Source organism: Lycorma delicatula, chromosome 7 (genome assembly GCF_047948215.1).
Source record: "Lycorma delicatula isolate Av1 chromosome 7, ASM4794821v1, whole genome shotgun sequence".
Classification (NCBI taxonomy): domain Eukaryota; kingdom Metazoa; phylum Arthropoda; class Insecta; order Hemiptera; family Fulgoridae; genus Lycorma; species Lycorma delicatula.
Genome location: NC_134461.1, coordinates 108279540 through 108351628, shown reverse-complemented (window position 1 = coordinate 108351628; position 72089 = coordinate 108279540). Strand labels below are relative to the sequence as shown.

The window sequence follows — 72089 nt, the reverse complement described above, 5'->3', positions numbered from 1 at the left end:
GAATAAATAAATAAATTACAGAATAAACAAAACAATTTGTACTAAAAAGTAAAAAATAATTTTATTTTCAAGAAAACTACTTTAAAAAATTACTAATAAAAAGATTTCCTTCTATTTATGCACAACTTAAAATAAAAGGGTGGGGCGGGCTCTCATATACAACCACTTTAAAATTAGAGCGCGCGCCCCAAGCTTTTCCTTTTATTTACGCATAAATAGATATTTTGTTTTAAAATAGTTTTCTTTAAAAAGAAATATTTTTTCCTTTTTAATATAAATTATTTTGTTTTGTTTGTATCTGTTTTTTTTTTAAGAAAATCATGTTTTTAAAGAAATTAAACATTTTTCTTTTACTTTTTAGTCAAAATTAAATGGAATTGTTATCAGACTTTACAATAGTTAATTATATATCGCGCTTTTCTGGTGTTTCGCTACCTCTCTATTGCGCTTTATACTGGTCATCAATATCCAATCTTGCCCGCTCCTTGGCTTCTTTATCTTCATTTGCTTTGTTTCTTGATATTTTTGACGCGCTTTTTTTAACCGTCTCTTTCACTGAGTTGCTGTCTCTTTCTTCATCGTTGAAGAATTTTGTTTGTTTCCTTTCCTACACGTTTGCTGAAATTCGATATCTTTCGATAATTCTTTTAAAGTAATTTTTGAAAAATTATATTATTTCATTTTCTATTTATTATTTTTTCAACCTCCGGGGCCACCGTTTAGTATTCCTTTAGAAGATGAGATTAAATTTTAGTTTTTGTAGCGTTTGAAATGCCATGCCTGACCGGGATTCGAACCAGATCTCTGGATGAAAGACCGAAACGCTACCATCGCGCCACTGAGGCCGGCTTCCTTCACAGAACTGAATTGTTTGAAATCAAATTTGAACAAATTAACATTTCTTTTAAGTTATAAAATCTCTTTGTAGAGTGTTAATTTTACCACGATTTTAGTTTGTTTTTAAAGTATTTAAACTGACAAGTAAGATTTTACTTTTAGTTGTTTTAATTCTTTAGCAAACAAAAAAAAATATTTATATTCAGTTTTATTCTATATTATAACCTGGATAGTTAGGTTTCATTATTATAAATGATACCAGTTATTTATAACTGAATCAGATGATTAGCATACATAAATTTTAGAAGGTAAATTTATACAAATTACATTAAAATTCGCTTCAACAGCCACCTGATCTACTCATACTCAATCGACAGTCAAAATCAGTCGGATCGATAGCTATATCTTATCAATTCAGCTCCCTTCCTTAACATGTTCTTCTTGTATTATATGTTATATATGAACATATTCATATATATATATAAATATATATATATATGAATATGTAAAATTTAGAAATATATGAATTTAACAGTGGAATATTGTATCGTCACTCGACTTACATCGCTGTATAAAATTTTACTACTGTATGACATCGGGAAATAAGGTTTTAATTAAGGTTGCAACATTTGAGGACACGGTGACCGTTTAACCGTTAACACATTTAAGAGGACACGGTTAAGTTAAATAGAAACATGTAAAAAGAACTTAATTTTTTAAAAACATCAAAATAGTAATAAAATATAAAATATTTTGTAAGCAAAACCATACAATGACAGTAAAGGGACAACGTTAGTGAAATTTTCAGTTTCATAATTTTGATCACATTATTACCGAATTCAATAATAACCACCTCTACGGGTTTGAATATGCCACTTCACAAAAATCAAGAAGAGTGTCGAACTGTATTTTTCTTAATGGACTAAATATTTATGCATATTATATTAATAATATTTGTTTAATTATATTGATTGCATAAGTAAGCCATTCATTAGACTAAAGTTTTCTATGAGAGGCAATAATGTTGAAGGTAATTGTTCTTATCATCCATGGGGAATCTCTTTGGCATACCGCTATTTATATTACTTATATCTCTAACGATACAACTTTAGGACCTTTCAAACATGAAGATATTCTGTAAGATGACCTTAGTAGAATTTGAAGGAAATTTACTGAATTTGTAAAATATTTTTTTTTTTGGTTTTTTTTTAGAACAGTTAAAATAGTTATGTTATAATAATATGTTAGGAACACTTTTTGGGACAACTATAGACTGAAATTGTATACATTTGCATAGTTGTGAGCTTGAAAATTTTTTTCAAATACTCGAAATAAATTAAAATAAAAATTAATAAATTTGAATTAGGTATAAAAACATTTTTCGCCAATTTGTAAGCTATTCTTGAAGTTTATTAGTTCATTACGATCCTGTTAAAAATTGGACAAATGTGCCCGCCTTCGTGGTGCAAGTGTATCGTCTCGACTTTTTTTCCGGATATCCCGGGTTCGGTTCGAAACCCGATCAGGCATGGCATTTTCATACGCTAGAAAAATTTCCATTTCATCTAATCCTCTGAAGCAATATCTAACGGTAGTGCCGGAGGCTAAAATAATGGAAAAAATGTAATTTTCAATTTATATGTAAAAAAAACTAAACAAAAAAACAATAAAAATAAAATTTAAATATATTGCAATTATCTATTGCTACACAATGTTGTTCTCATATATTATGTTACGATATATACATATATATAAAATATATTTACTTTTTATTTATTAGAAAAATAATAGACAAACAAAAACATTGTTATTAAGTAAATAATAACGTAAACATAAACTTTTAACATTTGGACGTAAATCAGAATACTAACCCTAAATTAATAACCAACAAAAAAAAAACTGAGATTGAAATAACAAATTTTATACTGAATTTGTCCTCAATTTAAAATTTCATTGTTATTTTACTGTTTATAATGTAATACCTAAAGCTAAAAACACAAACAGAATTTTTAATAAGCTCTATTGTTAGTAAATTATTTTTGTTGACAGGTTATGTGGTTATTTTATTTACTAGGATAATACGTGCTTCAGATACTGCTCACATGTATTGTACATAAATAGTGTAATTTTTTTAAACCAAAAATTATACGTATTATATTTGTAACTAGAAAATCAACCCTTTTTTCGATGTATTTCTATCTGTATGATATCACGTTCTCTGTAATGGCTATTTTGTAATATATTACATCTCATTAAATTCTTTTGGTAGCAATGGTAGATCATTTTATCTACATCATGATACTAAACACTATAATTCCACTATGAACTATAATAAGGACTATAATTCCACTAAATTTAAGTACTTAAATTTCATTTGATTCATGGAATGTAGTTGTGCACAACTGTTAATGTCTTATAGAAAGTGTTGGAAATGTTCACCGTAATCCTAAAGGCAGGTCCGAACACTTCGCACCATATTTTTTGGGATGAATTCCATTAGTCCTGATATCCTACAAAGGGTGAAAAAGATTGGTGTAAAGGATTCGGACCTACCTTCAGGATTATGGTGGACATTACTAACACTTGCTGTAAAACATTACCAGTTGTTCATAACTGCATTCCATGAATCAAATCAAATATGAGTATAACTGTATTATAGTTCATAATGGAATTATAGCGTATACTATCTTGATATGCGCGACGAAATGATCTGAATATATAAATATATATTACATCATTCTGACTATCTTCTCTCAGTTTACCCATCAAAGAAAATTTTTAAAGCATTCTACAAAAAAAAGTTAAATGAATAAAATTGGGACAATGACACGGTGCGGGACGATAACACGTTGCGTATGATTCTGTATTTAAAGGATCCTTTGGAAAAAAATGTATACAATGAGTGAGATGGTAATCTCACCTCAAAATCGGATATTTCATAATAACTGAAGCGTCTCAGGGAGAACGGAACGCAAAAGTGGCGGGAGTTTCACAAATTCTTCCTTAGAATCGCAGACCCAGGATAGTGTCCCTTGCTGCTGTATGATTCTGTTAATCAGGCGTATTTCAAGGATTTATTTTAATATCGGGTCTAAGTTTCAAGTTTTGTTATATTTTATGGACGAATTTGTGAATAGCGTTCCATATCCTTTTGAATCAGCGTTTTCAAACCCATTTCTGGGTCTGACCGCGGGAGACTAGGCTTTTAAAACCTGTGCTCCCGACGTAATTCCCCTTCAGACCGTCCACTGAAGTCCTTTCGGTGATAACGCTTCACAGGCCAGCAGGAATACGCCACAACGGGGCCCTAATTGTTTGGAGGGAGCAATGCGCCCCCTTCTCCGGAGGGAGTCGCAATTGCTGACTTAATTTAATTAATCGTAAGTATTGAAATTCTTTAAGGCATGGATAAAGGAGAAGATTTTCATCTACTTCGGCGGCTGCCCTTCACGTTGCTTCTCTGCTGGGCTCTTTTTCCGGACTCCAGTCCGTGACGTCGGGTCGCGTAGTGCGTCTTCTTTCTTCTTTTTCTTCTTCAGATGACCTCTTCGTTCTTATTTGGCCTACACTTTCTGAGGCTGGGCAGTAATCGAAATTACTTGCCATCAACCTTGCTGTTCCCGTGGCCCTGAAGGGCTGAACGGGGGAAAGTGCAGGTTTCTTCTTTCTTCGTTCTTCTATGCTGTTGGTGGCTGCTGGGCTGGTGACTGCTGGGCTCGTTCCCTCTTCTTCACTCTTGAAAGAAAAAAGGAAAAAGGGGAACTTAAAATTTGGATAAAACATGATTCGCGATCGTGTTTTCGGAGCGGTGATCGCCTTTTGTCGAAGAAGTAAGAGCGGATTACTCCAACACTCTCAGGGAGAAGAAAATAAAATGTCAACACCTAAAGCCATATTTATCATACCATTTCCTCAGAATCACTGAAGTAACAAGCTGGACGTTATATGGAGAATCTTCACAATTTGTAGATATTTATTTAATGATGTTCTCACCATCATAGTCGGTATAAAATTAAAATTTAAAGAATAAAAGACAAAAAAAATTGATTTATTACAAATCCCCGTGGGATTGATTTGTTTTACTCAGTGATAGAGTGGTAGCGTCTCGGCCTTTCCTTCGGAGGACCCGGATTCGAATCCCGGTCAAGCATGACATTTTTCATACGCTAAAAAATGTCTATTTTCATCTTTCCATGTAAATAATACGACCATCTGTATAAATTTTACTCATCATGCCAATATATTAATATTAAATCTAGATGATTATTTATTAAATTTATTTAAACACTTTTCTTAACAACTTTAACGTCTGAATTTATAAAGCTGACATTAATTTCCTTTATATGAGAACTTTTCATTTTAAATGAATAATTAATTAGTAAAATATAACTTAAAATTTAAACTATAAAGTTATCAATAAAGTCGTAAATGAATCAACTCGCTGTTTTCATTAAAAATCTATTACAGTATTATAATAAATGTCTGTGAAATAAAATTTTACATTAGTACTACGTAATGTATTAGATTAATAAAAATTCCATATGAAATCGGGTGTATTTAATTGTTATATAAGCATTTATTTTAGAAGGCATAACCCTTTACATTAAGGGAAAATTTTTATCTTTCTTTGTCTTAAGAGAGCAGTTAACAAAAATTACAGTGAGACATTTCATTGCGTGATTTAAAAAGTGAAGATTATCCAAATATTTTAATTCTTTTATTTTAAAATTAGTTTGTGTTCCAGAAAGTTTAAGTTTCATTATAGAATATATTTTTTACTCTAAGCACGCTTTCTTAATCTCAAAAATTATGAAAATTCGGATAAATAAAGTTTTCAAACTCATAATGCATTGGCTGCTGCGGAGAAACTCGCATTTCATGTTGTCCTATAAAGTTTAAACGAATTCGACTTAATCTTTTAAACGTTAATGTTCAAGAAATTAATAGAAAACTTAACAATAAAATTATAATACATACTCCTGCACTTCACAGATTTTAGCTGACACTAGTAAGACTCCTTTCTTCATTTATTTGTTATTACTTTCCTTATTTTTCATAAAGATGCATTTTTCTTCAAAATAGTGTTTTCTCAAACAAATGATGTTTTTTGTAGTACTAAAATAATTAAATATTAAATTTAATCAACATTTAACAAAAAATAATAATAAAATCGATATTAAAACATATTAAAAAGTATAATTTTTTCCTCAATCTTTCTTTTAAATTTTTACTTTTTTAGTCAACACCATATTAAAAACAATTTTTTTTTTGTCTTCAGTCATCTGTCTGGTTTGATGCAGCTCTCCAAGATTCCATATCTAGTGCTAGTCGTTTTATTTCAGTATACATCCTACATCCTACATCTCTAACAATTTTTTTTTACATATTCCAAACGTTGCCTGCCTGCACAATTTTTCCCTTCTACCTGTCCCTCCAATATTAAAGCGACTATTCCAGGATGCCTTAATATTTTTAACATTCTCCTGTAGCACCACATTGCAAAAGCTTCTAATCTTTTCATCTCAGGTATTCCGATCGTCCAATTTTCACTTCCATATAAAGCGACCCTCCAAACATATACTTTCAAAAATCTTTTCCTGGGGTTTAAATTAATTTTTGATGTAAACAATTTATATTTCTGACTGAAGGCTCGTTTCGCCTGTGCAATTAGACATTTATATCGCTCCTGCTTTTTCAATCATTAGTAATTCTACTTACCAAATAACAAAATTTGTCTACCTCCATAATCTTTTATCTTCCTATTTTTACATTCAGTGGTCCATCTTCGTTATTTCTACTACGTTTCATTACTTTCGTTTTGTTCTTGTTTATTTTCATGCGGTAGTTCTTGCGTAGGATTTCATCCATGCCGTTCATTGTTCTTTCTAAATTTTATTTACGCTCAGCTAGAATCACTATATCATCAGCAAATCGTAGCATCTTTATCTTTTCACCTTGTACTGTTACTCCGTAAAAACAAATAATTTTCAATAAATTATTTAATCTTTTAGTTCGGCACATCTTAAAATAATCAGAATTTGAAGATCTGAAAAATTATTATTTTTTAAATTTTAAATGATTTCTAAATATGTTTTCTTTAGTTATATATATAAATTTTATTTCTTACTTCTATTTTTTTCTTTTTTTTTAATTACTTTACTTAATTTTCTGGAAAAATTTACTGCAAAAATACTTTTGTATTTCTTCTTTATATATTTCTTTATATTTTCCGATGATTTTTCAACATGAAAAATTTTTAATTTTAAATATCCATTAAATATATTAAATGTTTAGAATATAGAATTAATGAGGTTGATATTCTTCAGAAGTTAGATGAACTAAGATTCTGTTAATGGATAAACAAGAGAGACTGATTTCCTTTGTCTACAATATGAATTTGATATGGGCTGCTTTGATGAGGGATAGCGCTGTAGAATACTCGTGTATAAAACCCGTAATTAATTCTGGTTCATGAACTTATACGGAGAACCAATAACAACTTTATTTCCATGTAGTTTACTCTGAATTTAAATGAAATCCACATCCTCTATTATTTTATTGACTGAATAACGTCCTAAAGACTAAAACTGAGTTAGTAAAATTAGCACAAAATAGTTTCGTATTAATATGTTGTTTATTGAAGGACGATATTTTTTTAATATCGAATTTCAATAAAACTTTTTCAGAATTTATAATTAAAATGTGCTGGTTTTAAAAAAATAACTTGGCCAAGTGTAATCATATTAAAAAAAGTGTGATTCATTAAATTTTTTTTTTTAAATCCTTCCAAACTAGTTTTTTTTATCAAAAGTAAATATTTACATAAGAATTTAAAGGTAACTAAAACTCATTTCAAAAATTTTCCCTTGAACTCTTTTTTCTAATGATTCATTTATAAGTTGTAGGGATGTATCTGTTTAAAATCTGTAATAAAATATCAAGATTTCTTAACCTACAAACGTTAATATTCATTATATATCAAATCACTGATTGATTAAACCTGAATCTTTCAAAGAATTTATTCAGTGATTTTAAGTAATAAATAAAAGAGTTGGCAACCATGTTGGTGAACTTTTCTGTTATTTACATATAAATTGAACATATATTTTTCTTCCAGTGATAAATTTGAAAATTATTGTTGACCATCGCAGACCTTTTTTTTTATTTTTTTTAAATGGATTTCTTTAACTAATGAAAATAGATTAAAAATAAATATTGATTTGATTAAAAAAAATTAATAACTTTAAACATTCACCGAACTAAACTAGGGTGACACCTGCACCATTCTTTATATGTATTTCTAGTTTCATATGTAGAAAACTTTTAATCCCTAAAATTTATATTATTTGTGTGGAGAGAGATGGGGAAGAGGTAAAACGTTTTTTTCAAATCTTTTTACATTTTTATTAATGGTCTTTAAAAATGTCTTACTAAATCTTTCACCAAATTACAATTGGGGTATATAGTCGTCACGGACTTCATACGAGTCACCCCATCTTTTTTTTCTATTTATTTGGATTGATATTTATGATTTTATTTTTGAGTATGAAGGTGGAGAGACTTAAATTCTTTTTACTTTCCCGTCTAAATAGCGCTATAGCAAATTTACAACTTTAGAAGGTAAAGTATTGTAATCGGTCCAGTTTGAACATATGCAATATTCACCGGATCTTGACGTTTTGACTCCTAAGGAACCCAAAAAACTGAGTGGAAATTTTCCGGATGTTAATGTACGTGTGTGTGTGTGTGTGTGTGTGTGTGTGTGTGTGTGTTCGGTTTTGGCCTCTAAATCACCTTATATCTCCAGAACGATTGGACTAACTTTGACCAAACTTAGACAGATTACTTCTACATATGGGGCGGTGATGCCATTAAATTTTCAACTTAAAAGGTTACTTTCAACTTAAAACGAAAATTTCTACCAATGAACAAAAATAAAAATTGTTGACCAATGATTAAGAAATAGCTTCTAGGCAATCGAAAGGAAAAGGTAGCTTAAGAAGTTTAAAAAATTGAAACATTTATCTCAAATTACCCTCTAGTACTTAATTACAAATTATCCCTACTTAATACGCCCCTTATATTGATATGGATAAGACAAAATTTTACGTAAAGGAAGATATAAATAAAAAGTATAAAACTTTAAGAATATTACTGAGTGAAGCATGTCATTAGAATTATTTTGTTTTAGTTTTAATCTTTTGATATTTTGATAAAGAAAAATTGATGTGGACACCACATGACTTCCTTGTAGGTCTATTAAATTACATTTACACATTTTTGCTGTACTTCATTTAAACTTATTTCATTTGAAAGTGAGATACTATCCTCCAATCTTTAATAAAAGAGAACAGTTACACAATTCCTAAAATATTAGTTTTTATTAACATTAAATATTTATACAATTATTAATTCAGCAATCTTACTTGAAATATTAGGATAGAGTAAAAGTTCCTTTATTACTTGTTTCACTAGATCAGTATTATTCGTATCTTCGTGAGTTGCTGATTAACAAATGTTTTAGATTTCTGGTGTGTCGTATAAATAAAGGTTAATAATAATTAAATTATTCCGTTTATGAACTCCTGTATACTGATTAAAATTGTTATTTTCTACCTTACGGTGTAAAATATTCAGTTTTTATTATTAGATTATTTGGTAAATAATCAAAAATGAAAAAGAAACAATCATACAGGAAAAAGAAAGATAACTTGAAGAAATATATCTCAAAAAAGACAAGAAGATGAATATGAAGAGGAAGAAAATGTTAAGAACAAGGGAATAATAAAAAAATTAAAGAGAAATTGATAAATATAAAGTGGAAGAAAATGTTAAAACCAAAGAAAAAATAAAAAGGAAGAAAATTTTGCAAACAAAAAAAAATTAACAAGAAAATGTTGCAAGCAAAGAAAGAATGAAAATATTAAAAGAAAATTATAAATATAAAGAGGAAGAAAACGTTACTTGAAATATTAGGTAAAAGTCCCTTAATTACTATTTAAATAAATGTTTTACCAACTAATCCAATAATAAAAACTGATTATTCTACACTGTAAGGTCAAAATTAATATTTTTAACCACTATACAGGAGTTCACTAAACGGAATAGTTTAATTATTATTAGATTTTATTTATACGACACGCCAGAAATCTGAAATACACATCAGAAATCTTGTGAATATCACACACAAGTAAAAAACAAAATTTTAACAAGCACTTTAAACTGAATACAACTCAAGAATATATTTTATTTTTCGGTCAAATAATTAAATAAAATGATTTTTTTGTACTTACGTATTAACGCCACCGCAGCTACAGCTTTATTTAAAAACAAAGTAGTCAATCGGATTTCGGTGGAAAATGGGCCAATATAGAGTTTAACATAGATTAAAATAAATAAAAATTATTTTATAAATATAATTTAACCAAACTTAACCTACGCTCGCTAACTTTGACTAATTAACACCGTAATTTTTTGAGTATTTATTTAATAAATTCAGTAATTATTGCAATTATTTATTATTTAAATAATCAAAACACTCCTGTTAATTAGTCAAGGTTAGCGAGCGAAGCGAGCGTAGGTTAAGTTTGGTTAAATTATATTTATAAAATAAATAACCATTTCTTAAAATTAATAAAGAGACTCAATAAAATAAATACTCAATTTTAAATAAAGCTGTAGATGCGGTGGCGTTAATATGTAAGTACCGATTTTTTTTTTTTATATAAATATGCAAATTTTATAACAAGCTGCTAAGAATATCCTAAAATTATACGATTCTAAATTATAATTTTCAGTTAATGTTAAATAATCAGATTTTCACTGGATATATTACATTTACACATATATAATGCTTATTAAATTAAATTACACATTTTTAAAGTACATAAAATTTTATTTTATTAATAATTTTTTTTTTATCATCATGAATTATTATTTATTGTAATTTTTTTTTTTACAGTCACGGGTTAATCATTAAATCAATATATTTAAATTAAAAAAAGAAAAGTTAAAAAAGTAAATACAAAAAAATTGTGAACTCATGTGCCTTCCCTTTAAGATCCTAATATTTCATTAATCAAAAAGGAAAGGTCCACAGCTAGATATTACAACAGTGCTAAATCCAAAATTTCAACATCCTACGGCTAATCGTTTTTGAGTTATGCGAGATACATACGCACATATATACGTTCGTACAGACGTCACGCCGAAACTAATCAAAATGGATTCAGGGATGGTCAAAATTAATATTTCCATTAAAATATGAAAACCGAAATGTTTCACGATTACAATACTTCCTTTACTTCGTACAACGAAGTAAAATGATTTAAAGTAAAAAAAATAATCTTAACTATTGATATATAAAATTTGATTTCGGTATTATTTTTACAATGCGGTGATAAATATTCAAAATCGTTTTATTCTCTCAATCTATTACGTCACATCGAACTATTTATTATCACCAGTTGATTTCTTTTCGTTTGTTTAAGTTTATTTTTTTCTGTACTTACATTACATTTAATTTTATCTTTATTTTACACCATGAAATTCGTCTTCATTTTTCAAGTAATTGTTTTCGACGGTCTAAATAATAGATATGATTCTAAATAATTTAAATTCATGATTTTAAAACCCTTTTCAGTTAAATTTAATGTAGATTTACATCGAATTCTTCCTTAGTTTAATGACTGTGACAACCAAAGTAGCTTCTATTCTAATCGACATAAAAATTGAACCAAGTTTTATGAGCGTGTAATCCTAGTTTTATTTGAATCTTATTGTGTCTTTTTAAAATAATTCAAGTTAAGACAACTTTAATTAAATTTTTATTGATTTTATTCTTTTTTATAGTCTTTAATTATTTAAATTGATTATAATTAATATAAAAAATTAAATTTTCAGCTATTTAAAAATAAATAATTTTTTAGGCATCTTTTTTATTACTCAATTTTAAAGCTTTTACACATTATATTTTTATTGTTTTCCTTTCGATATTAAACAGGGAAAGAAAAAAGATTAAAATTTTCCTGTACTATAATTAAGCTACTAGACAGAAGAGTGCTAGGTTTCTTTACCTAGACAGATTCCTATATTTTTTCCAACATAATACGTCATTTGAATCTGCGAAGTAAAAACATTAGCAAACTTACGTTTTAATTATAAGAAACAGATAATTTATTTATTATCTACCTGAGACTGTACAAGACTACACTTCACTTACACTCATAGATATCATCCTCATACATCCTCTGAAATAATACCTTACGGTGGTTCCGGAGACTAATCAGAAAAAATCTGATGTGGACACCACATAACTTTCTTGTAAGCCTATTAAATTACATATACACTTTTTTTTTTTTTAAATGAAAAGTACAAACAATTTTATTACATTGATAACTTCTGATATTTATTTATTTATTTTTTTTTATTATTATTGAATAATTATTTATTGAAATTTTTTTTACAATCAGAGGTTAATAATTATTAATAAATCAATATACCTAAATTAGCCGGCCTACGTAGCGCGAGTGGTAGCGTCTCTGCCTTTCATCCAGACGTCCCGGGTTCGAATTCCGGTCAGGCATGGCATTTTCACACGCTACTTGCCATTCATCTCATCCTCTGAAGCAATATCTAACGGTGGTCACGGAGGTAAAATAGAAAAAAATCCCTACTTAGCGCCGGTGAAATCTACCTCCGCCTTCCGGCGTGCCAAAAGGGATATTTAAAATACATATTTACATTTTTTTAAAATGGAAAGTACATAAAAATTTTATTTCATTAATAACTTCTTATATTTTTTCATTTTTTTTATGGTTATTACTGAATTATTATTTATTGCACAGTTTTTTTTTTTACAATCAGAGATTAATAATTATTAATAAATCAATATATTTAAATTTAAAAAAAAACAGAGATGAAGTCTGATTAAAACCGATGTGCCTTTTCCTTGTAAGACCTAAATATTTCATTAATTAAAATTTTATTTGATCAACTCTGGAACCAATTAAAATAAGAACTAATTATGCTACACATTGAAAAATTCTCAATGAGGGCTTATTACTGCAGTTAAGAAAAAGTCCAAAATCCAAATTTTTTGGATTTTGAGCTTTATTGAATGCTTTTGATCCAGTCGATTGCAATCAAAATAGGAGGTTCACAAATAGATGTAATAACAGTCCTAAATCCAAAATTTCAATATCCTACGGTTTTTGAGTTACGCGAAATACATACGTACGTACAAACGTCATGCCGAAACTAGTTAATATGGATTCAGGTATGGTCAAAATGGATATTTCCGTTGAAATCTGAAAACCGAAATTTTTCGCGATCACAATACTTCTTTTACTTCGTACAAGTACGTAAAAAAGAGAAAGATAATTTATTTCCAAAAAAAATATATAAACCTCCGTGTTGTGTATTCCGTATCAGCTTTTAGATGTAATATCACATTAGAGAGGTAAATATATTTATGAAATAATGTAATAAACTTAAGAAAAAATTAATTAATCTTTATTATACGCCAGAGAGGGAATCGATAATAAGATACATTTTCAAAATTCTGTTATATACAGATTAGATATTCTTTAATTTCTCTTCTGTTATTTAAATAAATACCGTAATAATTAAATGTTTTTGAATTTTGCTTTTTAAATTATAAGTGGTTATTGTATGGATGTTATAAAAATATGTAATAGGAAACAGAATCTTTTTGGAAATTCCAAATCATCAGTCCGAGATAGTCATGGAAAGGAAGGTTTTATTGATCGTCCGCGTTTTTTTGTTTTTTTTTTGATCTTTGGGACCACCGTTAGGTATTGCTTCAGAGGATGAGATGAATGATTTGTATCGTGCATGAAAATGCCATGCCTGACCGGGATTCGAACCCGGGACCTCCGGATGAATGACCGATACGCTACCACTCGCGCCACGTAGGCCGGCACCACGGTCGTCCGCGTTTGGGATACGCTAGGTTAACGCAAGAATGTCCAGTGTCATATGTTGATGCTCCATTACTTCCTTTTGATAACTGTAATGTAAATGTACATCGCATCTATTAGATGGAATATGCATTGCTGCTATGTGTCAGTTTATACTAGCACGCAAAATTTTCGTTGTTTTGGATTATAATATGATCAAAACTAGAAAAAAAAGATTAAAAGATTAATTGAGTTATCTTGTGTTTATCTTGAGTCTCAATTTAAGGTCCAAAAAATTCTGAAAATTTTGTGGCTCAAAGATTTTCAGAACTAGTAAATAGATTTTATTGAAATTCTGATATACTGTATTAGTGTATCTGAAGTTGTGCATGTGAAAATTTTATGAAGATTGGTTGTGTCGTTTTTGAGTTACGACTTTAATTCAAGGTCGAAAAAATTTGTACGGGACATGTAGAAACGTGGTTCGTTATGATGCTGCAAGTTTGAATGTTGACTTTCCTTTTATGAATGTTTTAAGTATTTACCAGTTAGACATTGGTTAACTAATTGATTAATTAATTAACAATAAAATTGTTAATTAATTAAAACAAATATCTAAATAAATCATTTTAATCATCTTACTTTATACAAGAAAAACATTTTTTTTGTTATTTCATTAAAGTACACTTAATTTAATTCTGTTATAAACAGAAAATGTATTTAAAAATAAAAAAATAAATTATACCTCTTTTAGTAATACTGTAATCTAACAGTTATATTAATAAATATAATAATTTTTAAAAACTTACCAAAAATCAATATGCTGACATCGAGAAATTACATCTACTGAAGCGATAAGCTAAGCTAAACTAAGCGTAAAAGCTTGTCACTCGAAATAAATATTTTTACTTAGATATTAAATTATTTTGTGCAGTATTTCCTTTTGAGTTTAATAACATCTCTACATTTACTGAATAAATGTATCTATCTAATAAAATAATAATGTAATATATCAAATAATAATAAATTGCTTAGTAAAAATTTACTGTTAGTATATTTCGTTTGCTTAAAATAATTAAATAAATATAAGGTTGAAATTTTAAACAACCGTTCCGTTAAAAAGTGTTTGCTGTAAAGGTTTTTTTTTATAATAACAGTTATATACTTATGGCAGTAATATTTTCTCTGTATGCTACAAGAGGAATAACATGAATGAAGTCCAATAAATTTGAATTATATAATAAATTACTAATAATTTTTTAAGGTTGAATTATAAATTAAAATTTATTTTCTTAAAATTTTTGATTTACTAAGAATAATTTATTTAAAAAAACACCATTTATCTTGTTTTTTCATCTCTTTTGAACAGTATATCATCCACTGTATTTGTAAGCATTGCATTTTCGTCTTTCCAAAAATAGTTTAAATGAATTAAATTTCAGAATTAAAAAAAACATTCAATTACTTTCAAAGATTTATACCGTTTGGTCAAACAACGATATTTCATTAGGTTTTTCATAATATTTTGAGATTTTGGTTTTAAGCTGTGTAATATGATTTACAAATACCCGACTTAAAAGTTTAAAGAAGTGAAGATTAAAAGTTTTTACGATTATTTGGTTGCTAAGTAGATTTTTATTTTATTCTAGAAAATTTTATGAGGTAAAACTGAATTAACCACTGATATAATCCGTTATATATTCTTCTTTACATAGAAAACTTATATTTTTCATTTGCTTTCTCGGGTTTTATAGTTTATAACAGAAGAAAATTATTGCTATGGGTAAAAAATTTACTATCCGGATTTTTACATTTCTCAAAGTTTTGAAGTCCTGAGTTCAAAATACTAAAAATCTGTATGTATGCATATATGCGAGCGCACGCGGGTGTGTATGTAGATTATGTAATATATTTTCTCAGGAAAATTTAACCTACATTAATGAAATTTCTTGTAGTAACTTATTTAATGAGATTGATTTTTTTAATTTTTTTAATAAATTTAATTAATTATGAGCAAATTGAATTAATTATGAATTAAATTATGAGCAATGAGAAAATATTATAAAAACTGCCATGAAAATTTAATAGATTTTACCAGACCTATTTAATAAAAGTAGGTCTTTAACAGAAAGAAAAGGTATTTTTTCATGTATTTTTATGCTGTACTTATCCCCAAATGAAACATTCTAGGTGACTTGTTTTTGTTTTTTTTTTTTTTTTTTGGTGTTTACTGCGTAAGTTTTTACAAGTAAGTTACTTGGGAGTTATCTCAAACTCAACATTAAATTGTCTTAGACATTAAAAAAAAAATTAGACATTAAATTGTCTACTTAGACAATTTAAACTTATAATTTTTTTTGCGTTATTAGAGCATTATGGAATGACAAAAATTATTTTTAACATTTTACTATTTAAAAAAATCATTTTTGAACGTTCTGTTACATCTCAAATAAATAAATATGAGTAAAATACAAATAATTAAAACTTATTAAAAAGGCTAATATTAGTAATCCTAATATTAGTATAAAATTCATAATTAATACGTTTCTTTACGGTTGGACTATTCGTAGCCTCATAGTATTATTCAATTGATTTATTTAGTAGTTTTTATATTTAATATCTTTATGTGTTACCTTAACATTATTTAATGTGTTTATATTTTAAAATGTTAATACTGACTTTAATCACATAAACCTTTTTATTTTATAATTAACATATTTTTTTAATCACCATAATTGTTTGTGCTGTTCTTATCAAGTTATACAAATATCAGGAAATTCAGTTAAAAAATCTATCATTATTATAAGTATTGATAAATGGTTACTATTAAAGCGTTTTTAGTATAAAGAATATTTTTATTAAAACTTTTAAATTGATAATGGACACAGTATCGCTTTGTAGACTTCTTTCTCAAATATGGAGATACAAACCGAGAGGAAGAAGAGATATAGGACGCCCAAGAAAGCGATGGATGCCGGAACAAGCCAGTGAGCCTAATCCATGATCGATGATGATGGTAAATTATTTCTTTTGATTATCAAGCCCTCACAAAAAAACAACAAAGGATTATTCGTAGAAATAAGTAATAACAATTATCTAATAAAGTAGCCAGTCGAGGCTCGCTTCGCTCGACTAACCGTCTAACCAAAAGGCTCTTCTTGCTGACTATATGGTATTCCTCTACAAACTATAATATATAGACTATATAGAACTTCTTTATAAAGTGTTAAGGCTTTATAAAAACCTGGAAAAAAAACTAAATTACAAAAGATGGAATAGTAGTAATTTTTTTTTTTGTAACCTTCGGGACCACCGTTAGGTATTGCTTCAGAGGATGACATGAATGACAATTCTTGTAGAATGTGAAAATGCCTTGCCTGACCAGAATTCGAACCCGGGACCTCCGGATGAAAGACCGAAACGCTACCACTCGCGCCACGAAGACCGGCGGAATAGTAGTAACCATGGGGACTAAAGTACACCCACCTTTGTCGAGGAAAAATTCATAACTTATTTCTGTTGCTATGGTGACAGAAATATAATAAAGTAAAAGGATTTAATCTTTTTTTTCTTCAGGGAATATTTTTAATTCACCCCCAAGGGGGCTAGGGTCTCGGTCTATAGCTTAAAATCTTCCCTGAATGATACGAATGTATCCTGTAAATTAGAAAGCAAATCAGTTTTGGTTGTTTCTCACGTGGTGCGAGAACAAATGAACAAACTTTCGGTTTTATATATAATATAAATTAGCAAAAGAAAACATTAACCTATAACCAGAAGCAGATTGACTAAAAGAGGATGGGTATTTCGATTATCAAACAATGATAATCAGTAGCCGAGACATTAGTAAATAGATAAAAATAAATTATCCTAGTATTAGTAAAATAAATACAAATCCAAAATCAAAGCTTACAAAGTAAATTAATGGATATATAAAAATTACAACAATTTAATAAAAAATTGGATTAGAAAACAAAAAGTCTGAAATCTATTGGTTAAGAACCCTGAAAATTACTGTTTTATTTATTGATAAAATATGCTACGACAAGCCCAATCTTCTTACAATTCTAGCAACATTTTGGTCAACCCTTGCCGTAAGGGTTGGTCACATCATAAATTGTTTCGGACAAAAGTTTTAGGTAATGTTTAGAGGACTATTGAATGACCACTTTATATCGATTCGATACCGTGCCTATTAAGAGTTGAATTTTTTGTCTTCGAAACCCCCTTTTTCCACCTCCTGAGCCAACGGTTAATATCAAAAAGCTTTACTTAGATAAATTTTAGGCCCTTATCCAAAGAATAATACAAAAGTTAGACGAATTCGATATTTTACTAAATAAGAAAGTTATAGCGTATTTTGTTTTTTCGAAAAATTCTCTCCATTTCTATTTCCATGGTCCGATTTTCCCCATAAACAAACTCGACCGTGATTTTGGGTCGTTGTAGTTTATGTATCAATTTGAAAGTGATTGGTACAAAATTACAGCAGTTATCGTGTCCACAAGAAAGTGAAATACGCGTATATATATATATATATATAGAAACGTATATATAAGCTTTTGAACTGACGGTGGTTTTGGGGTCTGGGGGATGTGAAACACGAAAATATGTTGAAATTTTCCAGAAATCTAGTCATGGTACCCATTACAATAGGAAGCTTTCTTATGAAATCTACATAATAGGCGTACATTTCATTTGATGTCCGCATCAGATTTGTTTTCTTTATACGAGTGACAGTGGTTGTTTAAAAATAAAAATAAACAATCATTTCTGGATTTTTACTTTAAGTAAATGATTCTGAGCGTACACTTATTTATTTTATATCTACTATTGTTTTTAAACGTCATTCTTCTCAAGCTTCATAAAAAAAATTCATAAACGTAAGAACTTCAGGTTTCCTAATCATTATTATGTTCAGTGAGATAGACCAACCTAATCTAAAAAGCATTTTAAAAAATCAACCTAAAGACTTTAAAAATCATAAAATTGTTTTAAAATCTTTAATTGTCCCAGAAATGGACAGATACAAAACATTTATCAAATCTGAATAAGATTTGTAGTAAAATTTATCTATTTTATTCGTATTTATTTGTACTTAAATGCTTTTTTACAATGCTTGAAATCGAGCTAACTTATTCAGGAAGAAATAAACAATGTTCTTTCTTAATTAAATTATCTTCTACAAGATTGATAATTTTCAATATTAAAACCATCTATAGTAAATCCTGGTAAGAATTTTTAAATAGTTTATTTTGTATGTTAGAATAAAACTGGTTCAAAATGTTGTAAAGTACTTAAAAACCCTTTATGTAATAAATTTTATGTTACTTAATTTTTTAGCATAGGAAAATTACTGTTTTATTACAATAATAAATCATATTAATTTTTTTTTTAATAAATTTGGTAAGAATATTTTCAAAAAAAACATATCACTACTAATTTAATTATTAAAATTGCATCAGCATCACGAAAAATTATTTAAATTTCGTGATATAGATAATGATTTATATACAAAATGTGTAATATAATAATAAACTGAAGATATATATTTATTTTTAAGGAAGATTTAACATTATTGGTTTTTAAGTAAATTTTTAGTCGCTCCCTAATCAACTTCCTGTAACACTACCTACAACAGAAATCTACTTGTTAAAAAAGAAAAAATCCAATAGGATTTAGTTATATTAAGTTGGCAGAAATAAAATCTAAAAACTTATTTCAGGGAAGTTCAACATCCTAGATTAAATGTAGAGTAATATTTATTTTTATAAATAAAAGTAATAAAAACAAGACTGATAAATATAACACTGGTTCATCAACATCAAGTCTTAGTAATTTATGAAGTACTGTGATTTGAAAATTACTTGCCATGTAACATTAGCGATGGAATAAAAAAATTAAATTTTATTACAAAGTTAATTTAGCTTGAATATTAAAGCTTCTTATTTAAATGATGTCAATCTCATGAAAAAATCGAGTAGCATTTATAAATTTTAGTAAGACATTTATTTAAAAAGTTCATCTGTCATGTAATGCAAATGTAGTATATTTTCTTTATACAAAATTATAAAAATAAAATGAAATAGTTGGAAAGCATTGACGGTTATAAAAATTTTAAAATAGAATTTCTTTTGTAATTGTTTCTACAAGACCATGATCTCATAATAGTATTACAAACTTTTAAGACGGTTCAAAGCAGATTTTATATTATATATGTAATCGTAAAGAAATTAAATACTTAAATCGAGGATATTTTTCATAATTATTTTAAATGATTCAGATTATTCTCACAGCCTGTTACCGAACGTTTGAAAATAATTATTTATATAGGCGGGTAAAGTATTAATATAGGTTGCTTAAATATCTCCAAAGTTTTCGTACCGTACTAAATTTTTTTTAGAACAAAAAGGCTTCGATAAATTTCAGTTGTGTTTTTTTTAACAGCTGTTTAGCGCAATCTATTTGTTTTCTATTAAATAAACAAAAATTGTCGTGGAATCTTTCGTTCTCATTTGAGAACTATGGTACTTCATAGAGAAGATTCTATCATATAGATTATGTCCTCAAATATTGCAAGAAATCTTTTTGCTAAGATAAATCTAATTTCAATTAAACAGGAATTTGATTTTTGGAGTATTCTTCCTTTCAGGAGTTGGATCTTGTTAAATCTTTTTCCAGATGAAGAATTTTTATACTCAGATTAAATAGATATGGGCAAAAAGCCTTTTAGACTGAGATTTTTGGATCAATCCTTTAATATTAAACGTAAACTGTTCCCTTAAATTGTATTTAAAACCGAGATTTAGAGAATATCAGAGATATCTCTTTTGCGAAGAAAAGCACACATATAATATTATATGTTCCGTTTTTTTGGGGTTTTTTTTTTAGCTTACTCTTTTAATTTTTGTTATCAATATCCGGGAAAGTCATACAATATTTTGTTGCCAGCTTTTACATATTTATGTGTGTGTGTATGTATGTGTGCTTAACTAAAAAAAAGTTAATTAAGCACACATATATACACACACACATACACACACACACATACACACACACACACACACACACACACACACACACACACACACACACACACACACACATAAATATGTAAAACTGGCAAAGTATTTCATGTCTTTCCCGGCTATTGATAACAAAAATTAAAAGAGTTACAGCTAAAAATCCAAAAACAGAACATATAATTTTTAGAGTTAGGGAATACATTTTAAGAAAAGTTTTTCTAAAAATATTAATTTTTAAGCTGTAAAATTAAATTTAAAAAAAAATTTAACTAAAGTTTCCTCTAAATCTAACACCATCTTCAATAAAGATTTAAATAAGAAAAAATCTTCAAAAACGTTTTTTCTGCATTTCGGTTGAGGATCTATCATTTTAACAAAATTGTAGACATTTCTTTATAACTCTATATATGAAGTATAAACTTTCAAAAAATATTTGAAAATATTTAAACCAAAGAGTAATAGAGCAAAAAAACAGAAAATCATATATTTTCTTTCAAGAGGTGTAGGTTGATGTTTTGTGAAAAAATTGACTATATATGCATTGTAGATAACAAATCTGCTTTAGTAAAGTTTTCTTTAATATAACTTTAAAGAAAACCGAAATTGTTTTTTTCGCCACATCCGCCAGCCCCTCAATGAATTTTAAAAAAAAAATTAATATGATCCATATTACCCATATACAGAAATATTTAAGTCAAATTTGAAGAAAATCTGTTCGGTCAATCCTTAGATATAAAGACAAAAGCAGTGGAACTTAACGTACATACATATATTTTTGGTCACGATGAACTAGTTTGGCCCTAGAACGTGAAAACCCGCATTATTGACATGTTCACCATTTTTTGTCCTTTAATATAATTATTCTAGTTATCACCAGGAAAGTTTTCGAATATAAAGCTTGCATTTAAGTTCTTTGAAGGTATAAATGAAAAATTATCCTTTAATTTTTTGTATCTACAAAGCAATAATGTAGAATTCTGGTAGATCGATGGTACTATTCCTTACACAACGAATAAAATATTATAAAAGAGCATTTTTGACTTTTAAAGTAATGTAAAAAAAAAAAGCATAAATCGCAGAGAAAACAACGATGAATTCACCTCTTCTCTAAGTACAGTATGAGGTATTGCTTAGGATAGTGGAAAGTTTGGAAATGGCAGTATGGGTAAGATTAGGGGAAGAGAATACGTTCGTATAAGGGAAGAACATGAAGGGTTAGCTGAATTTCAGAGCCACTCGTTCCTAGGACCGCATTTTTAGTAGAGACATATTTTGGCTTGCGTCATTTCAGTACGGGACCATCCTTTATTATACTATTATTATAATACTACCAAATGAAAAGATTCGAGAGTTATAATGGGATTTTTATGGTTTTCTTTTTTTATTTTATTAATGTAAAGTTACTATCTTATTTTTAAAATACAAAATATATAAAACGACTAGTTTAGAGTTAAATTTATTTATTTTTACGTATTAGTATTTCCTTTTTTCATTTTATTAAATATATTATTTTTTTTAGTATAAAGATGCAATGATAAAAATGTAAAAACATCACTCAATGTTGTTTACCAAAAACTACTACTCTACGTATTCAGTAATCAGCTTTCAAGGACAAACAAAAGATTATTTTAAATATAGAAATTTTTCATTTATTCACATAGATTTGTTTTAAGAATTTTTATAATGAAAATAAGTAAGGGATTTAGAAATATTATTACAACAGAATCTCCTTCGTGGTATTCCGGATTTACCACCAAGGAAATTCAAAAATACAGTCGGTCCAACAGAAATATTTAAATGGGTGTTAGAACTTTCCAGACTGCTCAGAAAGATCCATATTTCTCGAAAGAATGTTCTCCGTCTTAAATTCACTAAAATAATAATAGACAAAACTTGAAAAATTAGATCCGAGATTAATAAAAAAATAACCCTTTTAAAAACAAGCCCGATTAGAAAGATCCAGCAGCAAGGGACTCTGTCCAGGTTCTGCGATAAAGTAGGGAGTAATAGACTCCTGCCAACTTTGCATTCCATTCCATTCCAAAGAATGTTCCCAAAAATGAATAGTGCTTCTTTTCAAGCACCTTACATTTAAGGATATTGTTTTATCTGTTATGTGTCATTTTACTTTAAAAATGTTCTATTTAACGTTATGAGCAGGCTCCGCTTTACCTGATAATCTCCTTAAAGAGACAAAATTAAATATAAAACCCAATTCTAGATTAATCCAAAATTAGGTTTTTGTGCAGCCACCGGGTAGTAAACAGACATTCTAAAATAGATCCATAGGCAGAACCGCTTATCTTCCACCAAACCAAACAAAACACGAAACAACGGGAACACGAAAGGAAAAAGCAACCGCATCCACATACGTTATTCAAGAACCTCTGTGCTATGGATGGCTGTTCCAGTCACAGTTATTCAAGAAATCGGGAAATAAATCCAGATACAATGATGAAAACTACACATCATGACGATTTCCCGTCGGCCAAAATATGTATTGTAAAAAACTGACTTTCTACAAAATACTAGAGAGCTTTATGATGCTCTCTCTCTCTCTCTCTTCCTGTTTAGCCTCCGGAATCACCGTAAGATATTACTTCAGAGGATGATATATAGGAACGTAAATGAAATGTAGTCTTGTACATTCACAGGTCGACCATTCCTGAGATGTGTGTGGTTAATTGAAACCCAGCTACCAAAGAACACCGGTATCCACGATTTAGTATTCAAATCCGTATAAAACTAACTGCCTTCACTAAGATTTAAATCTTAGAACTCTCGACTTCGAAATCAGCTGATTTGCGATGACGAGTTTAACCACTAGACCAACCCGGTAGGTATATTAGAAGATTGAAAATATCTCAGCCTTTCCAGCTTTTCTTAAGACAAATTTTTTGCATTTGTAGCTGACTCCATAATAAACCAGTGTGCTAGCCACTCCTGAACCAATATAGTTAATGTTAATCTACCAGGAATTGTAGAGTCTATGGTGTAACTAAGTTTATTATCGGTCAGGAATTGCCATTACAAACAAAAGTGAGGAAATTTGGAGTTATATTTTTAATGTAATTGGTAATCTAATGTTACCAGAATAAGAACCATAGGGGTTAATAATAATTAGTAAATTAATAATTTTTTTATTGATATGATTTTTTTTTCATTTTTCTAATTAGATATATTGTAATAACGAAAATGGCTAAAAATTCAATAACATACAAATGATAAATCCGGTTTTGAATCCCGGTCAGGATGGCATTTCCACACACTAAGAAACAACAAAAAATGGTAAATTGGGTGAAAATTAGGAATGAAATGATTCCTGGTAATTTTAATTTACTATATTTTATGGTATGTAATAGAGTGTCAGTGCTAAAAGTATCCAAAAGTAATGGCCTAAATTTAGAAAACCAATCGTAATCTTTTAAACGTAGGCTCAGTTAATAGGAAATATCTCTAAGATTTGTTCTGTATACTCTAAGGTCATCGAAATACGCATGCGCGAGCATCCAACTCTCAATAAAACTGCAGTCAGTCGAGACGGTTTAATGTGTGCTTTAGTTAGCGGAGTTTCTAACAGTTACACGTGTTCAACGGCGTGTACTAAATGGATGGAAAATCGAACCTCCTACATCCAAGTCTTTTCAATATTGGGATACGACTTTAAGATTGACTGGAAGCTTGGTTTCACGGACTGAAAATCACTGAAAAGTTTCAGTTAGTGACGAGACTGTGGATCGTGTACGCGATGCATTCATTCACTGTAAGTTCCGGAAAATACAATAATTGGCTAGTTACGAACTGCAAATTCCTCATTCCACTGTTCACGACATTGTTAATAAGCGGCTCCGTTTGTGAGCGTACAAGTCCTTCATCACATTAAACAAAATGATTGCCGCCTGCGATATTAGTTTGCTGATATCGATAGTTTGCAGTTAGTTTACTGATAGTTTGCAGAGATACCATATAGAAGACAATTCTAGTTATCTTGATACGTTGTTATTTAGTGATGATGTAACCTTTCATACTTGAGGAAAGTTAACAGACACAATTGTCGAATTTGGGATATTCAAAACCCCCATACAGTAATCGAAAATGAAAGGGACATGCTGAACGTCAATCTCTGGTTAGGACTGCACAAAAATGGCGTCATCGGTCCATTTTTTTCATGGATCCTGCTATGATAGAATGCATGTACATTCACGTGCTTTAGAACTTTGTTGTTCCTCAGATTCCTGCAGGCTATAGTTTCCAACAAGATGGTGTTCCACCTCGTTTCATGGAGATGTTACCATGTTTTTGAACAACACAATCCTCGGATGTAGAATCGGACGTGCAGTTCCAACTGCATAGCCATCTAGATCTCCAGATGTCATTTCTTTGGACTTTCTTGATTGAGGATTTATTAAAAGTTATATATAACAAAGAAAAATTTTAGATGTGAACGATATAAAACAGAGAATTTTGGAGCTGTTGATCTAATAACGCCGCAGATGCTAATAAATTCCTGGCAAGAGTTAGATTATCGATTATATGTCTGCCGAACTACATAAGGTGCACACATTGAACTTGACTAACCTACATTAATATTTGGTGAATTACTGTCTTTATTAAAAATAAAATAATTATATGAAACGAACTTATAAACATGAGTATATTTAATAGAACTATTTTAATACAGATAGTTTTGCGAACTTCATTTTAACAAAAAAATGTTATATTATTTTTATTACAAATTTGATGTGGATACCACATTACTTCCTTGTACGTCTTTTAAATTACATATGCATTATTTTTTTTAAATGAAAAGTACATAAAATTTTATTTCATTAATAACTTCTGATATTTTCTCTCTTTTTTTATTGTTATTATTGAATTATTATTTAGTGTGAATTTTTTATTTACAATCAGAAGTTAATAATTATTGATGAATCAATATAATTAAATTTAAAAAAATGAGATTAAGTCTGATTTGAACCAATGTGCCTTCTCCTCGTAAGATCCAAATAAAATATTTCATTAATTAAAATTTTATTTGGCTATAACTCTGGAATCAATGAAAATGTGTACCACTTATATAAATCGTTTAAAAGCTCTCAATGAGGGCATATTACTTCAGTTTTGGTTTTTGAACTTTTTTTGACACTTGTGGTTCAGTCGATTGCAATCAAAAGGGGAGGATCACAACTAGATGTTACAGCAGTCCTAAATCCAAAATTTCAACATCTTACGGCTAATCCTTTTTGAGTTATGCGAGATACATAAGTACGTACATACGTCACACCGAAACTAGTCAAAATGGTTTCATGGATGTTCAAAATGATATTTTCATTGAAATCTGCAAACCGAAATTTTTCACGACATAATACTTCCTTTACATCATACAAGGAAGTAAAAATGAATGTATTTATCACTAACTGAAAAATAATTTTTGTTTTATTACTTATTTATTTATTATCTTCAAGAGGTAATAATAAGAAAGCTCTTCTGTAAGAAATTTCACAGAGTTTCTGTTTCATGTGGACATTTTTTAATGAATTTAATTAAAAATATATTTTAAATATTAAAATTACAGGGAAATTTGTTTACTAACTCAGTTATGAAAATAATTACTATACGTAATAAAATAGTAATCATAAGTCTATAATTTTAATGTATAAAAATAATTTTTTAATCATTTTATTAAAAAAATAATTAAAATTGACTATTAACAGACATGAGATTTCTTAGTTTTACAGTTACTTATACAAATTAAAAAATTTATTAAGTGAAATAAGATGGAAAAATTCCAATAAATCTGCCCAGTAATATGACTTGAATATTTTATATGATATTGTATGACTTTAATGTAGTTTTATTTAGGCTGAGGTGCTGTTAATTGGCGTCTTAGATAATTCCTTGATTCCTTTTTATATATCATTTTCTGACATATTCTGTTGAAAACACAGGAAAAATTTAAAAATTTTTCTTTCTCTCGGATAAAATTATTGTAATGGAAATGATATACAGGAATACCACCCTGTGGGAAAAAACTAATTTAAATTTCCTCTTATTTATCAGCAAAAAGAACATGTCTTTCTCTCTGATTTATGTACCATTTATCCGGAAAAGCTCCCACGACTAGAAGATGTGGGTAACTTAAATATTCAATATTAGATATACATTCTTCAGTTTCTCTTTCTTTTCTTCTGTTGAATCAATTTATGGTTTTTTCAGTTTGTTTTCAATGTATGTTATTTTTTCTTCAGTTATTCATTTTTATTTCCTCGTCGATCTTTGACGATTTCTTTTTATTGTTGAATGGTAACCTACTTTTTCGATAAATAAACTGAAAAAAAAAAAATATTTTTGGACAGAAAATAATACTTATATATTCGTATATTAATTAATAATCTTATAATTTTTAATATTTATATTTATGTATATCTACGTACGTAAGATGACATATACAAAGATTTGTAAAATTCCTGATATAAAATAGAAGTCACTCCTAAAATTGGTATAGCTATTTTCAATTTAATTAACACCCTATTCCAGTCTTACTTGCAAAATGAGAAATAAAATTAATTCCTGTTTCCATCTTCAATGAACCAGATATATTTGGCTCATTCAATAGAACAAACATGTATTTGGTTTTACGGAGGGGGATGGGGGGGAAATAAAAAAAAAAATTTTCTTTATTTATTGGAAGAAGGTTTTCAACATTATTTAACGATTTATGTTTATATACATATATATATATATATATATATATATATATATATATATTTAAGGAGAGAAAATTTTCATGTAGTATGTAAAAAAATTATTATCTGTAAAATAAAATTTGACATGCAGCGAGATTAAAAATTGAAAAGAAAATTTCTTTAATTAATCTCAGTGCGTTTTTTGTCATTATTTATGCATCTTTTTGCATATTACATCGAAAAATGGTAAAACTATGAAGAGATCGTAATCTTAAAGAATTATGTATGTATGTGTGTGTGTGTGTGTGTGTGTGTGCGCGCGCGTGTGCGTGTGTATGAATACTAGATCAGTCAAATATGAAGTCAGATTTTTGTTTTAAACATTTTTTTTTTAGTACAGAATAAAAATACAAATTATTATTTATTGCTTTTTTACGTAGTCTCCCTGAAGTTTACACATTTTTCCCAACGTGTGGAATGCTTGAGGATTCCTTTTTCATAAAATGTTTATGGACGTGTCACGAGCCAATTGCGTACGAACATGCGTATATTCGAACATTGCGTACGAATATATTTCATGCTTGGAATCGACGTCCTCCTTTTATGGTACAAACAAACAAAAATTGCAGGGGGCTAAAATCTGGACTGTACTGGAATTTCCCCGATAGCAAACGAAGGGATAAACTGGAAAAGCATAAACCGGATAAACTAAACATCGTCCTGTATAAACTGGAAGAGACTTCACAATGTAGAATCCCTTTCTATCTTTCTTTTTCTGTTTAGCCTCTGGAACCACCGTAAGGTAGACGGTGACCCAGGTCAACCATTCCTGAGATATGTGGTTAATTTAAATCCAGCCACCAAATAATACCTGTATCCACAATCTAATATTCAAATCCTTATTTATCTTATGCTTCCCTGGGTCAAATCGGCATTCAAGCAATACTCAACCGGGAAGCGGATCTTTTATTCACGTCATTCGCCTGTCTCAAATCACTGTGGCGGAGTAACTGAGCCCGGTAATGCCGTTTCCGGGCCCCGCCACAGTAACCGGGACTCGTCTTGCCTCTTGCCTGTTTTAAGCCATCAGGGAGGGAAACCACGTCTGGCTATGCCGTTCCAAGATTCCCCCTAGTAATCTCTGTCTTTCTTATCCTTCTTTTTTTTATACTTGCTGTTCCCTACTCCAGTCACGAAACTCTATTCTTTCCTCTGAAGAATTTCCGTGGCCAGAGAAACCGTCATAGCATTCCATTCTACCACCCCTTGTTTCATACAGCTTACAGTGTTTTCGGGCGTTATCCATCCAAGGCCTGCTCTCTCTTTACATCCGATCCATCTGTCACATTCATAAAATGTATTGTAAAGTGAATCTACAGGCCACAGTATATTCATTTGAACATCTCTCGCTTCCCAAATCGATGTAAATGTTCACCAAATGCTCCATGGCCGGAAAGAAGTTGCGCAATATAATAACTTACATCACCATGACCGCTTCCCAGCTTCAGTTCTAATCGCGGATTCTTCGTCTCCATGTTCCTGTGTGTGACTCATCCCAAGCCGCCTGTCAGTTTTACCATAGGAGGATTTTAGCGCCCTCTGTTATCATAACCTCGTATATTATTTTCCTGTGCTGGGCTATAAGATGAATAGGAGGCGCTACTGCCAACACACTCGCCGCTGATGACGAGACCGTTCTATTCGCTGTCGTTATCTTTAATGTGGTTTTCCTTTACAGTGATATCAATCACTTCACATTCCTTTTCTTTTCTAATGCACTGCACCACATCGGTATAGCATATAAAATTACAGCCATAGCGGCTGCCACCACAAGCTTACGTTTGCAGCCCTCTAACCCCATTTGGATCCCATAAGGCGTCCCACTAAATTAATGGCTCGTTCCGCCTTCGACGAAATTTCTTCCAAATGTTTGTTTGAACAGTCCTGACTCCCAGATATTCCATACTCCCAGTTATTTTATGTGGGGTATCGTCTCAATACGTACTCCGTCAACGTTTATACCTATTTGGCGTATTTTCCTGCAGCCTACCACCGCAACATATTATGTATTCTGGGGAGCCAATTATAATCTCCTTATTCTAAGCTGCAGCTTATCCGTCTAACCACTGTATTTGCATCAGACTCAGCTTCTTCTTTTGAATGACCTGACACCAATATTGCCAGGTCATCCGCATATGCAGTTAGAGACACATTTCCGTCAGTATCCCATCAAATGCGATATTCCAGAGCAGGGGGCTCAGGATGGATTCTTGTGCCCCCCCCCCTGCATCTGGAACTGGACTTCTCCATCTGTTGTTTATGTTATATTCAAATCCGCATAAAATTAACTGCCTTATGGCAGTTCGCTACAACTCTGGCGTTATATGAATGAGAATCACACACCTACTTGACTGACTGATCCTTTTGTTCCTGTAGGCGGCTTTTACTTTGTCCAAAGGCTGACAAAAGTACGCAGCATTCACACTGCAACGTTTCTAGAACATATAGACAAGCAATGGCACAAATATATACGCTTTTCTAATCCCAAAAGAATGTTGCTAGTAGTCTGCCAGCTAAAAAAATGCGTTTTAGCCTTTACAGGCAAGACAATGCACTTCTACGCCACTCCTTACTCGCCGATTTCAACTCGAAAGTGTAATGATGACTCATTACACTCTCAAGGAAAAGAATAAGTGCTAGCACTAAACTCTGAGGGACTCAATTTATCACTCTACCAAACATTAATAAGTAGACCATAACTTCTCTAACTTCTCTAAGTAGACCATAACTTCTTCTGCCTGGTAAATAAGATTGAAACCTAAAATAACAGTTACCTCAAATTCCAGCAAATCATTTTTTGTTTAATATTTGTAGTCAACCATAACAAATGTTTTTTTTAAAGCAAAAAATGAAGTAGCAACCTTTTCACCGTTATTTTTTTATTCTATTATTTTAGAAACAAGTTTGAGGGCATCGTTCGTATTTTTCTTTAATCTAAAACTAGACTGATTCTTACTAAAAAAGCTGATCTTGTTAAAAGATTTTAATAATCTAACTTTTATTCTTTTTTCAAGTATCGTAGATAACATGAATGGGTAAAAGTTATTAGTCTATAATTACACTACTTTTTATTTGTCTCAATTTTTAAAAATAGATACCACTACTGCCTCTTCCATTTTCGTTGGAAACCTATCCAACGTCATATTGAAAGTATATAAGTAGATAAAATATTACATATGTAGTTCGCAGTATTTTTTTATTGTCGAAATTCCTAACCTATCCTCTTCTATTTAATTTTTATTTTTTATTCAGCTAATAATTCTTTGAACGTCATTTTCATTAGTTGGATAGAAAAATGAAGAGTCAAACACTTAATTCATTAAAAATAATTGTTTGCATTTAGAATACGTCTTACAATTCCTCTCTTCCAAACATGTTTTTAATTTCTCTGTTGTTTTTAGAAAATATTAAACTTCTCCGTTACTTACGAATTATCACTATTAACTTTCATCCTCTGAAACCAAATTTCCTATCGTCTATCTTTCAGATTGTATTTCCTACTATGTTTATTATTAACAACATTCTATTTATCACTCGATTGTCTATTCTTTTGAAATTTCTTTGAAATTATTTTTGTTTCTTTTCTCTTAAATCTACGTTGAACTTTCTCTTATTAGAGGTACTTAAAAAATATTTTTATCATTGGATTTCCACTTTACTTTTTTATTTTACCGTCTAGATAGCGCTATAGCTCTAGAAGAGAAAGCATTGTAATCGGTCCAATTTGATCATATACGGTTTTCACCGGATTTTGACATTTTGACAACTAAGGAACCCGAAAAACTGAGTGGAAATTTTCCGGATGTTAATATTCGTATGCACGTGCGTGCGCGCGTGTGTGTGTGTGTGTGAGTGTGTTCGGTATCGGCCTCTAAATCATCTTATATTTCCAGAACTACTGAACCGATTTGACAAAACTTCGTCAGGTTACTTTCATATAAGGGGCACTGATGCCACTAAATCTTCAACTTAAATGATGAAAGGGGTGAGGCTGTAAAGCAAGGTCACCCTCAGTATTTCGAGATTTCGCCTAATTAAAGTCATATTTTTCTTAGGCACATTTTTTAACAATTAAAAAATAACAATATTTGCAAAAAAGTTTTGAAAAATCGCATCCCCACCCAAAAAGTGCTGTTGTCGTCATCTGCTATGTTGTTGTAACGTCACAGGTGACCGGTAGAATTAAGTAAATGAATAATATTTAAAGAGTATAAAAGTAACTCGGTCTGGTTGGATCTTGAACTCGATCGCCTGATTGACTCGGTACCTGGTGCACTAAGCCTCGCGGCTACACCAGTCTGCTTACCATACAAGCGAAATTTGTTCTACGGAAGTTGTAAAATTACATTAGCTTGATTAGTGCAGACCGTCACCTCCAGTACCCCTACACCCGCGCGAATTATATACGGTATTCGCGCGCAGTTTAGTTAAAATTATTGAATTAAATAAACGAAAAGATATATTTAAATAAAATGATAAATATTTTAAATTAAATTGTGTGTGTACGTAAGCCACGTATCAGATACAACCCACAGTTGTCAGCTTTTTTTTTAATTTTTCTTACTAAATCTACAGTGATCCAGAGGTTTAAAGGGATTGGTTTCCTCTTAATTTTACAGAATTCTGTTGCTTTAAGTAAACATTCAGCAAGTCTTATAATAAAATCTCATTATAACATTATAAATAACAACATGAGATTTAATCAAATTTCACAATAACATCATTAACATCTCTGTAATTATATGAAACGCTCCCATCAACATCTTGTAATTGAATCCTAAGTAAATTATAATTTACCCTGGACTTAAATGTCAAATCATTAACACAATTTATTTCATTTAAATTTCTCCGGAGTACACAAACAAAGCATCATGTTGTCAGTTAACTCAATGTTAAAAGTCAGTGTTTCATCTTGACTTTACATAGTCCAATTTGTTTATTATCCTATGTGTTAAGTGATCAACGTAAGTATTAAATTTAATTCTAATATTTGTAACAAACATAAAATCAAAACCATGTCTCATTAGTATGAATATATTTGTCTATGATTAATTCATTTTTCATTTTTTTTCTATCAATGTTATTCATCCATGAACAAACAAATTATTGTTATTTGAAGAAGATAAGTATTAATGAACATATATTTTGACGTACAACTTAACCTTTAAATACAAATAACATTTAATATAAACTTATCATGTTTAATATTTAAACCATCAGTAGATAATAAATTATCTACATAAAATTTGTACATTTCGTTCACAATAATACAATAATTAATACAATAATTTTCCATGTTATCTAATTCAACAATTAATTGATAAAAATTTCATCTAAAACTTTGATATATTAATTAACAAATAATATCTACACTATTAATTTTATTAAATTTTTTACTTCCTTATTAATAATTTAAGCTAAATAAAATAACATTTTAAAAATGCTGACAACTTAAAAAAAATAATAAATATTCAATATTTGAAATCGTAATGGAAAGAAAAATATTATTTTAAATCAAAAAGAGATAGTTTGATTATTATAAGAGTTCATACCGTTACAATTGAAGTAACAAGAAATAAAAAACATTACGCTTTTAGGGCATCATCATTTTTCCCCTTGATCGGATACTTATAGTACCGCCATGTTCTTTCCTTAGGATAATTTTATCGTTTTTTTTTCGCAAATATTTATATTCTTTACTGACTTTTACTTTTCTAGCTGCAGTAAAGACATTTCTTCTACCTGTACTCAGGTAATCATTTATGTAAGTAAAATTACTAATTGTTAGCCCCATTTGATTCGAAGAGAATTACCTAATTAAATTTTTTTTTCATGAGAATTACCATATCCAGACCTTTGATAAATCTTAATACAATCAGCCTAGGACCATTAGTAATTCTCCTTTAGGATAACCGATAACATTTGTCAATTACCAAAGTCCTTGCAATATTTTACACGACAATAGTTTTTTTTTTCACTATTAAACAACGGTACACCATAAATTTCAATCATGTTCCTCGAGTGAATTGTTCCAATTGTCTCTACTTTGCAACTTTGTATTCTTTTTTCGGAGTGATTTAATTTCTTCAGTAAATTCATCGATCAATCATTTTCTATTAGATGTTTTTCTGGATCTTCATCTCTTTGATTACAACTTTATATTTATCAATGAGAAAATTACAAAGATTAAATCAAGTTTTCTCTAATTTCATTTACATTTTATGGCTCTCATTTTTTTGACATTTTTTTCATGACAATTTTTTCATAACTTAATCTTTTCTCCTTGATATAATCTTTACACTAAATCTTATCATCCTCAATCATAAATTTTACGTTGTTCTGATTCATATGACTTCTATATAGTTGCGTAAAAATCAGCATGGCAATCCTTACATACATTTAAAATTGGTGCTGTCAAATTTTTCTTTACCAAACAAATATATTATTATGTTATCCGGTTGGATTTTATTTATATGAATGAATATATTAAACGTTGTAAGAACATGTTTTGACAGACGCTCCCCATAACACAATTTTTCACTTCGAACGCCCACACATGGAATAGCGTTCATCGTAAATGCACAACTTACCGTAAAAGTACCGGAAAGTTATCCCATTGGTTTCCGTTTGTTTTTTTGTTAGATTTTTTATAGAAATTTTTATATTTTTACATATTACATCGCTTAAATTTTTAATAACACGCCGTTCGCATGCAGTATAAGTTTGATAGAATATCATAGCCTTTTAATTCTATATCACATAAAAACCGTGCTGTAATTGAAACGTTTTGTTAATAAATTTTTGTTTACTGTTTTACTTTTATTTTTACCGATTTTTTTAAGAAAAGTGCGGTATTACTTTCGGTCGTACTATGGAATTGGGGGGGAGGTAAATTTAAATTTTCTTTACGTTTTGAAGTATGAGGAGTACGAAAATATCGTTCATTTAAAATGTAATTTCCTTATATATATATATATATATAGGCATATGTATAAAATTTGCAGCTTAAAGATCTCCAAAACTACTAGATCAATTTCATTAAAATTTAGATATGCTGTAATAAACAGTAATAATTGAAGAATATACGAAAGAAGCCGTAATAAGAAAGGGAGTCCGACAAGGATGTTCCCTATCCCCGTTACTTTTTAATCATTACATAGAACTAGCAGTTAATGATGTTAAAGAACAATTTAGATCCGGAGTAACAGTACAAGGTGAAAAGATGAAGACGCTACGATTTGTTGATGATATAGTAATTCTAGCTGAGCGTAAAAAAGATTTAGAAGAAACAATGAACGGCATGGATGAAATCCTACGCAAGAACTACCGCATGAAAATAAAAACAAAACGAAAGTAATTAAATTTAGTAGAAATAATGAAGATGTACCACTGAATGTAAAAATAAGAAGAGAAAAGATTAAAGAAGTAGAAGAATTTTGTTATTTACGAAGTAGAATTATTAAAGATGGACAAAGCGGGAATGATATAAAATGCCGAATAGCACAGGCGAAACGAGCCTTCAGTCACAAATATAATTTTTTTACATCAAAAATTAAATTAAACGTCAGGAAAATATTTTTGAAGGTATGTGTTTGGAGCGTAGCTTTATGTGGAAGTGAAACTTGGACGATCAGAGTACCTGAGAAGATAAGATTAGAAGCTTTTGAAATGTGGGGTTACAAAATATTAAAAATCAGATGGAAATTGATGAAGAAAGATACATTTGGAAAAAAGAAGAGATAGACTTATAGGCCACATATTAAGGCATCCTGGAATAGTCGCTTTAATATTGGAGGGACAGATAGAAGGGAAAAATTGCGCAGACAGGCAACGTTTGGAATATATAAAACAAATTGTTAGCAATGTATGATGTACGCAGTATACCGAAATGAAATGACTGGCACTAGATAGGGAATCTTGGAGAGCTGCTTCATACCAGTCAAATGACTGAAGACAAAATGTTGTAATATTGTATCTGAAGTTCTGCATGTGAAAATTTTATGATTAGTCGAGTCTTTCCTCAGTTACGCCCAATTTAATGTCATTAACAGGCAACATAACCTCAATTTGAGCTTTCGTTGACTGTGTATTTTTCTAACGTGCTTATGCAGTGGGTCAGAGTGGTGAATAAGTTTAAACTTGATGCTTGTGTGTCGGATCTACTCGTTATTTTTAATTATTTCATCAAATTATAGTTATAATAATATAATCTTCTTACTAACAGAAAATATATTTTAATATTAAATACATAAAAAATTATTCCTCTGAGTTTTTTCATTTAATTTATGTGTTGTATATTTCTTTTGCTGCGAAAGTTTTTTTTTACATATTGTTGTTGTATTTTACCAATTCTTGAAGATATTTATTAGAATCTGCTCTTTATTTCTGATTTATTACATACATTTTTCTCCATGAATTAGTTTCATAAGTAAATTTTTTTGTTTTATCGAAAATAGTGATAATAAATAATTGCATGAAAATTTTTAGTCGGATTAATGTTTATAGTGTTTTATTATTTAGTAAAATTTCCTGTCGTTTTAGTCTATTTGACTTTGGTAGTGTAGTTTCACTCCAAAACAAAATAGGCCTACTATTTAACCATTTACTACTTAAAAATTACTACTGTAGTTCTTACTACTGATAATCATATCCATCTTTTCACTGTACACAAAAAATTTATTAATAAATTTATAGACTTACTTAATCAGCTAAAACGGTGAATGAAATTCTTATGTTACATATTGAAAATTATTAATAACTGTAATAACTTTAATAAAACAAAGATATTGTTATCTTATTGTGCTATTCGAATTAAATAAAAACTTATAATTACTGTGTAAAAGCTCAGTTAATAAAATGTACAATAGTATATACAACATATTAAGTCAGTTTAAGTTAAGTTAGGGTAGGTTAAGTTGGTAATACTTTAGGAGGTCGGATCAGCATCATTGTAAATTGATAGGTTAGGTTAGGTTATCGCCGACCGCTGTATGTCGTGTACTCAACATTACCCCAGGCTTCTCTTAATTGGAATCACCGCATAAATTGTGTGGGAAGATTACAGAGACAACTTCTATTTCACGTTACATTGGCCGGACGAACCACGTTTCTCAACTCGTACATCATTTCTGTTCTATTTCACCTCTTATCATTTTCTCGCTTCTGTTAAAGCCTACCTATTCTACAAACCTTCTTTATTGTAACCTTTCTATCATTCTTTCTCTTTTTTATTATGAGTTTATCTTTCTATTTTAATTCACTTTTTACTTCCTCTTTTCCTTCCTTTGACCGTAAGAAAGAGGTAATATTTTTATATCATATTACAAAAAAATAAATTTATGGTTTACAATTATTATTAATCCAAAATGAATTAAATCGTCAATGGATTTATAAAAAAATCATAAAATGATAGTAATTACCACTATCATCATCATTGTCGTAATCTCCAAACCATCAGCCCTTATTTAGGTTATTTCTAGAAAGTATATTTCAAACAAACATGAAAAGAGTCAGAAAATTTTAAAATAGCTTGCATTATTTAATCACCGAATTATTACATTTTATTTTTGTCTCTAATTAGAACTTACGTATTATCAAGTAAAAATCACTTTAATCATTTACATTAATTAATTTTACTAATTTACAAGTTTTTTATTGCATTATTATTATTATTAAATAACATCTCATTATAGTATTTATTAGCATTTAATAAAGGGTATTAAAATAATATTGTCGTATTCTAAGATAAGAGACAGTCTTTATTATAATTATTAGCCTACAACTTCAGGATTCAGTAAATAGAAAACAACCTTTCTTTTTTTTTTGCTGTTTAGCCTCCGGGAATTACGGTTCAGGTATTACTTCAAAAAACGAATGAGGATGATATGTATGAGTGTAAATGAAGTGTAGTCTTGTACAGTTTCAGTTCGAATATTCCTGAGATGTGTGGTTAATTGAAACCCAACCACCAAAGAACACCGGTATCCACGATCTAGTATTCAAATACCTAAAAAAGAAAAATAGAAGACAACCTAGCGACAAGATACCGTACTAGAAAAAAAAACGCTTGGATTTGACTAAACATCTGTTATATTCCTGTAAATAATAAAAGTCAATATGAACTTATTTTAATTTATTTCATAGTAAATAGATTATTTATATTTGAAATATTCTTATGAATAAAATTATTAAATAATTGTATTATTATTTATTATTTTTTTTTTTTTTTTAATAGGATGGCTTGGAGCGATGTCAACCGCAATGGCACTATTAGTGTCACCAGTCACGATTGCTTTCTGTCGCCGCAAATCAACCAGGTTGACAGCTGTCATGGGAGGCCTTGTCACAGCACTTGGTTGCCTCTTCACTTCATTTGCCTCACAGTTCCATCAATTATTCTTTAGTTACGGAACAGTTGTTGGTAATTTACTTTGTTTATTATCATTATTGTTTATTTATACTGATTTTTTCTTCCGTTTAAATGTAAAAGTAATGTATTTTGAAATAAGATATTTTAGTGATAACATTCATTTCTTTTAAAAAAATAACTCTTACTGTCGCTGTTATTTGTTTTATAATTGTAGAAAAACAAATTTATTTATTCTATCGTGATGTAGTGTTCTGTTTCTTTGAAAGTACAAGAATAATATGTAACAAAAAATATCGATTCACTGACTCATATATTAAATAAATAATAAATATTTTGTTCCTCAAATAACACTAATAATTTTATACATTTAAACTAATAAAATGTTCCTTGAATTAAATGATTCTAAGGAAATATATTTAAAGACATTATTCAAATTCTAATACTAACAATAAATTTCCTCCAGTACTCTTTTATCTTCTGTTCAGTGATTTCGAGAAAAAAAAAATTAAAATTATTCATCCAGCAACCTAGTTTTTTCTGGAAACTTCAACTTATTATTTAAAATTTTTAATTCAGTGTTATTTTTACCTTTTTTTTCCTTGAGAACCTTAAATAAGTAAAAGGTAATAGATTATAAAATTAGAATGACTTTTGTTTTTTTTCTTTTTAAGGACGCTTTCGATTATAATATCAGGCAACCTCCTTATTACTCTTGTAGTTAATGATTATAACCACAAGTTAAATTATCGTTGATTTGTAACTTACATTTTAATAAAAACTATGTATTAGTTAGCAGTTAGCAGTTAAAAACGTAGGGTGGATCCACTCTAAAATATCCTTTGTATCTCATATCTTTACACTAATTCATTACAAACTCTTACATAACTGGTTGATAGGAAATGGATTTCAGGCCAATAAAAAACCAAAATTACAGCGTATAATAAATAAATAAATCCTACTACTGAGAAAAGATTTCTACTTTCCTGGCGAATACAGATTTTATCTTTATTAAAGGTAAAAGTATGGTGATCATGTCAAAAATGAGGTATCGCGGTATCTAAAATCTGTACACTTTAGGGTCTCACTAATTCATCTAGACAAAAAAAGCATATATATGTATGTGTACATGCAAAAACTTGTCACACTACTTTTGGCTGTCTATCTCAGAAATGACCGAACCGATTTTCTTCAAATTTGGGTCAAATATTTCTGCACATAGGCATTGAACTCTATATTTTAATAATGAATTTTGATATTTTAATAATTTCAGAATTATTTAAGAGGATAGGAGATGTCCCGAAATACCGATTTCTTTTTTCTTGAGGCATTTTAGAGAAAACTTAAAAATCTAATTTGTTACCTATAATAAATATACCGGGTGATTCAAAAAGGACTTCACGAATTTAAAACATATAAAAAACAGATTCGGCTGAGATCTCATTTCATAGAAAGATTGATCAATTTTGTCACCCAATAAATCGACTTATGTATGTCGCATTACAAATTGAACCGTATCAAACCAAAGTGAACGCTGGTTGAAAAACTTGAAAAACATATCAAGTTTGTCACTCAGCATTCACTTTGATTCGATATGGCTTAAATTTGTAATGCGACGTACGTCCCATCTGAAGCCGATTTCATTCCATACTGCACCCAGCAATTCGAGCGTTACCTCTGCAGCTGCGGCGTTAATTCGAAGTCTCAACAAAATCAGCAGGAAACGTTGAAACATAAACCTGTCTTTAATGAAACTTTCCAAGAAAAAGTCTACTGGGGTCAAATCTGGGGAGCGAGATGGTCATGCAATTGGACCTTTCCAACCAACACACCGACCTGGAAATCGAGTATCAAGAAAATCTCGGACTTCTAGGTAATGAGATGGTGCTCCGTCTTTCTGATAGTAGTGGTTTCCATCTTGGTTATCATCGTCTCACTGAGGAATTAGAAAATTTTGATGCATGTCCAGATAAATGATGCCATTTACGGTTGCTTCCTGGAAGAATAACGGGCCGTTCTGTCTGGAAGAAGAACAATCTGTTTCAATGAAGCAACCCGCTATTAAAAGGCTCCCTACCTTACTCTACGAAAATAACATTGAACTGCAGATGCTGGCAAATCGTGAAACCAAAACATAGTCAGCACGTTCCGCACCAGTAAATGTCTCCATTTTTATCAACACTGGTAGCCGAATTCGGTACTAATGAGTTACATGAATCAAAACTTGTTTTGTTATGAAATGAGACCTCAACCAAATCTGTAAGTTATCTAAATAAATTTTTATATGCTTTAAAGTTGTGATGTCCTTTTTTAATCACCCGGACATAAATAGTCAAGAAAAGATTTTCAAAAAATCAACCCCAGCTCTTAAAATTGAAATATGTTTTTTGTTCTTCAGTTTAAATAATTTTCAAAAAACTTTTGAAAGTTTATACTTCATGTATAGAGCTGTCAAGAAATTTTTACTTTTTTTTAAATTATAGACTTTGGACCTAAAAATACAAAGAATGTTTTTTTTTAGATTTTCTTTTTCTTATTTCAGTCTTTATTGAACGGGGTGTCAGATTTAGGGAAAACTGTACTTAAGAAAATCTGTCAAGCTTAATCTATATATATGAATATTTTTAGAAAATTTTTTGTTAAAATTTATTCTGCAGTTCTAAAAAAATATATATATCTTTTGTTTCTTAGCTTTAACTTTTTTAATTTGTATTATTAATTGCCGAGTAAATCATACAATACTTAGACAGTTATTTTTTTTACTTTTTATTCATAATTTTAAACAATTAAACAGAAAAGCGGTTAAATTATTCAGTAATACCTATAACATCTAATTCCATAAATTTTTCTTCTTAAAAATTTATAATTATATAATCCGAAGTCGTTATGATTAATTTTTATTTTTAAGTAAAACATTATCGAATTGTGTAAAAATGTCACTACAGGTTTTAGAACTTAGTTTTAAAAGATTTTCTAAATATTTAAAAATTATAAAAATAATACCGAATTATTCACAAATAATAATTTCCCTCAAATTTGATTAATTTAATTAATTTGATTAATTTGTTTTCCCTCAAATTTGATTAAATAGATAAATATCAATATATTTTTTTTATGTTTATGTTAAAGAATATTAAAATATAGGTTATATAAAAAAATTATTGTGTAAACCTTAGACCTACATCTTAGATTATTTTTTAAAAGCCCCGACAGATATCTTTTAACAAACTAAAATTACGATATGTATGCATTTTTTATAACCACTGCTCACCAAATTTACACAAATGAAAAAGAATCGAAGTAAAAGGTTACAAATCTTATACCTTTACATTACTTAATCTTATACGAAGTATTGAAATACATAAAAATTTAGAGGTAATTTGTATTCATAAAAAATAAAATTTTAGAATGAAAATTAGTTATTTTTGTAATTAAAGATAATAACACAGTTATCATTTGTACTAACTTAGGTAATTTGAAGCGATAATAATAATAAATTATTCAAATGAAATTATAATCTAATTCGTATAAATAATTTTGCGTAATAAGTTAGGACGCTTTGTTATGTTTTTCAGTTTAACTAGTTAAACTGAAAAAACATAACAAATGTTCAAGTTAAGTTAACCTAGTTCCAAATCATAAAGCAAAATACAAAGTTATTTATGTTTGAAAACATTGAAAAGCGTAAATCATATCTTATAAGATGGAATGATTGTTTCCATTATTATCACTTTAAATGGAAAACTTAAGTAATAAATTTTAAAGTAGAAAACTAAAGTTTATAATTTCAATTGCACAAACTTCTGAATTTGTTTTTATGAATATTATAACACTGAATAAACATAAATTATAATGTTATCGTCTGAGTGCCAGACCATAATCGGTAGACTTATTGGTTTAGAGAGTTCTGCAAGCTTATTTCAGTAAAGTTTTTATTTATTTTTTTTTTTTTTTAATTATTTGTAACTGGTATCAACCGATATAATTATTAATCATTAATAAATTCAACCAGCATTCCGTGAAACTGAACTCAACGTCATTGATTAATTTTGGTAATATAGAAATCGCTTTATTAAATGTAGCTTAGGCAGTGGCATTTTATTTTGCTTTACACCCGAAGTTTCTATAGTATCCCCAGCGAATCAACGAGCTTGTAACGTCACGTTCGGACATCTCATATTATTGTTTTCCAAAACATTATTTTTGCGCGTAATTATTTTTATTTCATTTTTCACCTTACAAACAATGCGGGCGCCCAAACAATACATTTATGTTGTTGTGTGTTCAATTCTTTCCAATTGACTTGATTACATGTAAAAAAAAATGCTTAATGATTCAATCTTGTAAACAATAACAATTCCTTAACTGATGACTAATGCTCTGATTGGTATTATGTATACAAGCCTTTTCTTTTTCCTATTTAGCCTCCGGTAACTACCGTTTAGATAATACTTTAGAGAATGAATGAGGATGATATGTATGAGTGTAAATGAAGTGTAGTCTTGTACATTCTCAGTTCGAACATACCTGAGATGTGTGGTTAATTGAAATCCAACCTCCAAAGAACACCGATATCCACGATCTAATATTCAAATCCGTGTAAAAATAACTGGTTTTATTAGGACTGGAACGCTGGAACTCTCGACTTTCAAATCAACTGATTTTGGAAGACGCGTTCACCACTAGACCAAACCGGTGGGTTATTATGTACAATCTTATAAAAATTTATACATGCAGTTAGAAATGATGCCTTTCGTCACTATTATATTTAGATCCTTCTTTCGTGGTACACAATGTGTGTATAAAGAAATAAACTTTAGTCCAACTTATATCGTGTTCAGTGAAATATTCGGATTGCGATTTTTTGCGATCATATTATTTTATAATTATTCATTGTTTTTCGCAATTTTTTTGGTATATATTATTTTCATTTTTGTTCGTGTGTGATTAGTTCGGTTTGTTATGGCAGAATTTCAATCCGTAGTTCAGAAAAAAAACTTAGGAGTCAAGTGCGTGAAATTCTCAAAAATGTTTATGATTTTATGAAAAAAGAAGCTCTTAAAGTAGGTAAATTAACTGACGACAAATATATAATTGGCATTCAAAAATGCGAAGAAAGAACTGCTGTTGTTTGTAGGATATCAAGAACACAGGTTCAAAAACTCAGAAGAGAAAAAAAGACATGATTCTTCAATCAACATCCCGATCGTGTTCTTTTCGAAAAAGTATAAACGATGTTCGAAACCTGTCAGTGGACTGGACAATTTTTATTTAGGTGTATAGGTGTAGTTATAAGAACAGTTAATGGATTTCATTCAGAGAAGAATGAATTACCTACTTTAATAAAAATAAGGCAAGAACGTTATCTGTTATTTTAAAACAGTTAGGTTTCAAATGGCGTAAAACCAAAAATAACAGAAAACTTTTAATTGAGAAATCCGATATTCCGATGGAAGGGAATTGAATATTTGCAGGCAATTACTAAGTACAGACAAAACAATGCTACAATTGTTTATTTATCCAAATAAACAAACTAACGAACTTAAAACGTACAATTCGGATGAAATATAGGTTTTAAGTTCGCATTTTTCGACAAAGTCGTGGTGTGATAGTATTGTTGAGAGACTTCATGTGCCGAGTTAATAAAGCTGATCGTTTAATAGTAATTCATGCTGGAGGAGAAATCGGTTTTATTCCGAACGTATTACTAACTTGGAAAGCTAGTTCGAAAAGTGGCGACTACCATGACAACATGAATACAAACAATTTCATGAAATGGGCGGATGAAAAATTGATTCCAAATCTTCCACCAATGTCAGTAGTAGTTGTTGATAACGCCCCTTATCACAACACAAGTATTGATAAAGCGTAAAATTCTAACTACAGAAGAAAAGATATGACTGGAGAAAACCAATATTCCATATAGTTCAAAAATGCTGAAACCACAGTTATATGAATTAGTAAAGTTACATAAAACTAAAGTAATAAAATATTACTTGGATGAATTTTTGAAAAAACATGGGCATCGTGTTTTCTTAGACCCCCACCGTACCATCCTAATTAGAATCCGATCGAGATGGTATGGTCAGCCGTAAAAAGACATGTGGCTAGTCATAACACAACATTTTCTTTCACAAATGTTGTGAAAATTTGTTTCACAGATTAACTACGGAAAAAATTAATTCCATGAATGATGATGACTGGAAACCCTATTGTGAAAAAGTAAAATATATTGCAAAAGAGTATGAAAAACTGGAACCACTGATACATGAACGTTATATTATACGTGTAGACTCTGATAGTGAAAGTGAAAATGAAAGTGACAGAGATAGTGATTCATTTAGCGAGGATGATGAACTTACTAGAAGTTTGAATTAGATGCATGAATAAAATTCAAGAAAGCTTTAATTTGTTATTAAAAATTAATAATTTAGTAAAAATAAAGGTTATAAAATAATTAATTACATATTGTTTATAACAATAAATGTAAATACGATAGTTATTACCGTGTACAATATGATAAGTAATACTTCGATTTGATACGCGGAGTTGATGTTTTCAGACCGAGTAGTAATACACAGTCTGCTCGTGACGTCACAAGCTCGTACATTAGCTGGGCCTAGTATAGGAGGTTATTCCTTCTTCAGAAGCTCCAGGTATTGAAACCATCAAGTTTCAAAGAATTTCAGTTACAGTCTCAGTTAGAGCACTTTTTTATTTTTGAGCCAGAAAATAAAAAATTGTACAGTAACATATTAACGAAACTTCAAGGAAAATGAAGATTTTCATATGAAACTAATTTTCAGAACATACATCTAGTAATTGGAGAAAACTTTCTACCACTTTACTATACGAGTTTTATTTTTATAATTCAATTTATCAAAATTAATAAAGAGCTTAAATTAGCCAACACAATAACACATTTACGGCATAAAAAGATTCTGATTGACAATTTGGTTGATTTTGGCTGTGTAAAAATAATCATAAAATTTACTATCTGAATTTTTGCTGGAGAACGCAGGATGTTATTTCGCATTACAGTTCTTGCTAAAGGATGACCGGGAAGTCCCTTTACTCTAGTTATTAAATTATTAGGTTAAGTGCAGCTTACCTTCTATGAATCTAAAATGTCTGTGTAGTCTCTACCACTCAAAGCACAGCTCTATGCGCCTCCATGTCCGGTTGTTCATCGCAACAGCATATCAAGGATGATCATTTCAAATATTGACCGAACAGCGTTTTGGAGCTGCTTGTTGACGTGTCTGCGTATTTGGATCTCTTCTTTTAGAAAATCCCAGAGTGCACTGTCAGGTAGAATGAGGTCAAGGTTTCCTGTGGCCAAAGCAATGGAGCCGGTGACTCTTCTGACCAACTCCGATCCAACGATTCCGAAAGATTTCATTCGGGCCTCTACAGACATTCAAAGAAAAATGCGCTAGCACCATCTTGCCGAAACGTAACGATGTCAACGATAATTTTTGCCGATAATTCTGGAAGCAGTATATTCTCGTCGATCATACTCATATAACTGTGTTGATTAACTACGCCGTCGAAAAAATAAAGACAGAGTAGATGTTCAGCTGTTGTCCCAGCCCAAATCATAACATGAAGCGGATGGTGTTCGATTTCCTCAAAAAGTAAGCATTGTCTTTCGCCCAAAAAAAATTTCGGTTATGAGAGCTTCAATAAATCGCATACTCATCTGAGAATATGTCATTCTTTTTATCGTTTGCTGTCAGAAAGAATTCAAGCAACAGAACTCTTTCTGTCGGAAAGAATTCATGCATAAACACGTTGACCAAAGTAATTATTACTCAGCTCATTAACTGTGGCTGGACGAAATTATTTAACTCACGTCCTTTCGCATATGATCTCGAAATGTCGATCTTGGAATGCCTAAACTTACAGAACGTTTGCGCGTTGATTTTATCGGTGATCATTGAATCGATGCCTCCACAGCAGCATACATCTCAGCTCGAGCGCTCGGCCTTCCACTGCGTGGTACATCAAAAACACTCCCCATTATAAAGGCCGTCTCCCATATCAGTAACGTTGCCGGTGGTGGTAACAATTTCCCAAAACGCACAAAGAAGTCATTCATAATGTTCTCCAATGTTTTACCAGTGTGTGGACGTTCGTGGATCCACACACAAACTAAAAAACGCTCTTAGACAGTGAACGCACTCGCATCCGCCATCGTTCTACACTCGACTACGACTAAGGTCATCCCATCACAAACGAACACACCAGACGATCTCCACCACGACTTATTCTTCCCACCTTTTCCAGCAGCAGTGAGCGATATTAGCGGTGAGTTTTGGCAGCAGTAGAAACCGATTAAGCCGTATTTATTGCAGTGTAAAATGACTTCCCGCCCACTCCATATAACAGCCAATTCCACAATACCACCATTTAAAATTAAATTATTCTAGTTCAGCTAACATTCTTTTTCATGCAGACCAATCAGTAGTCACTATTAATAACAAATATACGTATATAAACTTAACGGTATCATCCTTTATTATGTCATCAGAACTCGCTCTGGTTAACCCCCTACTCCAAATATTAAAATTTTAAAAAAACTATTGTAGATAAGTTTATTAGGAATCGTTAAAAGGACAAATTAATAAAAAATACATAATAAGCAAACAGAAAATAATCAATAATAAATTATCAATGGAAGGTCAGTTATAACAACAAACAAGACATTAACTAGGTTTACCTCACCGGGCTGGTCTAGTAGTTAACTCGTCGTCGCAAATCAACTGATTTCGAAGTCGAGAATTCTAAGGTTCAAATCTTAGTAAAGGCAGTTACTTTTATACGGATTTCAATACTAGATCGTGGATACCGGTGTTCTTTGGTGTTTGGATTTCAATTAACCACACATCTCAGGAATGATCGATCTGAGACTGTCAAGACTACTCTTCATTTACATTCATACGAGCGGTTCGAAAAGTTCGCGGCCTGATACAGAGATACCGCAAGTAGGTCCAAATGGCGACTTGTAGTTAATGTAATATCCTTAGATGGTATACTAAATAGTTTCCAGCATTTCTTCTCAGTCATTTAATCATTGTGGTTAAGGGGTAGTGGATGAGTATTGTTTTGTGCAAAATGAATAAAATCGAAATTCGAGCAGTAACAAAACATTTTGTTGTGAAAGATTTAAACTCGACAGATATAAAAAGAAGTTAGATTCAACATTAAATGATTCTTCTTCATCTTTTTCAATGATAAAAAAATTGGCAGCTGAATTCAAACGCGGTCGAACCTCATGATGATGAGCGTTTAGGACTCCCTGCAATCACCACAACCGATGAAAACATCGCAAAAATCCTCAATGCGGTAATAAAAGATCGACGATTGAAGATACGCGATCTTGCAGATATTGCAAACATATCAGTAGACCGTACTCACAACATCTTACACGAGCCTTTGGGTATGAGAAAGCTATCAGCGCGATGGGTACCGCGCTTATTAACGGTTGACCAGAAACGCACTCGAATGAACCTTTTTTAACAGTGTTTGAACATGTTCAATTGTAATTCAACTGAATTTTTGCAACGTTTCATTAGTGCTGATGAAACGTGGATCCATTATTACAGCCCTGAGACGAAGCAACAATCCAAACAGTGTGTCGAAATCGGTGGAAGTGCTCCAAAGAAGGCAAAAAGTATTGGATCAACAGGAAAAGTCATGACCACTGTCTTTGGGATGTTCGTGGTGTGGTGCTCATAGACTATCTGGGAAAAGGAAAAACAATCACCAGAGAATATTACGCAGCATTGTTGGAACAATTGAAGGAGGCCACCAAAACCAAACGTCCATGTTTGGATAAGAAAAAATTTATTTTTCACCATGACAATGCACCCATGCTGTTGCTGCTGAAATTCACGAGCTGCGCTTCCACATGCACCATATTCGCCAGATTTAGCTCCGAGTGATTATTTCCTGTTCCCGAATTTGAAGAGATGGCTTGGTGGACGAAGATTTGCCTCAAATGAGGAAGTCATAATTGAGACAGACGCCTGTTTTTCAAAGCTTGAGAAATCGTATTTTACTGAAGGAATAAATAAGTTGGAAAAGCAATAGACTAAGTGTATTACTTTAAAAGGTGACTGTTGAAAAAGTTTTAAAAATTTAGTAAGAAATTTTGTGTTTTCTTTCTTAAGCCGCGAACTTTCCGAACCGCCCTTGTACCACATCCTCAATTATCCTCTGAAGTAATACCTTACGGTGGTTCCGGAAGCTAAACAGAAAAAAGAAAGATAAGGCTAAGGCTGCTGCCTTTTGCCCAAGCGTATTAGTAATCAATATTGATTACTGATTGGTCTCGCAGTTGATGCATTACATAAAAAAAAGGGGAAAAATTAATAGTAACCATAAAACAACAGACGAATCCATATAAAAATGGACTCAAAGTAATAACAGTCCAGAATTTATTATGGTGTATATAATATATAACAATTAAATGCCTTCTAATCTTAAAATCTTCTAAATCTTCTTTAATCTTCTAATCTTTAATTAAATGTAGTTATACTTACAGTTTAACACCTATACTCACTCATACAAAACAATTTTAAACATTATAATAATAACAATAATAATAATACAGTAAACATAATACATACAACCACCTTATTACTTCCTTGTATGAAGTAAAGGAAGTGTAATCGCAAAAATTTTGATTTTCAGATTTCAATGGAATTATTCATTTTGACCATCCCTGAATCCATTTTCACTAGTTTCGACATGACGTCTGTACATACGTATGTGTTTCATATAACTCAAAATTGATTAACCGTAGGATGTTGAAATTTTTTGTTGTAACATCTAGTTGTGCACCTCTCCTTTTGATTGCAATCGAGTGAACCAAAAGTGTCCAAAAAAAAACTAAAATCAAAAAAATTGGATTTTGGGATTTTTTTTTTTACTGCAGTAATAAGCCCTCATTAAGAGCTTTTCAACAATTTATCAAAGTCATACTTACTTTCATTGGTTCTAGACTTATAGGCAAATGAAATTTTAATTAATGCAATATTTGGATCTTACAAGGGAAAGGTACTTCGGTTCAAATCTGACTTCATCTCCTTTTTTTTAACTAATAATTGCTAACCTCTGATTGTAAAAACTTTTTACAATAAATAATAATTCAATAATAACAATAAAAAGAAATGAAAAAATATCAGAAGTTATTAATGAAATAAAATTTTATGTACTTTCATTTAAAAAAAATGTGTATATGTAATTTAACAGGTGTTCAAGGAAGTCATTTGGCGTCAACATCAGATTTTTATTATTTAAACATTACTATATGTCCAATATGTTAAACTTATAACAAACTTCAAAAACTTTACAATAAAAGTAGTGAAATAACAAATAAAGAAAAGTTCTACAAAACTAACTACACATTACAATAACTATTAAATTTACACAAAAATAATCATGTCGAAATTACAAATAATCGCATTAGTTCTTATGTAAACTAAGTATTAAATTATTTAATATTACATATTTAGTCCTTAAATATGCATTGCAATCATAATCATATTTAAATAGCTCCTGCCTTATCAGTAATCATCCAGATTTAAAGAATTTTTTTTTATAAGAACTTAATTAAAAATGTAAATACATCAATTTGGATAAAAAAACCTGCTGCAATATATATATTTTTTTTTGAAAACTCTTAAGTTCTTTCTAAGTTTTTGTTTTTAGAATCATGTTACAAATTTTTAATCTGTAATTACAGAAAAATAATATACCCATTTCTTAATTATACCTTGAAGGGAAGCAATTCAATTATATTCTATTGATCTAAACTTTTGTTACTGTAACAAAAGTTTTGGTTTTTAAACTTTTTATAACTGATGATTATTTAATTAATAAGTTATATTTTATTAAATTAGAAATATTGCATACCAGAAAATGACTTTTAAAAGATCGTGGTTAAAAATTAATGAAGCTTGAATTAATGTCATTTTATTTTCCTAATCAATTCAAAAATAAAGAGGGTGGTTGTTTTAACTGATTATTTTACAAAATTATTATACATTTGATGAAGATACAATTGATGAAGAAAGAAGCATTTGGAAAAATATAGTTAAAAGAAGAGCCAGCCTTATAGTCCACATATTAAGGCATCCTGGAATAGTCGCTTTAATATTGGAGGGACAAGTAGCAGGAAAAAATTGTGTAGGCAGGCAACATTTGGAATATGTAAAACAAATTTTTAGGGATGTAGGAGATCCCGAAATTAAATTACTGGCACTACATAGAGAATATGAAGAGCTGCATCAAACCAGTCAAATGATTGAAAACAAAAAAAAATTATACATTTTATCTTATTACCAATCAAATATCTGGAGAAGGCTTTAAAAAAATACAGTATGCATTTGATAAAACACTGATTCTGCAATATATAGTTTGTAAGTTTATATTTTATTACCTATGAAATAAGTATATGTGAATATTTTATTAATTATTATTGCATTTGTTAAAAACATTGATGTCCCACAACTCCAATTCATCATAAAATATTCCACAATTTTCTTAAAATTATAACTGTAAAAATTTGAAAAAAAATTACTTTTAATTTCATTAATTGTAACTGATAAATTGTTTTTAAATATCAATACTCTTATCGAAATGTCATTTTTGAACCTCCTGGTCCCGCAAATTTGAATCAATTAATTTTTAATTACTTTCAATGTTTTTAAATTAAAACATAAATTTATTGTTGTTATATATCGAATAAATGTATTCCTACAAATAAATAGAAAAACTTGTTAAATTTTAAAATGCATATGCATTACCAAATTCGTAATCACTCAAACTGTACTATAATAAGAAAATAACTATGAAATTTTGATTGATTATTTCATGTTCACCCATTTCTAATTAACAGTAATAATTATTTTAAAAAATACTAAACTACAAAAAATAATTAATGCTTGTAAGTATGATAAGTGTGCTATGTAAGCTAAATAATAATGCTTTGTAAGAATATAAACAATCCCTCCACCAAACTACATTGGTTATGCTTTCAAAATTAATAATTCTGGGAAATATTCTAAAAATAATTTATTTAATATTCAGTAACTCTATTTAAAACCTAATTACAAATCTTAAATCTATAAATTTCTAAAAGTGAAACAATAAAGTTAAAAAAAAAAAAACACAAGACTATATATTGATTCTACATCAATATCAGGGAATATTCAGAGATTACCAGTCTTTTTTTTACTTACTGATCTTTACATAATGGTATTTATTGTTTTTAATTTTTCAGTTTGAATAAAATAATTACAATTTTAATTTTGAGAATATTGTATTATGTTTTATACAATACTGTAATTTTTATTTTGAGAATATTGTGGTGTAATTTTGTAAATTGAATTTATCTAAATAGTTAGGTTGATATCCACTTCAAACTATCTACAATTTGGAAAAGTTATTTTTACAAATGGATATAATTGTCACTTTTATTTAACTACTAGAATGTGTGAAATTATAACTAATTGTTAAAAATGTTATTATTTTTTATCATAAAATCATTATAAAATTATTTAGTGAATATGATATAAATGAACCAGTATGCAGGGAATTTCTCTGATGTACTATATTTCAAAGTATCATACACTAGGGGATGTACCACCCTAGAATTTTGCAAGGTTGGGTTAACTGGACTCTCGTTAACTGACTCATTTTTGTGGTGTGGGTTGCATTACTGGACTATGCAAGTGTACCACAATAATATTAAATTGTTTAGCCAGCATTGCTAATTATTTCAAGAGTAGCTTCAGTCTACTACAAAAGTGAATCCAAGTACAGTACACTCAAAATTTACATCTATTATGTACAGAAATGATAGTAATGGGAAATAAGACATTTACTGGCACATTTCCCATAATAGATGGGAAATTTATTTATGTAAAACTAAAATGATTTTAATAATTTTTAATTTTATTTATTATTAAATTTTCTTTTCTTATTGTATTTTAGGGGTTGGTGTTAGTATGACTAGAGATTGCTCAACACTTATGGTTGCACAGTATTTCAAGAGACGACGAGAATTTGTCGAAATCTTCATTGTCTCAGGCAGTGGCCTTGGAATAGCTATAATGTCTGCTTTCATTAAGGGTGCTATTAGGTATGATTTTTATTAAAATAAATTATTCTGTTAATTACAGTACTATACCACTATAGTGCTGTAGCGGTACAGTATTATATCTATATTTATATAAAACCTTATGAAAATTCAAATAATTCATTAACATACTGACCAATGTGCCATATAACAGTGTTAAGTGGTTATTTTGTTGTTATTTGGTTATATAGAAATAATAACATTATATATAAATTATAACATTATAACAAATTTTTATAATTACTATACTTAGTCTATGTATTTTTAAACTGGCAAGTCAATAAAACATGATTTTAGAAATTTAATAATTCTTTGTTTACACATTTAAAAAACACTTTTATTAAAATAGACTATTTATTTAAACTACATCCTGAAAATGGTTGACATTTCAACCTACACATTCTTCAAGTCAAGTTTTCTTGTCTTCCACTATATAGCGTAATATATCCACAGTAACAGTAATGATTTGAGTTATATGATCTTTTTCTTTGAGTTTTTCAAAGTTTAGTGAGGATATTTCACTGAATATTCTATTCTTCAAATAGGGTGACAAGAAAATGTTGCTTGGTGTGACATCTGACGATTTCACAAGTCAAGGAACACTACCATGCCTGGAGATAACATGGTCAGGATTAAACATTTAACAGCAATTTTTTATTACCTATGTTACCATTTGCCTCATCTTGTTTGGATTGATTTCAAGTTACTTAAATTTAAGAGACAAAAGTTCTTCAATAATTCAGACATATTAACCAGAAAATTCATCCATTATGTTTCTGGAAGTATCTGGGATAGTACAGTCTTTTTAAAATTAGTAAACCTTAGGAAAAAATCAGATGAAGTACTGAAATTATGATTACATATTTTTTTGAAGTAATTTTCATTACTTTTTCTTGTAATCCTCAAGAAAGAATGGACCTGCTACTGGCAGATGACAGTATAAATCACTCGGTAACATGTTTAATTCTGTACATGAAGCCAAGGAATACCTTGGCTCCATGTTCTGAAGAGCCAGTGACAATGTTATCATTATTATCCTTAAAGGACAAATTATTTCAAAGGATGTTATTGGGTGATAAATGTTGTGTAGTGGTTTTTAATGCATTTCATTAGAATCATTTTTTCAGTACAGTAAGTTTTGTTTGCATCATACATCCACAAAAGAAATGTGATTTATTACTCATTAAAATACTGAAAATTACTTTTACATGACTCAGAAGTTAGTATAAAGAAGTAATTTAATTAACTCAATTCATTTAATGCCTACAGCATTTGAATATGGTATACACTGGGTATTACATATGTATATTCTTATAAAAATCCTTAGAATACTGGTGTTTGACAAGCTGCATAAAACTAAATGACAGTGGGTAGTGGGGACAGTAGGGGTTTGTAACGCTGAATGCCAAAAGAGAAGTTGTTTTTTTAAGCTCTTACAGCATGAGTGTTTTCATTTGTATATATTTTCCTTAGGCACCTTGGGCAAAGCAGACATTTTCTTAAAAATTGGGCTACCAGGATTTCATGGCATGTGCTTCCCTAATCATTCCAATGAATATTGATATGCCATTGAAACAATCTTTGTGCAGCTTTAAAATTATTGCCAATTTTGTAGAATGCTGCAATCATAAACACATTTAATCTACCCAGTGTTTCATCATAACTAAATGCTATTGAAATAAGCTATTATTACCAAAAATACCTACAATTGCAGGAAAAAAAATTGATGTTTACAGTCACCTACCTATCATTTTGGCAATTCATACAGTTTATTGTTATTAATACACTTAGACATAATGAAATAGATTTACACTCTCACAAATTTAGGCCTCTTTTTCCCCATTACTTCTGTCAGTTTAAGATCAAATCAACCCAAACATCTTTCAACACTGAATTAAAGATTAAGTCTGCCTTCGGTAGCTAATGTAGTTATAGCTGTTTCTCTTGTTCCAGCCATTTACCCATTGTAGAATCTAATCTTTATCCTTTGGTGATCTAATCTTACCATCAGTTCCTTTTTTTACTTTTCTGTTGAGGTTAAACATTTAGTGAGCCAACTACATAATGATTTCTTTGAATTATTTTGTCAAATAAAAAATGGATAAGCAAAATAACTAAACATTTCAAAAATGTAGCACATAATAGTTAGGTCGTCTTTTGTCATTTGTTTTCATATTGCTCAAATAATTTAAAATACTGATGCATTTTAATCTCACATACTGTGATTGATGCAAAACAAAATCTTTCTTAAAACAACACATCAAGTTGAAGAAGAAAAATATTTTACCAGAGAACATTAATGAAAGTCAGAGTAGCAATTGTTAACAGTTTAAAGTGCTCTGCTTATCATCATTCATTGACAATAAATTACCTGCAACTAGCAAATAAAGGATTTTACTAAATGAATGTTTTTATTCCTTTAAGATTCATACCATCAATAAAATTATGAGCCCATGTCTAAGAATTTTGACTCATTTAAGCAAAGATTATTTATTTCATCACAACTTGTAATGAATCACAGATAATTTCATGTACAAGTAAACAAGTTACTGAGTGATTTGTATTGTCATCTGCCAGTAACAAGCCCATTCTTTCTTGAGAATTATAAGAAAAAGTAATGAAAATTACCTCTAAAAAAGTATGTTATATTTCCAGTATTTCATGCTGATGTTTTACTAAGGTATACTGATTCAAGAAAACTGGACTACGCCACAAACTTTTAGAAAGACAGTGGATATTTTTAGATTATGTTATTAAATCAACTAAATTATGTTAAAGATGATTTCAGTTGTTAGAAGACCAACCAAAAAACTGCATGATAATTTCAAAAAACTATCCTCTTTCATCTACCCTTTTATATCTTTTGAAACACTACAGTTAAGGTTACTAAAATTTGTATAATTTTAAATCTAAAAATTAAAGGTATTTGCATGTATCAGTAAGTTAATACATAAATTTTCTTATTTGTTGATATTGTCTTACTTTTCTTTTTTAATTGTTTATCAGTGCAATAGGTTGGAGGCTTGGATTACAGCTTGTAACCGTTACTGTATTTTTAACATTCTTCCTTGGAACATTCTACAGATCTGCATCACTTTACCATCCACAAAGACGAGCAATACTTCATTTAAAAAATCAAAAAAGGAAAATTAAAGATAAAAATAAAGTGGATGATCGACCTCCATTTTTTGATTTAAGTACATTGAGAAGTAAAACAGTAAGAATATTGCTGGTTTCAACAGGAATTAGTGCTTTTGGTATAAATACACCAATATTCTATTTGGTAATTATATATTCTTCTTTTTTTTTCATTAAGTCTTATTAGTTTTTTTCACAGCATTATTTTATAAGCAGTGATAAAATATTAGGTAATTTTCATGAAAGATTAAATAAAATGAAATGAACAGAAGATTAAGATTTTTTTAGATGAATTTTTTTAGAATTATTCAACTGGTATTTGTTAATCATTTCAGTATAAAGTAGTAATTGAACTGCATACATCACTACCAGCAAAATGTTGTTTACAGGGTGGAATTTACATGATAGAACAAATTTTTTCATAAGTATAGTTCTAGTTTATTTTTCTTTCTCATTAATCTTAAAAGGAGGTCAGCAGGTCTTATGCAGTAGTAGAGCTTATGTACATAAATGTGGTATATTCTTTTATTAAATGCAATGAAAATTATAAAGATTTTATCGCTAATTAAGAATGACGGATGTAGTGCTTGAATCACACCAGTACTTTATTTAGTTATTGACTAATTCTAAAAATGTGATAATATTTAAAGGGTTTTCTAGGGATTCATTTTTTTACCACTAAATTTTCAGTACATGAAAAACCACTTCAACTTCCATTAATAAGTAAAAAGATATAAAAATTATTTGTGTAAGTTAAATAGAATAAATTGAGATCCATTTAAGGATAAAACCATATGATTCATATTGTAACAGTAAGGAAAGTTCCATAGGCAATTTTGAACTACAAAACTGCCAGTTAATTAACTTATATTTTTCTAAGGTATACTGATGTTTTACTAATGATGTTTTACTGATGATGTTGGGTCTGATGGTTAGTTGGTTAAGTAGAATGTTATTTAAACTGGGAGATCCTTTCTTTTAATAATTGTTACAGCAAGTAGATTTCTATGACCTGTCAAAATAATTAGCAGGTTAAGGTACTAAGTTAATAAACACTAAATTTAAAACACTTCAAATAAAATTTTTCCACAAAACACTATCATTGTCATTTAAGTCGGTTTTATTAAAAATGTTTGATTCTTGTTTATTTTTTTTCTCTGAAGCACTTTGCTTTCCTGTGTAATCTTTCCATTTTTTATGGAAGCTTCCTAATGGAAGTTTCCATTAGGCTGCTATTCCTCTATCAAGACATTGCAAGTCAAAAATTTATCTCTGCATGCTGTGTACTTCATTTTCCATTTAGGCTTCTTTGCATTTTTTTTATCTTCCTTCGCATTTATTTGATTGGTATTTGTCATACTTTTAATAATTGTTTTGTCATTCATAATCTTATTTTCTATTGCTGAAGATCCATTTATTCTATAATCCATAAATACTGTAGTAGTCCAATGTTTTCCCTATCCAATTCCATTTAATCATTTAACAAATCAATTACTTCATTACCAGAACTTAATATTTCATCTGCAGTATTATTACAATTTTCTGTTTGTATGTTTTTCCAAGAACTTATTTTTAGAATTTAAAATCTCATCTTTTACAACTCCTTACAAAATATTTACTATTTTAACATAAAAAATTTTGCAACTGATTAAATTAGTACATATTATTGTTTAACTCTAATATTTAGTCTATCTCTAATATTTACCATAACGTAGTATCTAAATTTCTTCTTTTTTTCTGTATATGTACGAGAGGAACTTTATATGAAATTATGACATTTTTAAAAGCAGGTTTGCTAACAAAATTATGTATTACAAAAAACTATACTTTAAATAATAATTATAAAATTTATTAATTATAAAGTGTTTCTGTAGAAGAATAACTTTTATAAATAAAATAACTCAGATTTATTTCAGAAAGGAATACATGATAAATTTTCATTATTTAGATACAATATTACAACCTGATTCTGCAATGAAGCACACTAGCCTCTTTTGGTTAATAATTTATATTAAGTACTCATTTTAACTCTTAAACAAGGTAGTATTATTTATGAATAATGTAGATGACTACTTTCATGTTATATTACCTTAAAAAAAATGTTTAATTAACATTTTTTTCATGATTATTAAGTATAATAAGCAGAAATTTTAAATAAAATCTGAATTACAATTTTGATGATTTATCAAGTTTTATTAGAAAAACTACTCTGGATGTAAAGACAGCCATCTATCATCAAAATCTCTAAACTGACAAATTGTTATTCTTCATTGAGGATTATTTGCAACTAAACAATATGATTTCTGCTTGTTTATTGTCTTTTATATCAAAAACAGGATTCTGAATGTTTTTCCTTTATTGTAATATTGTAGTAGGATTAAAAGTGCATTTTAAGCCAGTTGAAATTTTCAATTGTGGCTATAATTATTTTACATAAATATTATTACAAGTTGCTTCCAACTAGGCAGTTATACTGTAAATTGTTAGCGTTCTAATGGTTGTAATTAAACAGTTACTAGATTAGGGTAAAATAAATTCTTAGTAAAATATAAGGGACATTATAAATAACTCATTTTAAATTGACTTTGTAAACTTTTTTTAAAGCACAAAACTCTTATAAAACTATTTTGTTATCCTGCATTATCTCATTTATTATTTTTCTGTATTATAGGAATTTTTAATTTTTAAATGCTTATGTTTTACTTCTTCCATTACAAATTTAAAAGAACGATTGTATTTCCTCTGATTGCAAAACAGTGCAAAGTAACGAAATCTTCACAGGTTAGTGTTTCTACAATTTTTTTCCCACCCTTAAGCCATTACATTTCAGATTTCTAGACATTGCCAAATTCTCTCGGACTGTTCCCCTATACTTCAAGAACTTGTTGTATTCATACACCACGTATTTTGCAGTGTCCTCTCTTCCATAATAACCACATACTTAGCAGAGGACCTAAATTCTGGCGCACACAGGTATTTTTTAAAGCAACCAGAACTGATCAGGAACTGGGTCAACTCATACCCCAGTTCCTAGTGCTTGTGATCTAATCATATCTAAGAAAAGAAGTGATAAAAAATGATTTTATTAAAAGAATGGAAATTTTGATTGTTATATTTTACAGTAGAGGAAGATAAGTCATTCATTTTTTAACTTGATTTAAAGAAATTAAGATATGATATAGAAAGTAATCTTTTCATACGTTTATTGATTTTTTTTTTATTTTAGGCTCACCAAGCTGAAGAGGATGGTCTTGGAGATACTGCTTTATTATTACAAACATACCTTGGTCTAGCATGGACATTAGGTTGTGCAGCATTTGGTGTTGTGGTTGTTCACAATTCAGTCGAATGCCGTATAGCAAGACAGTACTTATGTCAAGCAGCTGTATTTATGTGCGGTCTTTCTATACTAGCGTTAACTACTGTGCATGGTAATCGTCAGGGTTATATTCTTTTTGTCTGGATTTATGGTATATTTTGTGGAGGTTATCATTATTCCCTTAAAATGTACACGTATGAAAGAGTACGTGCCAGGAACTTTGCTAGAACGTGGGGATTTGTTCAGTGTTCTCAAGCTATTCCTATAGCAATTGGAGTTCCTATTTCAGGTATGACATTACTTAACACAGATTTATTTTTACGTAATTTTATTTATATAAACACAATACTTTGGTGGTACCATTACCATTATTAATCACCATTATCATTACCGTTACCATTGTCATTACCATTACCAGTCACTTGTTTTTAAATATAAAGTAATAAAAATGGTATATATAACTTAAGTAATTTAAGTTGACCATCCATTCTGTACAACTTCTATGGGTGTTCAAGCTCATTTTATACTTTCTGTGCTTGAGTTTAAATTACCAAATTATTTTCAGTTATGAAAATCCTCCCCTCTTAAAACTTTCACCACTGAATCTTCATTTAGAGTTAACTTTCTTAAAAGAAGAAAACAATAATTTTCAAACCTGTTTTGCCAGATTAATTTAATACCATATACACTTCATCACATTAAATATTTTCATGAAAGTTTCAATCTATATTTTGGTTGTACCAGACTTGACACATGATCTCCTCACTTTATCTGCTAATGTTGCAGTAAATCTTTTTATTAACTGCCATATATAACAGTACATTGCACTCTTCTTGACTATGTAACTCTGCACAGGTGATCTAACTAACACACATTGGCAATATTTTATTATGTGATGATGGGACTGAAATCAGTAAACTATTTAAATGTCTTAATATGTTAGGCTTTTGTCTGAATTTTAGCAAGTTCTACAGTGGTTATTCTTTTTTGATAGGAGTTCTTTAAATCTTATCATAATAAACTCCAATACATCAACGATTCTGTGCTGCCATCGAGCTCTTCATGAATGAATAATCATTGAGAGGCGGTTATTATTAGCCGTTTGCAAATAGGGCTCACTAATCTTAATCGTGAACACCTAATGAATCAGACTGATGCACCCATTTGTGTTCACTGCAACTGCAAACTAATGATAGACCACATCCTTGTGTATTATGCAGCATTGCTTCAGGAATTTAAATTAGAAGCTAACATCCATGGTATTCTAGGAAACAATATGAGAATGTTATCAAATATTTATTGTTTCATAAAGCTGTACATTTATTCAGTTATTTAATAATTATTGTAATATGTTTTTTTTTTTAGTATTTTATACAGTGTTTTACTTTTTCTGTGTTATTGTAATTTTGTTTGTTAATTTTTTTTTTCTGTATTTTGTTTATATACCTTAGCATATGTTGTAGTAGAATTAGTCTGTTTATTGTAGAATCACTGCTTCCAGATGCTAATAACAAACCTTTATTGTGCACCCAAAAAACCAAAAAATAAATTACAATTTATTACAGTCACACATATAATTTTTTACTTATTGCTTATTTATTTTTGAAAAAATGGTACTGTTATTTTCAATTACTTTTAAAAGTTATTCTCATCTATTTTAATTTTTTTTTGTTCTCGTTGTGGGATCCCTTTGCTAATCCTTATTGTTATTTTTATTACATGCTGCATATGAAAAATCTTTTTCACTCTTTTTAAACTTTTTTCAAAATTTCAACAGTTTTTATCATAATTTGTCATAATAAGTACAGAAGTTTGTTCTTAAGCTATTTATATTCTATTAGGTTATTCACTTTCTTTAAAAAAATGTGATTTATATGTATTAGAATACATTTCTGAATGTGAAAAATAGCTTTTTTAGCATTTTCATTATGTGTTTTGTGCACCTAATTATTTAAAGACCATAATTAGATAGATTTCAAAAAATAAGCCCTTCATAGCTTTAAAGAAATTTTATTTCTTCCCTTAGGAAGACAAAATAATATAAAGGCCAAATTTTGTTAATAAAGCTTTACAATAATTGCGGATTGATTTGTTGACTTTATATTCAAATTACAAACATCAGATGCTGTTAGCCAAGCATTCTATTTAAAGGTAATCTATTTAGATATCCAGTCTATATAAAAACAAAAACACCGGTAATATATACATTATCAGTCTGGTACAATGTATACATACAATCTGGTATATAATGTACAATTTTTTTACATTAAAATCACAAAATAATAATATAATACAATAAATATAATAAATTGGTTGAAATTGTCCAATTTCAACCAATTTATTATATTTATTGTATTTCAACCAATAACAATTTCAACCAATATTAATAAAATATGTAGGAAAATTTCAATATTCTGAAGCAGTGAATCAAGACAAATCATAAAAAAAAAAAACAAATGATGTCTTACATATATTTTGGTCATTGCTTTCTAAGTATTTAATTGAAAAAATGTAACATTCTTTCAATGAACTACTGCTAGTACAAGCAGTAAATTTCATGAACATTAAAAACAAGAAAAATAAATTCAATTATTTTCACTGAAAACTCAAGGATTGGTTGTCACAATTAAAATGTATTACATTCTCACCCACAGTGAGTTCAGAAAAATGCAGAATTTCAAAACTGGTGTAATTGAAGTAAAGTCCTCTTCCTTATATTTGTTTTCTCCTGCCCGAGCAATCTTTTAGATTTTGTGAGTCTCGGCTTCCTTTCTTGACCAATAAGAATATCACTTAATAAACTGGGAACTTACCCAGATATCCACTTAATTTTGATTCATTAAAAAAAAATCTATTAAAAAATGACAGAGATATTATTAACTTAATATTAAATTCTCTTCACTTTCATAATTATATTCTATTTCGTACATACAAATTTTCTTTCATTTTTGTAATGAACAAAAAAAGATGGAAAATATGAAATTGGGAAAGAAGCCAAGAAGAAAGCCTTTTTCCAGTTAAGTGACTTATTATTGTAAAATCAGCTTACTAGCTTATTAGCTAGTTTATAAAAAAAATTTCATTAAGCAGAATATTCCAAAAACTGGATATTCCTAAGAATGTCTGATAAATACATTAAAGGAAGTTTTCACTAGTGTCAGGTCATTTGGGAGCACTTAAATGTCATACTAAGTAAATTATTGTAAATTAAGTATTGGTACAATCATTAAAACTAACGTATATATAACACAATAATAATGAACACACTTCATTTAAGCTACAACACATTAAATTATTATTTACTTTTTTCATGAGAAAGATGTCAATAGATAAGAATCTCAAGAATCCCTTATACAGTATTAAGATAATGATTATAAAAAGATTTTGGCTCAGTCAGGTAAGGTATTTATTTTTTTAATACATTTAAAAAACAAAACTGTAATCTTCCATTTTAATTTTGAAAAACGTATTAAAAAATTATTTTAGCATATACACCTAAATAATTACATTTTTAAGAAATAATCTTTTATTAGTTTTCTTTTGAAGAAGATTAGTCATAAAACTGATGCTTAATAATTTTCAAAACCTGTATTAGGCTGTTTCAAGAAATTTCTGATCATTTCATAAATATTATTTATGATTTGATCTTATAAGTAATACTGCTGAGTTGATGGTACATTAATCTCTTCATGGTTTTACCTTAATGTACTGTTCTTTCTCAGTTTGTGATATTAGTTTTACTATCTTTTCTCTATATTTTTTTCTTTATGTGCTGATAAATTCCTAATTTATAATAAGATAATTCCTAATTTAATAGGAATTTATTAGCGCATTGTCATTCAAAATCCACTCTTCTTGATGCTTCCCTAAACCTACATTAGAGAAAACCATTAATGTTGGTATGAATATTAATGTAAGATCACAGTATTATATGTAAATGAAAGAAGGAAAAAAAATCAGTTTTGCATTCTATAAAATAAATTTTAATCCACTTCCAACATTCCAATAAACCAGATATGTATTAATTCTTGTTTATATGGTTCGATTGGGGTTACAAATTTTATTCCATTAAAAAAATATATAAAAAGGCATTTCAGTAAATGTATTTTACTGTACTTGGTAAATTTTATGTCTCTGTAAACAAACTTAGTAATAAAATTTTAAAAATAACCATGTCATTTATTTTTTAATGTACACAAAAAAGTTACAAAATGTTAAAGATACCAATTGTGCCCAAGATCTTCCTTTATTTAATTAAATATTATAATTGTTTTTTTTTAATTTCATTTTGCTTTATTTTATATAAATATATATAATTTTTATTTATCTTTTTTTTGTATATATTTTTTTTTATAATCTTTTTTTTATTTTTATCCACACTGTTTTTATGAATATGTTATTCTCTATTTGGAAATTAATTTAAATTTTTCTTATTCTATCAAAAAATGATTCTTATTATAATATGTACTAATATGCAATTTTTATTTACATTTTCAGGTTATATTAATGTTGGTTGTGGTGGAAAATCTGGTTATTACTTCAGTTCAACCTGTGTGTTAGTAGGTAGTTTATCATTGTTCTTCATTGATTTACATCGTCGTAGTTTAGCAAGACATAAGCATGGAGACGGTGCTCGTCAACTATGCGTCTCTGAATCTTGTCCACAACGACGAAGACTCTCTTTTGCTGCTGAACCAGAAGAGTTGGTCGTTGTTGAACCACCTGCTAATGCCCCACCAGATAAACCAGAGTTAACTTGTATATCAGAAGAGGGAATTGCTGATATGGATTTGCCTGATAATATACTTGATGATCTTGATTATATCGGTGATTGCATCACATCTTGCAATAAGGTAATGCCATGAACATAATATTATTACTACTATGAATGAAGATCAGCCAAAAGTCACACAAGTATCACTATGTAAATCCATTTCTGGATTTTTTTAAATATTATATTAAAATAAATTTCGTTTTTACTTTGTTATTAAATAATTAATATTTTTTTTTTAATTTTCACTACCAACAGTAGCAGACAAAAACATTATAAATATCAGATTATAGTTATGAACCATCTTAACAGACAACACGTCTCACACAGCAGAAAGAAAAATTATACCATATCTAGTGACTGAAAACACATAATGGTAACATTCATCAACTAATGTTAAAAGAATTACAAAATTTCCTACACCTTCAAGAGAAAAAAAACTGACAAAAAGTATAACTTTTATACATAATTTTAAAACAGCTTACGAAATTCCAATTTGATTTCTTCAAGCGCTTTCTTCTATTCTGCCATCTTCAAGAGGAGTATAATTACGACTAACATATATATAATTATAATCTTACATACTTAAATTGTATACTCGTATGTTTAAAAATTGATCGTCATTTTGTTAAAATTCATAAAAAGTTAAAGTCTAAGTGACTATGTCTGTATCGTAATAGTTTCTCAATTGTTATGAGCTCTGTAAATTGTGGAATCAGTTTAGCCAACTTAATTATTATTGTTTATTATCTGCTTATACAAAACATCATAATCGAACTTAAATTGTAAAGTTCAACCTTATCAAGTTGGAAAATAAGCATAATTATAATCCAAATAAATATATGGAAGTATTTGATTACTCTAATAATTATTATAACACTTTTAATCTTGAAAAATTCCATATATACAATAATAATAACAAATTAATAAATGAACAAATTAAGTTCGATGATGATGTTTCGTATAAGCAGATAATAAACAATAATAATTAAGTTGGCTAAACTGATTCCACAATTTACAGAGCTCATAACAATTGAGAAACTGTTACGATACAGATGTAGTCCCTTAGACTTTAACTTTTGATGAATTTTAACAAAATGATGATCAATTTTTAAATATACGAGTATAATTTAAGTATGTAAGATTATAATTTTATATATGTTAGTCATAATTATACTCCTCTTGAGGATGGCAGAATAGCCAAAAGTGCTCGAAAATATCAAATTGAATTTGGTAACCTGTTTTAAAATTACAAATAAAATATTGAATATACAAAAATCTTACAATTTTTTTTTTTAATTTTCAAATTAAGTTTACTATAATTCTTTTAAAATTAGAATTAAAGTATATAATCACATCATACATCATACTGATTAACATAATAACTCAGCAATATGGAAATTAAATAGCAATGACAAAAAAGATATTACATTTGACAGATGGCAACACATGCCTTCATAGACCCAAACAATACAGCAAATACTAAATAGTAAACCAAAATTAACTTTTGCTACAATGTTATCAAAATAGGACACACAATCAAAAATACACTAATTTTTGTTATAGAATAAAAAATAAACACACAATACTAAAACAGTATGAAACTTACAAATACACTCAATATGACAAAAACATATTAAATGAATGTACTGTATGTATACTAATCAAATATAGTGTGTGCTCAGTAATAAATGATTTCCTAACCTCATGAGAAAGAAAGCCAATAAAAGCTCAGAAAAATTTTCGGGAAGTGTTCAATATCTAAATATGTAGAAAACAATCTGCTTTTTTATAGTTTTCTTTTTTTTTTTTTTTTTTAAATTTAATCACATTTTGTTTTATACCTTGATAACTTTTATTTTTAACTGCTGTAATGATTCTTTTTGGTTGGTCCAAATATTTCAGAAAATTACATGTGTTTTGCAGTCTGGTGAAATTGCATTCATTCATTTCTATGAATTAAATTTAGAAAAAAGCTAATTCTATTTTGGTTTGTATTGATCAAAATTAGTGGCTTCAGTTCTCAAGATATTAAGAATACGGGAAAAATATATACCTTTATTCTTACAGGTATATTTTTTTCAATTCAGTGATTTTGTCTCCAGAGTGAATTTTTTATTTGTTAATAAATCTTTTTTTATACTATAAAATAATTTTTTTATACACCTTCATTTGATTGATGAAGCAAATATTATGTATTTTGAAGTTCATAACATTATTATCAGGTGAAAATTGTTACTTTTCACTTGTTTTGAGTTTGTTGTAAATTATTACATTCAACATATAATAATAAATAAAAATAACACTGATTTATTATTAGTGTTACTTAAATTAGATATACACATCCTTAATCATGTGTATATCTCATGATTAAGGAATGTACTGTCATATGGTCCTAATAGTTATAATATTAAATAGTATATACTTGTAATATTTTTACTTCCTTGTACGAAATAAAGAAAGTACTGTAATTGTGAAAAACCTCAGTTTTCAGATTTCAACAGAAATATCCATTTTGACCATCCCTGAATCCATTTTGACTAGTTTCAGTGTGACATCTGTATTTTTTGCAGTGGTACTTATTTTCACTGGTTCCAGAGTTATAGCCAAATAAAATTTTAATTAATAAATTATTTGGATCTTACAAGGGGAAAGCACATCGATTTGAATCTGACATCATTTCCTTTTTTTAATTTAAATATATTGATATATTAACTTCTGATTGAAAAAAATATGACAAAATATCAGAAGTTATTAGTGAAATAAAATTTTATGTACTTTTCATCTTAATTCAAAAATTTTTATCAAGGTTAATAATTATTAATAAATCAATATATTTAAATTAAAAGAAAAAGTTAAAAAAAATAGATGTATATGAAGTCAGATTCGAATTGATGTGTGCATGGTTACGCATCCAACACATTCTCATTTACACCACATAACTACTTGAGCGACGTGAAAAAAAATTAATATATAAACTAATATAAAATGCTGATAAGGACACCACAAAAAAATGTGATGCAATGTGGTGTTCACCACAATGCAATTGTGTAACTGTCTACTTTATTAAAGAATTGAAGGATTGTATCTCACTTTCAAATGAAATAAGTTTAAATGAAGTGCAGCAAAAAATGAGATGTGTCTAAATCAGATTTTTTTAACGGTAGTTTAAAAAAATCAGGATTTTGTAAAAAAAATGTTTTTCCACGCAAAATTGATAATTAAAATTTAAAGATAATAAATTATTTTACATAATCTTTTCATGTAAGTATTATCATTCTCTTTATAATGAATAGCTTACAATTTAAATTGTACTAAGTAACAGCAATCTTAAAAAATGATACTGCACTTTTTTTTTAAATATATATTTATCATACATTCAGTTGCATGACAGTTTTCCACATCATGTTGGAAAAACTAAGTGAATCAACCCAAATTGATTATGTTGCAAATACAAGAAAATTATATTGAATTAAATTTTATTATAACAGTTATCAAACATATGATTCTTTAAAATAACCAAATTAAAAGTAAAATAAGAAATATTCTTGTATAGATATTGTAGAAATATTTGTTTGTTCTTCAGCATTTTTTGCAGTGTAAACTTTTCCCCAACAAGCCTTATAAATTCACCCCTTTGAATAAAATTGTATACAGTAATATCAGACTGCAATTATCTATATATAGTTTTGAATATAAATCTTGTAATTCAGATTTAGTTCATTGTTTCTCATTCATTAAACTGAATGAGTTATTTCTTTTTTATTAAATATTTATTGTATCTGTTAATGATTAGAAAAAGATGTAAATCTTTTAGATTTTCTGTTATCCAATTATTTTGTGATGTTTCTTTTATTAGAATTTTTTTCCTCAAATATTAATCTTTATATGGGGGCTTTTATCACAAGTTATGTTTTTTATAATACTAAACTTCAGACTTTTTTTTTTCAGGTGGAAAACTATCTTATGTTATCAGAGTTTGAAAATAATTTAATAGCAGAAATGCCTGTTATTATGGATAGGAAAGGACGGAGATGGTCACTTGCAAGACAAGCAGAAGAAGATACAACTCCTCGTGGAAAATGGAGATTACTCTCTGGTCCTAATGCTAATCCAAGTCGACTTATAACAGTGATTGATGAGGCATCTGTTTAACAAAAACTCTAAATTTCACATGCATTTACACCCAGTTATTGTAATGATAATTATTATATTTATCATAAAATTGATAATTACTGCCAGAGTAATTAAGCTGTATTAACAGTTCCATTGTGACAATTTTTTTTAAGAATACTATTTAAACTGAAAACAAACAAAAAATTATCTCTGAAAATTTGAATTTCATGTCAAAGTAATCTTCAAGTCTATAAATCATATGTTTTTGTATACTTCACATCTAAATATTACCTGAAAACCACTTATGTGTTTCTCTTACGTTTCCTACAACTAAATAATTTCATTTAAACGTATAACATATACGTTGCTCCTAAAGGAACTTAACAGCTGGTTTTATAAAAATTATTAATTTTTCTTTTTTAATTAAACAACTGTTAGTTGAAGAAAGATATAGATTTATACATATATATTTATAAAACTTTCCCAAAAAAAAATTCAAAATTTTATTAAATTTTTATACATAAAATAAAATTTATATTCTTATAAATGTATGTAATTTTAATTCATATCAATAATAATAGTTCCTAATTTAGCTTGTCTATTAAGGATAATACTAAAATTAATGTATAAAGGATTTAATTTTTATTCAAAAGGTCAATGTATTTCATAATTAACTTTTCAGTTTTCAATAATATTTTCTTTATGATCATATTATGTAGTCTAGAGGAGTTATCTGAATGATTAATACTTCCATATGTCACCCAAATGTGAGAATTAACAAGGTTTATCTTTTGAGGAAGCCTAAACATAATCTAGGGTAGCTCATAAGTATCTGGAGGAAAAGCAAATGCATTAGTCAAGTAAAATCATTCATTTTTAATGTGTTGCTACTATGAAAAAATACTCTGTTCTATCAAAATGATTCATGAGATGGATACCCAAAGTCTGGAGAGAGTTATGAATCACTTTTTTAGGGGAGATGGATTGTTTGTTTCATTTAATTATTCCTCTAAAAAAAATTGTCCCTTTCTCATCATCTTCCATTTACCATTTTATGTGTACCTATGCTACCTTCCTCCCTTGCAGTGTTCTGAGGATTTAGATAACTGAATCTGTGTTAAGGAAATAGGGACTTTTAGACTTATTGGCCTTGATATTTGTACAGTTGGATATGTCAGTGGACTCACCCAAACATTTCTACTTGATAACTGTGTAAAACGCTCATCCTTGCAATGAGCTGAGAAACTTATCAGCTAAAACCAGGTCTCTTTCCTAATAGATATGCATGTATGTGTATGTATATATATATATATATATATATATATATATATATATATATATATATATATTTACTGGTCTACACCAATCCAAATTTAAAGGTATATAGATTTTTCAATTAAAAATATTTATGTGCAAAATGTAATCATAAATTGTGTTCTTTTTCTTTCCTGAAGCAGATTCAAACTGAACGTGCAACTACTATTTCACCAATTGATAAAGAAGTAGTAATATAAGGCAGTGTTTCTCAACCTGTGGAGTGCACCCCCCTAGGGAACATGGTAACACTAAATGGGGGGGTGGTGCAAGCATATTGAAAAGAAAAATTATTAAAAAAATTTATTAATTTACTGAAAGGAAAGCAAAACAAAATACATTCTGGCATAATAAATAATGAAATACACATTTACATAGATATAATACACTTATATATATTGATACATAGGACTGTATCAATACTGCATAATATATTAATAATTAACTTATCAATACTAAATTAAAAACAAGTTAAATAATTATTAGTGACTCCCTTGGGCCTGTCTTGCAGAGCAAAGTTTTTCAAAGGAAGGTTTAATATTAGAATTAGACATTCTGAATTCTTTTTCTACATTTAGCTGAGATCTATATTTTGACTTCAAAGCACCCACTGTAGAAAATCCAGTTTCGCAAAGGTAGGGTGTTGAAAATGGTAATAGTACACAAAGTGCTCTTGTTTTCAGTACAGAAAACTCATCATCCACCCCTACCCAAAATTCAAAGAATGATTTATTAGATTGTCTTTTGATTTCACCACTTGCCATGAAGTCTATGAAGATTTCTTCTTTGGCAGTTGAGACTCCTTTGGGAGTATTTTGAAATGGATTCTTAACCCACTTGTAACTTGCTACCAAGTTGTCATCAGCAATAAAATACTTTTTAAAATTCTTTGCCAGTATGGCTAAATGATTTTCAATAGTTACAAAAACAACTTTCACCTGTTCTTCAGCCTTGTAAGTTTTAACACATTCATCCACATTTGCAAATATTTCTAGGTTTTTTGCTTTAAATTTCTGTTCCAAAATTTTAGTTTTCTACAAAAAGCATTAACTTTATCACTCCAACATATGTGTATTTGCTCCTTGGATTTGAAGATTCAAGGTATTTAATTTCTTGAATATGTTGACCAAGAAGTTCAATTCCATCATAAATAAAACATCTCAAAACTTCTTGACTTCCAGTTTGTTTTTCTCTTCTAGAGAAATAGTGATTTCATCTCTTAATTCATAAACATTTTGCAGAAGTTTTCTGAGTGATAACCATGTTGCCTACAATAAAACAGTAATGCTGAATGTACTGCACCAATGTCTTTACAAAATGCAGAAAAAATTCTTGATTTTAGGGGTCTTATTTTTTATGTAATTTACTACGGTTACAACTGTCATTAGCACAATATTCAGAACAGGACTCATTTCTTTGGAAGCCAGAGCTTCTCTGTGGATCATGCAATGTGTCCAGACACACTGTGGAGAGTTTAGTTTCACAAGTGCTTGTATATTGTGAAATCTTCCACAATATACATAGACATTATACAATAGACATATATACATAGACAATATACAATAGACATTGAACGAACACCATCAGTGCATATTCCAACACAATTTTTTCACCTTCTCGCGAAGTTGCAAGAATCTCTGGTATGGTGAACATAAAACAGAGAGCAATAGAGAGGCATTGATTCTGGTTTTGTCAATGCAGCGGATCGGTATTGCCAAATATCAATAAATTTACTTATTCCTGGTAATTTGTAAGGTTTATAATTAAAGCCATAGTGTAGCTTTAGCGCTAAAATATTCAAAATACTTTTTTACTGTATGCATTGTTATTGAATAAGAAGGGCACGATGAAAATTATGATTGAAAATTGGGTCGCAAATACTGAATGGTTGAGAAACGCTGATATAAGGGATTAATTGCTAGAGGTATGAAAACAGAAAATATGTATGCCTTTCCTCAATTAATTATATTGAAAACTTCCTGTATCATTCGTATTCTTTCATAAATAAAAATGTAAATATAATCTTGTAAATGAATTCAAATTTATGACAATATTCCTGTTCTTATTGAATGCATAGCTAAATGTAGTTATCCTACTAGTATATAAATTATAGCTCCATCTTTATTATTTACTTTTATATTATAATATAAAAATAAATTAATTTGATATATTATAAACAAATAAATATTATTATAAATAAAATTGTTTGGACAGAATAGTATCAGATCTGTACATCAAATAAGTTCATTAGTCTTGAAACAACATAAATTTTGTGAATCAGAATAGCAAATTACATTACAGAGAAATCATAAAATCTTATTTGTGATTTTTAATTCAGTTTTGTTCTTTATTGTTCTTAAGAAACAATATAATAGAATGAACTTAATTGATGTGTTGACTTGCTCCCAAGCTCAGATAATATTATAAAGAGGAATTATTAGTAATAGTTTAAATGAATTTCAGCACAGTTTTTTCCAGATAAAATCTTGTTTCAGTTGTTGTATGTCCATATATTGGGTGCTTCCATCATATTTGAATTCATCTACATAATAATAATTCACATACAAAAAAACTATTAGATTAAATATCATTATTTAATGTCAATGAGTGTAATTTCCTCTTTAGACGTCTCTAACCAAAGTATGAGTACTTTACAGTATGTACTAAATGTATCTATTGTATGTCTTATACTAGGAAAACTATGTTGAATGTGCATGAAGGTACATAAGTCAGCAATCAGCTTTATAAAATAGTAATAGAATATAAATCAAGATTTGATAATTATGATAAATAATGTCTTCATTACAGTCATATATATTTATTCTATGGATATATATCTAAATAAAATTTGAATGTGTATCTACATAAATGTGAAGAGAAAGCAACTGAATTCGTTACAGTTTAATAACGCTGATAAAAAAATTCCACTCAATTAAAGTGTAGATTATCCAAAATTACTGATATTAGATAAGAGTACAAATTATATTAAAATCAGCAGGCACTGCCATTTCAAATAATTAGACTGTGGGAATAATAAGGATTTGAAGGACTCATTTATGTATCCTATCACAGATTTAGCCTACTAATGTATAAGAAGAGAAATTAATTATTCATTATATTTTTAATAAGAATAACTTGGTTTTGTGAAAAGAGTGCAATATCTTAATTTTTTTCATTCATTGTTACTTTGTTATGCCTTTGTTTATGTATATATTTACATTATACGCATTATTTATGTATATATACACATTACTATTTAGAAGAATTGCTAAAACTTAATAAATACCTTTGTATTAATGCGATAATTTCTCATTTTTCAGTTTGTTATGATAAAATGTTCATTAAAAAATATTTAATGACTTTTAATTTATTTTTTCAGTAATTTTAG

The 72089-nt window shown here is 28.9% G+C and overlaps 1 protein-coding gene across 1 annotated transcript; it reads left to right on the top strand.

The window, feature by feature from the left end:
• Positions 1 to 37766: 37766 nt before the first annotated feature.
• On the top strand, positions 37767 to 67695 carry LOC142327768 (monocarboxylate transporter 2). Its single transcript, XM_075371086.1, has 6 exons — positions 37767 to 37948; positions 51899 to 52046; positions 55050 to 55326; positions 58408 to 58789; positions 62998 to 63353; positions 67223 to 67695. The coding sequence occupies exons 1-6, from the start codon at positions 37777 to 37779 to the stop codon at positions 67424 to 67426; spliced, it is 1539 nt and encodes a 512-aa protein (XP_075227201.1). The 5' UTR covers positions 37767 to 37776; the 3' UTR covers positions 67427 to 67695.
• Positions 67696 to 72089: the final 4394 nt, after the last annotated feature.

Excerpts from the sequence above, each read along its gene's own strand:
- LOC142327768 (XM_075371086.1), top strand. The coding sequence starts at position 37,777 with ATGTCAACCGCAATGGCACTATTAGTGTCACCAGTCACGATTGCTTTC. Across the intron at positions 52,047-55,049 it reads TTCATTAAGGGTGCTATTAG|TGCAATAGGTTGGAGGCTTG; the intron begins GTATGATTTTTA and ends ATTGTTTATCAG. Across the intron at positions 63,354-67,222 it reads GCATCACATCTTGCAATAAG|GTGGAAAACTATCTTATGTT; the intron begins GTAATGCCATGA and ends TTTTTTTTTCAG.